Source organism: Triturus cristatus, chromosome 2_1 (genome assembly GCF_964204655.1).
Source record: "Triturus cristatus chromosome 2_1, aTriCri1.1, whole genome shotgun sequence".
NCBI lineage: Eukaryota > Metazoa > Chordata > Amphibia > Caudata > Salamandridae > Triturus > Triturus cristatus.
The window spans coordinates 174,642,608-174,714,696 of record NC_140581.1 but is presented as its reverse complement, the minus strand read 5'-3'; the positions used below and the strand labels follow the sequence as shown (position 1 = coordinate 174,714,696).

General features: G+C 45.7%; 1 protein-coding gene across 1 annotated transcript; it reads left to right on the top strand.

The window, feature by feature from the left end:
• The first annotated feature begins 21,231 nt into the window (after positions 1–21,231).
• On the top strand, positions 21,232–69,574 carry LOC146863911 (uncharacterized). Its single transcript, XM_085637150.1, has 13 exons — positions 21,232–21,277; positions 22,181–22,287; positions 23,035–23,200; positions 23,590–23,974; positions 24,344–24,445; positions 48,714–48,865; positions 50,150–50,218; positions 50,524–50,589; positions 57,818–57,906; positions 58,099–58,207; positions 61,987–62,095; positions 63,306–63,373; positions 69,437–69,574. The coding sequence occupies exons 3-13, from the start codon at positions 23,153–23,155 to the stop codon at positions 69,539–69,541; spliced, it is 1,302 nt and encodes a 433-aa protein (XP_085493276.1). The 5' UTR covers positions 21,232–21,277; positions 22,181–22,287; positions 23,035–23,152; the 3' UTR covers positions 69,542–69,574.
• The last annotated feature ends 2,515 nt before the right edge of the window (positions 69,575–72,089 follow it).

Sequence of the window (72,089 nt, the reverse complement as noted above, 5' to 3'; positions counted from 1 at the left end):
CAGATTCCACTTCTAAGCAAAACGGTGCAGACACCATTTATCTCTCCAATAGCTCGCTTTATCAACGCATCGATCAAAGTCAATCTTACATTATCACCATGTGCCACAAGGACCCTGTTTGGAGGGAGATTGATATTTTTTAACCTCTAATTAACTCTTTAAATTTTCAGACAGTGTGTCTTTCATTAAATTCATCACGCAGCACACAATTTTCCTTCGTTCTCGATTTCACTTTTCCTCCCACTCTAGCACCAATTTACAATCCAAAAGCAACTCCTTGAAAAACTTTGAAAGGAGGTACCAGATTTTCGTCAAAAGGTAGTATTTTCATTAATCATTGTACATGGAAGTAAGTTTGGTATGCTATTTCCTGGAACACAAGAAGCATGTTTTCTGTCGTCCATTCCCGAAGGCTATTTTAGTAAAAAGTTTTAACAGCTTCATATATACTTGTTGTTATCATAGCCCAAATTTTTCTTTAATACATGTTTTGTGCTGCCATCAGACTTTGTGAAATTAACTACAACTCTTACTAAACGTTTAAAGTTCACGCTTCTTTCCTTCTTAGCAAAGTTAATCATTTGCTTCCTCTAAAATGAAAATACTAAACGCATTTGTAATGTTCACTTTCGGTGTGAATCGTCTGTAAATTGAAAGAGAATACTGCCATTGTAGTACTTCTTTTAACACCTATTAATATAGTACTTAAGTTATGTCTCACTTATCTGGTTACCAATATGTTTTGTGCAAGTTTAGCTTTACACTTCAGGAGACTACTTTTACAACCAATTGATTCTCTGTATCACCCAACACCTATAAATGAATTTTTTTTTAAATCATGGCCAGGCATTTTTATAAGTTAACTGTCTCTTCATTTTAAACATCCTGCGGAAACCATTCTTTAACAGTTCAATTATTTTCTCTAAGACATAAAACCTGTTGTAAAATCGAACTTTTTCAATCTATCAAAAAGGAAACTACCAATTCTATAATCCTATGCAGAGTAAAGGTTTATCATTTTCTATTTCTAACAAATTTATTTCTATTATTCTTTTATAAATTTGCAATTAAAAACATTTTCCAGTATTTTTTGCAAAATGGCAACTGAAAATATACAACAAAATTGTCCACTTGTGCAGCATTGCATTAAATCCCTTTTCAACAAACATTCTCTGGCCTTCTTTTTCAGCTTTTAAGATCACATGCAGCAATTTTTGGGATGTTCGATGTTTACGTTCATCCTCAACCAAATCAAATAATCCTTTGAAATCTCGAATATTGGAACAAACCGTTCATCCTCCTAATGAACAAGTCATTTGAAGAACAAAATAGAAGCCTGGATAACAATCCAATTAAGCAAGTACAATCACAATAAATTAAAATATGTAATTTCACATGCATAAGTATTATTTCTGGTATGTGCTTTGAATGATCACTTGGTCGAATCCTTGCCTACGCATCCTTAATAGAATTGAACACTTCCTTTTTAGAAGAGGAAATTTTGCATTCTATGTTATTGAGTGAGGCTGTGGATTAGGCTTGTTCAAAGCTTGACCAACAACAAAGATACCAGTTATGTAACTGAGATGAAATATAATCTTTTAAAATTTTGAATCCGAGTAACAATCTCCCGAATTATGGATATTATTGAGCAATAGCCCTATACAGAAATCTATGGATGGCATTGCCCCACTAACAGAGTAGGCTCAATTTTAATCGGTGTTTCTTCATTTCTTATGCATAGCCCTGCAAAATCATCTCTCAATCGCAGGTAATGAAACTGCATCGTCGGCTTTATTGTGAGCTTTGAGCAGTTGTCTTACTCACTGTGGACGTATATCTACTGTTGCCTCTTAATAAGCCTCGAGCCCTATTACCAAACATGATTTGACGCCAGTTGGAAAGGCAGATTAGGACAATGACTTTCAATTACAATTATGTCTTACAAATATATTAAATGGAACACCCTTATGCGTGAACTAGGACAGTGAGATTACAGTTCCTCATGTTGGAAACCCTGCACCAGGATATAAAACATAGAATAGTTGCCAGTTTTAATGACATCTTTTTTCTGTACAAGTACTTATTATTTATCCATGTTTACAACTACTTTAATACTTTGTTCACATCCCATCGGGTGTACTACCAACGGCGGCTAGGCAGGGATAGTATGATTGGATTACCATCTTCAGGTAAATTTCCAGCCAATCTTTCCAATCCTAACGTGTTGAATTTCAAAAAATCTTGACTTTTTGTCGGTTTCAACAAAATCAGGCAAAGAAGTTAAGAAATTGACAACATCATCCCGAATCCGATCTTTCTTTTGTCAAAGTCACCAACTCACACATCTTGAACAGTTTGAGCAGGAATTTTTAGCCAGATCTCTATGACCAATAACTTGTTAAAAGTAAGTTATTCTCGGTCCAAACTCCTTCAAAATGAATGTATTTAATGTTACTCGCTAGACGTGCAGGTGAGGAATTCATGTGAAAAGGAGGTGAAGGGGATTACCTTTATAATCAAGGAGGATATTATGAAATTTTAGCACACCCATTGAAAAATCACAAAAGGTCTCAATAGTACTGGCAACCTTCCTTGTACCATCGATATTGTGGGCATCACCTCCTGATCCGCCAGCGTTGTCGTCATTTGTTTTTAAACTCTTATTCACATTCTAAATGGGGTAAATTAATAACCATGCTCCACATGCCATACCTGAATCAATTCAACAACTCCAATTGCTTCCGTGCTGCATCTGTAATTTGCCTCCTGTTGGCAATCCAGTAAAGAATGAAAACATATCTATGAATAAGTCCCTCAACGTTACTACAGTTTTTAGAATACCCTGTGGTCTACTTTACAAACACTGGTAGCCTTATAATGGCAGGAGCGGTTGTTTTCACATTTGTTTGACGTTCCCGTAAGGTCTTCCACCTATAGCCATCTCATGTTGGACAGACAGTATTCACATAGATCTTGCACCAGATCCTATAGGGCTTTTTATTCGGTACGATCTAGATTATTTATGTATCGGTTTGCTGTCACGTTGTCTATTTTGAGGAATACACAGAATTGTTCCTTGACCCAACTCCGACACTTCACCACAAACAATCCTGTAATTAAATAAGCCCATTTTAGTACAGACTGTTCTTCATAACAACATTTTCCGCTGCTAGATATAGCCATGCACCGAGCATCCCCGTCTGAACCACTGGCGTGTGATTATCGCTAAATGTCTGGTTGGGAGCTGAAAATTGGCAAACAGATCCACGCCTACATGTGAGAGAATCAGCATTTCATTCCTGTCATGGCTTCCTCCTAAAGGCCATTTAATTGTGAATAAGTGTGGCCTCTAAGTAGGTGTGATCACTTCAGGCGATGAAGGGCCCTGTAATGGATCTGAAGCAGAAATATGAACTGTATTCATGACGTTAGGAGTTCCACCACTTGTGCCCGATGACAAACCGATATTTTGCTTTTGCTACTGTACGTTGCAGTTAGTCTATGCTCCTGTTCAATTTGCGAGAAGGAAAGTTCACATGTGCGTGGACTGAGTCTTATTTGAATTTCATATACATAGAGCAAGGGAGATATTACTTGGATTAGTAGACCACAAACATCCGGGACTATAACTGGTTTACAGTTTGTTGCAGTGGAGCGTGCAAGTGTTGAGTACAAATGGGTTCATTATAAGCATATTTCATTTTATAGACTATCAGTCTGAAGGCTTTACATCGCAGCTGCTCCAACACCAACTTCATAAACTGGTTTATGCACCAAGGATGGGAGCAGAGACAGAAAGTGAGTGAGGAAAACACAAATATATGTGCTTTCCACTGTAACTGAAATAAAATTCTGTGAAGGGCATACATATAACGATTTAAAGGTATGGATCCTTGAATTCAAGGCAGACCATCAAGTACTTGCACGGTTCAAGGTCCATGAGAACACGTATACCTTATATGTTGAAGTGGTGGTAAGTGAGCCACTGCATCAGTGGGCGATGGGCGATATCCTACATGTTGTTCATCGTGAACATGTTGATGATGAAACGCCCTGGGTGGAGTGTAGCGGACATCATGGTCCTTTTCTGCATGACATCTTAAATCTTCTGTCTATTAATTTAATGTTTTCCCTAAGGAAGGAAAGTTTACTTTTACGTTCCAAATCAGTAGGGTGATCTCTAAACTCTAACTTAAAGTCTTTTAGATTTTCTTAAAAAAAAAAAACATGCATACCACTTTAAATAATCACTATAGTGTACCAAAAAATCATAGTATGGCACTTTTTATAGATCTTGGAAACTCAGAACTCACACCTTGTTGGTTTTTCGAAGAACTGTTTCCTGTTCCTCGATCGCCCCAGGGGTATGTGTACAATCTGGTATTTGGACGATGTGGTAGTGTTTAAAATCAAAAAATTAATTTGTTCTTGCAACTGTCTTCTGCGTGATACTGCATACCGGGAGGAGTCTTGTTTTTTGGGACGGACTATCCAGCACCCCCTGCCAAGCCTGGCTGCACAAAAAACACGCTGGGTGGAGAAGCGTTTGATTCTCAAACTAGTTGAAGTTGTTAACAATTTACACAATTACTTTACTATTTTTGGTTTTAAAAAAAATGGCTACAACCATGGCGACTGCTTCAGACTTTGCCTGGTGCTCTAACAATGGTTTAACTTTGTTCATCTACATTTGCCAACATTCTGTTGAAAGTGCTTCAATTGCATTCACAAGAAAAATTTCTCCTCAGCATTCAGAGCTCGATAGGGTCTCTGCATACATATGCGTTAACTATGACTTTCAAACATCCACAATATTACTTTTTTAGGCATGATGTCCCGGATTGTCCATTAGTATATCCAGTCACAACCTCAACTAATGGTCCATGCCCTTTTTAGGATCACGGATACTTTTTGCTACCAACGTTGCCATATAAGGGTACACTTCTGCCGTGATGGATAATTTCCCCTTCTTGGCCATTCTTTAAAATATCAGCCATTACCAGCTTCTAACCTCCTAGACAAGACGTTTCAAAATTATGGGAGCCATACAAGTTGCTAACCAATGGTCCATTTTTTATTACGGTTACCTGGGGTGTAAGATGTGATCAGGGTTCAATATATTGCTCACTGCCTAGGGATCTGCAGCCTGAACTACCTCTGCCGGGCACAATGCCCTGCTTGAGTCACCATCTCTGTCCGCGGTCTGTGGGACTCGTATGGATCTACTCTAATTAAAGAATTGTGTTATCCTGATGGTAACCGCTAGATCATCAATTTTGTTTGATGGGTTGAGGGTGACTGGGCATCACAAAAACCTTTCTTTCAATCCACAACAGAGTTGGTATCTACGCAAGAGTCTTCAATGTGCTTCCTTTTAGGGTCTACAGTAGTGCTGGGTGGCAGACCTGAAGTTTTGGTGTTATGAGTACCAAAAAGGTATTCATACCAATCATGGAGTTGATGCCACTGGGCAAGAAGTTGACTTTTTTAACTTTCGAGTGCTCCTCATACTTTGAAAACTGGATTGATGATGGAGTTGTCCTTGTCATGGATGAAGTGTACATCAGTGGTCAGGTAAGTTACCTCCTCCTTGTCATTAATTATCTACAAAGTAATATGTAAACAATTAAGGACTATAGTCAGAAAGGTGTTCATGTAGGTGTCTATCCTCTATTATATCACAGATTCTCAGGTTACAATATTATGCGTGACCCCTTGCACCACTTCTACCTACTTTTAATGAGGGTGTTATCCAAACTGTGATTGTTCCCTTAATTTTAAATCAATATCCTTACCTGTGTCAAAGCTTTCAACCTCCAAGCAGGGGCTCCCAACCTTTGCACCTAGCATTTGGAGCATTAATTGAAACATTAATCTTTCCCCTTGTGTTAACAACATAGTAGATTTTCATGTGAGTCCCCCCAGCTTCGGATTCAGGTCGTAATGAGACTAGCTAGCTGCCCCGGGGTTAAAGACCCGCTCATTCACGCATAATCATGGATGTTGTACCCCTAGAGGTGACAATGACATAAACAGTCCATGACGTCCACTTATGGTCCGGTTGGGTTGCAATTGAAGTCTCACATTTTAGCCTTTAAACATCCACTCTGCTTGACTGTCACGCTGCCCTCCAGAGCATGAAATTATTCTAGATATGTGTGGTCTGCTGCTGTGCTGTTTAACAGTTATTTCCTAGTTGCGTGGCCTCCTGGTACGTGCTTTGAAAAACAAAATTCAGGCTCCAAGTCTTTGCCAGTTTTTTAAAGCATAAGTTTGTAACGCATGTGTACAAAATTAACCATATTTCATACAAATGTTATCATGGAAAAATTGTGTACTGCCATCTATGATGTCCTCCTAACTTTAATTTTTTTCTTTTGCTTTTAGGGCGCAATGGATTCTACAAAATACAATGAGCTTCTTGCTTATGTGCGCAGTAATGTGTATCCGGATGGTTACACCAAAATCCAGAAGCAGGGCTTACGTAGACTGTCGAAAAAATTCACCATAGACGGTATTTCTATTTTTTTTAAATATTTGTTTATTTATTAAAACTTTATGCTAGACATGCACTTAAGGGATTTGTTTAAATTAAAAAATATTATTTGGGTATCCTCTAACTTATATTTAAATAGCAATTTTTTTAATAACACATATCGCATATTATTCATCTTTACTTTTAAATATCTGAAGGGCCTTTATTTGATATCTATCAAAATTCCATCAGCCTGGCACAGACTCGACTCGTTACAGCCTTCCAATAACACCTTGTCGTTTGTCCCAAACTGCCTATTACAATGCCAAATAACACTGTCTGTTCGCCTTTCATTGTTCTCAATGTGAGCTTCTTTGACGGTAAGGGAAACCAGTTCTACAGTATTGTGGTGTCTTTCCCCCGTCGTCAAAGTGTGAGTCACACAGTACATACAACAGGCAATAAGCATCATCTACTTAAATAAGTACAAATATATAACATTTAAAGACATATATAAATAAACATTATATATTTCAAAATAACATACAAAGTCAAAAGTAACATAGGATAATAATAACACATAGGAATAGATTTTTCAATAAAGCAGTTTACTGACATAGCCAGGTCGTTCTTATAGTACAATTACAAGACAATCGGGCACAAACACCCTCTGTAACCTTCTCCTCAGAGGCTCTGGACCTCTGATTTTCTAACGCATGTCGTGTGAATGGAGTCTCCCTGAGCTCTGCACATTTTTTTCCTCAGGTTTTGTATATCATACACTTTTCCTGATGTCTTCAAGTTAGATATCTATTTTCCATCCTTGCGCTTCTTATGTCAAGTAGAGTCTCTAGTCAGAGGACCCTAACGAGAAGTCTATATACTGCCTCTACCCTGAATATCTGGTAGGAAACTCCATAATTTGCAGGATTTTTTCTCAGAAGACTAAAGGATAGAGAGGGCCGCCTCCTTGTGTGGATACAGAAGTTTAAAGTCTCAGATAATCCTCGCTGAGGGCAAAAGTGTGGCTTTGGGATGCACTGGAGCATCCTCTAAGCGTCTCAGTGTGCATTACTTTCCCTCCCCCTTTCTTAAAAAGAGAAAGCTTCAAGTTTTGTAGGTTGCTGAAGTGCCAATACACTATGCTGCTACGCCCACGCTCCCGATATCACACTCTCGGGCATCTGTGGTTCTCCCAGCGCATGTTTCCTCTCATAAACGTGCCAGACCGTTGACGGTCACTACGTTGTATAAATCTGCAGCTTCTACTACTTTGTCAATGACGTTAACAACGGGTTTCAGCAGGTTCCCTATGCCTTCGTTGGTAGCTTCGTCGATGCTATCTTTGTGGACGTTTGTTTTTGTCTTTTTGAAAGCTGTCTTGTCGACGATTCCTATATCTTCGTTGACAACTAATAAACCTGTGGCTGTCACGTTAACATCTAAATCTTCATCGACAATCTTGAAGAAGATATCCTCCTCAACGGGGGTGACTGAGGTTTCGTTGACGGCGGATTTGTCGAAGGCGGCGTTGTCTACCGCGGCTTCGTCGACGCTTGTGACATCGTCGACGGTGGTGGCTTAGTTAACGGTGTTGGGTTCTTCCACGGTGGCTTCGTCCACGGTTGCTTCTTCGACGGTGTTGTCTCTTTTCTTTATGGCAGGTCTCTCGTCTAAGAAAAATTTTGCATCTCTTCCATTGGTGCCTGTTTCTACGCTAACGCCTGCTGCTGTCGACGATTCGCTCATGTGGCGTCGCCAGGCTGTTTTGGATTACATTACAGTGCCACCAACAACTCAACCACCGCCAAAACTGTTTCCTTCTGCCAATGATTATGATTCTGCCTCGGAGGATGACATACATACAACATTACGGGCTGCTCGCAGTCCATCTGACCTTTTCATAAAAAGTCAAGATTTTGACAATCAGGACCAGGATTACCATTATTCTCAGGAGCAAGAGGAGGAACCTCCTGCGCAGATTCAAATGGCACATTTGCCATTATCCCTCATTTTTAATCTCCAATTTATGCAGGACGATTACAAACGCCGTTTCCCATTTTATTCCCACGCCTCTCAACGAGAATCGCCTCAAAATACTCCAGCTCCTCCTCGGCCGCTGGCGGAACCAACACAATCTGTCCTTTTACAAGTACCTCCTACAGAGGGTGACTCTGAAATGCTTCCGCTTACCGAAGAAGGTGAACTCCCGGGTGACGATTATCATGATTCTATGGCTGACTGGGACCATTACCAGATCAATTCGCCTGCTCTGCCTCCGGGGTCACCAATGAATTCACCTCCTGTTGATAATACAGGTTGATGGAAAGGGCGGCACAGCGTTTTCATCTTCCAATGTTAGTGAGAGAGGAGGATTGCTTTCTATATCATTCTAAAGCTCCGCTTCAGAAGCATGTTCGGGCTGTGCCCATAGTTGATTTTATCTGAACAAGGGTATGAAATTGAGTAAAACACCAAATAAAATTCCTTCAGTTCTCACGAGGTTTGAGAAAAAATGTAAGGCTCCAGACTCTTCTCCTGCTTGCCTTTTATCCCAGGCAAAGACGTATTTTGTGATCACCCGCTTGGCACAACGTCACTCAAACAATCACTCTTCTCTAATTACCTCTTCACCTGACCTTGATGGTCGTTGCTTGGATGCCATTTGTAAAAATAATTAAACCAATTCCTCTACAACTGTCACAGCAGCGAATACCATGTCCATCTTGGGTCTATACGACCAACAAATGTGGTCCGAGAAGGCTGGTTTCATTAACCTCTTCCCAGAGCACTCTAGAGAGGACGCTCTCAAGATACGTCATGAGGGAGAAAGAGCATCTTTATAGATCATCGATTGCTCTGTGGATATTCCCTCAACTGCTTTTCGCCAGCTAGCTTGTGCAGCTGTTCTAAGGATGCATGGTTGTCTTTGCTCTACTTCTTTTCTCCACGAATTACATGCAAAAATACTAGACATGCCCTTTGATGGGGAGTTGCTGTTTTGCCAGCACGTAGATTATGTGCTCCAAATAATAAATAAGGACACAGAATTAGCTTGTTCCCTTTGGCACACTTAAGTTTAAAAAACAGCCTGCTCTGGGTGCTCGTTGACGCAGCACCACCTACTCCTTTTGTGGCAGATCAACACAATACCGCTCAAACAATCAAGGAAATCAGCATTTTTCCTCAGTCTTATCAACAACAGACTAAAGGCCCCCCCCATCAGTGTTGGAGGACGAATCTCGAAATTAAATTCAAATTGGTCACAAATAACTTCAGAACGTTTGGTATTGGACATTGTTTCAAAAGGCCATGCTCTGGAATTTGTCAAATTCACTCGGAACAGCCCCAAAATCAGTCCTCCTCCCGCTCATCTCAAGGAGCTTTTCCATCAGATCAAACTCATGCTCCAAAAATCTTCAATCTAAGTCATTCTAAAGACTCACAATGGGCTGGATTTCTATTCACGTTTTTTCCTCATTCTAAATAAGTATGGAGAGTGGCGCCCTATCCTCTACTTGAGGGCTCTGAACAAGTTTGTAAAGTATCAGACTTTATGCATGCTTACACTGAGGGAAATTATTCATCTTCTCTATCCACAACTTTATGTCGATAATTCATCTATAGGATGCCTATTTCCATTTCCCGATTCTACCACGCCACATAAAATACCTGTGCTTCCGTGTAGGCTACATAGACTTTCAATTCAGAGTCATGCACTTTGGTCTCCGCTACGCCCCCCGGGTCTTTACGAAGGTCCTCGTCCCGGTGATGGCCTATCTACGATTGCGGCGCATTAAAATCTTCCCACATTTGGATGATTGTCTCATCAAGTTTCAGTTTTACCATCATGCATCTTTAGACACTCAGTTTTTACGGACTCTGTTCCACTCTCTGTGAATGTCAGTCAACATGCAAAAAATAAGTTCACGCCGCCTCTTCACACAGCTTTCATAGGCGCTACTCTCAATCCCTCCATGGCCATGGCTTTTGTTTCTGACCACCGGCAGAAACGGATCCTGCTCCTCGCAGCTCACATCAGATCAAACCTGTCTGTTTCAGTCTGCATCTAGAAGTCCTTTCTGTGGATGGCGTCCTCCGGCATTTTTTTTGATCCCGCATTGCAGAATGAGGAGACGTCCAATTCAGTAAGAACTGGACAAGCAGTTGCGCCATTTCTCCGGTTCATTCAGTCACTGTATCTTCGTAACCTCTCTCATCGAACAAGCTCTGTGCTGGTGGACGCAACCTCGCAGATGTGACTTCATGCTTGGCAAAGGCTCCAGAACTCGTCCTTACCACGTATGCCTCCCTGGAAGGGTGTGGCGGTCACCTTCTAGGATTGTCCATCAAAGGCAAGTGGAATCTGTCCCAATGTTCTTTGCACATAAACATGCTAGAACTGATGGCGATATTCTGTGCAATCAAATTGTTACAACTCCTGTGGCTAGAGAAATCAGTACTCATTCAAACCTACATCACCACCAGCAAGCACTTAACAAGCATGCCGGTAACAAATCTCTGATGCTTTCACAGATGGCTCAGAAGATCTGGCTTTGGTTCATACTCCATCAGATCATGCTCACAGCAGACCACCTACCAGACATTTCAAACATTCTGCCTGATTCTCTCAGACGGTCCACGTCATCGATACACGAGTGGGAGTTGCATCAGCCGACTCTGGATTTCGTCTTCAGCCTCTGGTGTCACCCGTGCTTGGATCTCTTTTCAACTCCACAGAACAGCAAATGCCAGCCTTACACAGGTTGGCTTACCCACAACCGGTTGTGCGGGAATACAATTTAGAGGGACTGTTGCAAGATATTGGCCTACGCTTTTCCACCAATCCCGCTGGTACCTCGACTGTTGTGGAAAATGCAGAGACAGCCATTTCACATTTTCCTGATTGCTCCCCTGTGGCCTCGGAACGCATGATTCTCAGAGTTACTGCTCTGCTCACAATGCGAGCATATCCTTCTTCACTCCCAGGCCGTATCTTCTCACGATTAACAACATTTGTATCTGCCATTTGAATCCCAGTTTGCTAAAATTGTCGGCCTGTAACCAGAGTGCCTTGAATTTCGTCACTTAAATATTTTGCCTGCCTACATAGAGGTTCTTGCCAGGGCGCGTGCGCCTTCCACGGTGAATACCTACAAACTAAAGTGGAAACGCTTCTGCCATTGGTGTTCGTCTGCTAACATCCACCCAGTGCACGCCTCTCCGGAACACATTCTGCCTTTCTTTTTGCATTTGCCATAGTCTTGACTTTCTCATTGAAGTCAAAGTATTTTTTCCAGCAATTTCTCTTTTTTGCCATGACGGCTCTTCCTCTCTCTGTTCCTCTATAGTGAATGAACAGTTCTATAAGGGATTCTTCAAGATGTTTCCACCCATTCGGCCTCCTCCACCCACATGGCGTCTTAACATCGTATTTGCGCAACTTATAAATGCGCCCTTTGAGATAATCCACGCAGCAGATTTTAAATTCATAACCTGGAAGGTTGCCCACCTGCTTGCTCTGACTTCCTCAAGTCGAGTGAGTGACATGCACAATTTCACAATCCAGCCTCCTTTCCTCAAATTTAAATCAGACTGTTTTATCCTTCAAACAAACCCATCTTTTATGCCAAATGTGCCCTCCAACTTCAATCTTAATGAGTCTGTGATTTTAAAAACTTTTTTTCTCATCCGCAATCTCCAGCGGAACAGAGTCTGTATTCTTTGGACTTAAAGAGGTGCCTCAAATGTTATATCAGCAGAAGAGCACCATTTCTCCAATCTGACAAACTGTTCGTTGCCTATGGGCGATTCTGTAAGGGACATTCTGTTACCAAACCAACTATTGCACATTGGATTTCTTCTTCAATATTTTTATGCCATCAGAAACCTCGAAAACCTCTTCCATCATGAGTGTGGGCCCATTATACAAGGGCGATGTCCTCCATCAACTGCCTTATTCGATGGTGTGCCCATTAATCAGATATGCCGGGCAGCTACGTGGTCCAGCAGGCACACTTTCACGAGTCAGTACTGCCTGGAGGCAATCAACGAAACCGATACTGCAATGGGCCAAGCAGTTCTTCTAAATCTTTTCGAATATGTTGAGCCTCTGTTAATTCCCTCCTCCTAGGGTTGTTTTTTTGATTCTATGATGCTTTGTCATTGTATTTCATGCAACTTTGAGACTGCAACTTAACGGTTTATGATTACTGTTCACTAGTCTATTCAAGCATGTGAATCTATGAAAGACACCCCAATACTTTAGAAGTACAAATGTTACTTACCAGTAAACTGTGGTTCTCTAGTATTGTTGTCTTTCATAGATTCACATCCGAAACCACCCTCCTCCCCTCAGAGGCTCTCTTCTCCGCCTAAGACTCTTTTTTTACTCTTGTGCTAATAACATCTGAGGTCCGGAGCCTCTGAGAAGAAGGTTCGAGAGGGTGTTTGACCCTCATTGTCTGAAGTTTGGACTATAAAAACTTCATGGATATATCATTAAACTGATTTCTTTTTCAATCCATTTCTATGTGTCAATCTTATCCTATGGTACATTTTATTTTGTATGTTGTTATGAAATATATAATGTTGAGTTATATATGGATTTTAGTCTTGTATATTAAAATAGATGAGTCTTATTGCTTTTTGACTCCCACTTCGGCGACGGGAATTTTCAAGCAGATGAATCTATGAAATACACCAATACTGGAGAACCACAGTTTACAGGTAAGTAACATTTGTTCTTCAGCCATGCACCCAGTGTCGCACACATTGAGGTGCCTGCGATTCTGAACAGGAATCCACTGGGAAGCCCCATATCTGTGTGCACCCTTGGTCTCCAACCAGAGGCCGTCAACCCAAGTAATCAATGCTGGTTCCCCCCCCTTACTCCATTTCCAACATCCTTTTGGTGTCACAAACGTCGTCACGGAAAGGTGTTTGAAAACACAACATTTTAATTGCAAGGGAGAATATGCATGCCTTTGATATTACAGGCTAAATTCCAAATGACAAACAGATTCTCCAAGCCCGTCACAAGCAAGCCGCCAAAACTTCCATGTTAAATTTATGACTTCCTCACTTGAAATAAGCAGTTCACAAACTAAAACAACCAGCCTGTTTTGTTGTGGCCATTAAGGTTCCAACCCTTGTTCGTAGCCCTTTACGGTCAATTTGTAATTGTGCAACTTTTAACATTTTATTTTTTAAAGTACATTTAAAAAAAAATATATATATTAGAAATATGGCTTCTATTACATGGCTTCATAACCAAATCCCGTGTTAAAAAATATGGGTTTTTTGAATCAACTAGTTTTTAGACCTATTTTAATTACTTACATATGTTTGAGTATGTTTAGAGATAAATTTGTAGATTTTGTTTCTATTTGACATGCATACTTTGGTAATGCTTTTAACTTTTGCTTTTTGTAATAGATGGCAGTTTGGTGTACAATGGTAGAGGAAAAAGCACAAAAGTGATCAAAGGTGCAGAAGCTGCAAAAATAATTTTTTTTTAATTTCATTCTTCCCGTATTGGTGGCCATACTGGGATAAATAAAACTTCAAAAAGTATTACCAGCAGATTTTATTGGCCACATATGACCATTGATATTGAACAATGGGTGAGTTAGGATTTATTTATTTTTTTTTTTTATTTTTTTTTTTTACCAAAAAGTTGCATATTCTGAAATGTGGCATAAATACACAATGCATTGGTAAGACATCAATAATGTCTTCTGATGCATTGTCGCCATAAACATATACACTTTCTCAACATGGCAGTAACTCAGTGAGACCTTCGAGGGCCAAGTAGCAAAAGTACTGTACTAAATGACACCACCATCACTTTAATCATCAATGAGAACCACGTAGGTCAGCCTCCTAATATTTTTTCACAGCACACCTTCCAGTCTACTATCCCAAGTGGTGTGTGGCCGACACCTGAGAACTCAGCAACTCTTCATTTCTGTGCTCCAGTACTCTTCCATATCCAGACACGCAGCCTCCGGCCTTCTAGTGTGACAACCCTCCTGGCTTCGGTCCCAATGTCACCAGCGCATACTCAAGCAAATTACTGGTCAAGGGGGCCCATATGTTTCGTGGACCAGAAACACTAGGCAATAACTCAGAGTAGGTATCAAGCTTCTCTCAGCATGTCACAAGATCAGTAATCCAATCCTTCAATTTTGGGGCTCGGCCCCTGCCCCATCCACAAATAACCCTCCTCTTTGCTATCAAGAGCCCGATTTCCCCATGTTTCCTATGTGCTGGCTGTATCGGCTTGACATACCCAAGCAACGCCATCTATGGTGTGGGGTCAACCTGCGTATGCACCATATGAGTCCGCGCCTCTAAGACCTGTCGCCAATAGGCATTTACCTCTGGGCACACCCACACCAGGTGCAGAAAATGTCCCCCAGGGTCCACACATGATGCACAGCTATCCGTCTCTCTCAGCCGATACCTATACATTTAGACCTGTGTGTATTATAGTCTAGGCAGGTAATGTTAGTGTATCATTCAGAGTGTACTGCTGGCCGCCACTCTTTTAGTCTTCATACAGCAATACTCCCACTTCTCATCTGAAAGCTTCTCAGTAAGCTCCGCATCCCATCGTGCACGAGAGAGCGGGTCAGCTATTTCCCTTTGACTGTGTACTGTTCTGTAAATTAATGAGACCAATCGTGTCGCCTTCTTGCACTTCAAAATTACCTGCACCGGAGCACACGCCACTGGTTCACTCGAAGTTCGGAGTAATAGCTCGAATACCCTATCTCAACCTCATATACAGAAACGGATCAAGTGGGCTTTGGTTTGGACACCGCAACATCTGACCTGCAGTGTGAAACCTTCACTCGTGATACAAGTCACCCCAGTTCTGAATATTCATTTCTTCCATGAACTTATGCCACATTGTCTCCTGCATTAAAGGCAGATTTGGATGTTACGTGAGTGGTAACAAAGCCGCGTACTGCATGTGTGTCTTTAAAATGGGCCAAATTTGACGCTAAGCCTCGAGCGTGCAAGTGACCATCTTTGGTGTCTTATCCCTACGTGCAATATTGGTATCGGATGTGCAAGCCAATGTTCAGCCGTCACTTGTGGTATATACTTTGGCTGTGTCACCCAGTACCAAGTGTAGTGGGCCTGCGCGCTGAGGTAGTATAGTTAAAAAAGTGTGGCACCCCAAATCCTACTTGTGAGTATGGGCTACTAAGCACCTCCCATTGCAGCCTCGGCTGCCGACCTCCCCAGACCAGTTGCGTTGGCTCCGACATGAGCGTCGTAAAGAGATTTCTCCCTGGCTAAAACGGGATATTTTGAAATAAGTAGATTAATTGATGCAGGAGCACCATTTTAATCAAAGAGATTCGCCACCTCCATGGACAAGGGGAGCGTGACCCATCGGGTCACACAGTATGCAATTTGTGTTATTGCACTACCATAATTGAATCTTTAAAGGTCGTCTTTGACCCTCGTCATTCTTACCCCCAATTAGCGCAGGTCCTTATCACACCACTCCAAGGGGTAATCCAATGTAAATTTAGGCGTTGCCTGTGTTAGTTGGAATATACTGGATTTGTTCCAGTAAATATGAATCCCCATCAGTTTCCCAAACACTAGAAACTCCCGCAGTGTCTGGTTAAAATTATCTTGAGGATTCCGGATATATAATGTAATATCGTCTGCGTATAAGGATATAAGGATCTGCCGCAGATTGCATCTCAATGCCTTATCATTAAAATGTTTACGCTGTTTCACTGCTAGCGGAACGACTGCAATGGCAAAGACTAGTGCAGAGAGTGGACACCCCTGTCGGGTACCCCTCATGATTGTAAGTGGCGGCGACTTGTGTCCATTTATAAGTATCTTTGATATTGGTACATTCTAATAGTAGTCTGATCCAGGACAAAAATAGGTTGGGTTTGCCCATTCGTAGCATTACTCCAAATATATAATTCCACTCTACCAAATTGCACGCTTTAGTGGCGTCAAGGAAAACGGCCGTTAGAGGCAAATCAGGTGAGACATTGATAAGAATCGCAAACAGTGTCCGTAAGTTATCAGATGTTGCCCTTCCCGGCACAAAGCCAGACTGTTCCGGGACTCCCAAATTTTCCAAGAGCAAATTCAGGTGATTGGCAATTAATTTGGCTATTACCTTAGTATCGCAATGTAGGAGGGATACTGGTCTATAGGAATCACACTGCCGAGGCAATTTCCCCGGCTTCAGCAGCGAGACTTTAAGTGCTTCCCTCATAGATGCAGGAAGGGTGCCCACCTCCAGCGATTCCTAGTAGACTTCACTCAGAACGGGGTCCATAATATCTATATACGTCTTATAAAATTCAATAGGGGTGCCATCCGTTCCAGTGGCTTTCCCGGATTGCATACCCATAATAGCTTCCAGAACCTCGTCCAACTCAAACGGTGCACATAAAAACTATCTTTGCACCTCAATAAGCGACCCCGGCGCCACATCCCCCAAGAAACCCTCCATATCTAACTCATCCTTTCTGGTGGTGGTATACAATTGCCTGTAATGCCTCGTGAATGTGCTAAGAATGTTAGCTGTATCCCTGTACACCTCACCCTCAAGTTCTTCAATCTCCAGGATATAATTAGAATAGCTAGCTTTCCTAAATGAGGATGCCATGAACCTCCCCGGTCTGTCATCCTCTCCATAGCAGCATGCCCCCCATTATTTCCATTGAAAGCATGTCTCCCATTCCGCTGTAGCTATATTTTTTTTACGTGAGTGTGTCTCTGAAACGTGGCAGATGGTTTTCGTGCCATCTCCTCCTCCATCCATTTTACCTCCCTCTCCAGCCTGTATAATGTGTTAGTGAGATTCTTCAGCACCCCGAACACCTTGGACATGCAGAACCCTCGCATCGTTAGTTTTAACACCTCAAAAATAATTTCTACACTGTCGACTAAGCCTTTATTATGGGCAAAGAAGTCCTGTATTTCCTCCAGCAATTCCTCAACAGAAGACCTCTTTCAGCAGCATGGTGGCCTGCAACCTCCAGGCACCTCTCGGCACCCTGACGTCCGTGTAGGACAGCGTGAGAAGAAATCGAGCATGATCAGAGTATGTTCTGGCCAGATGTTGCACCTTCTAGTTCACGTGGCCCAGCCCCCTAGACAACAACCAATAATCAAGTCTCGCCCATGATGCTGCCTGCGCCGTGTAATGTGTGCCTTCATCAAAGTTCGTGTGTGCATGCAAGCGTCTACCAATTGATATTCATCAATTGTGTCCCTGAGTATCCACATGCGCCTTGTTGTAATGGTGGGAGGCCGGGTGCAATCTATCACACCCTGGATTATAGGAGCCCGTCTCAATTATCTTGGGCCAAAGTGCATTGAAAAAAGCAGGGTCATCCAAATTTGGCCCATAACAACAGGCCAGTGTAACCGACAGCGAGCCCAATCTCCCCCACGCTATACAATATCTCCCTTGTGCATCCCCAACTGAACCCACAAGATGAAAGGCCACCTGTCTTTTCTTAAGTATAGCCGTCCCACGCGTATAAGAAGATTAGGAGGATAAAATCCTGTGTTCTGCCCACTTGGTGGCAAAGCCTCCATCCACCTGTGGAGTAAAATGTGTTTCCTGTAACATGGCAATGTGTGTTTGATGCCTGTCTAGATTCGCAAGCAATTCTCGCCTCTTCCGCGTGTCCCCTTGCCCCCGAACATTCCATGTGACAACATTCAAACTGCCTACCGTACAATCAGCCATACTCCTGATCAACATACATGCCCCCAAGTATTATTCCAGCATGGTATGGTGCCAACCCTCCTATTAGATCACATAGGCTCTTTGACAATCCGAGATGCACAACTTTGAACTCAGCCAAAATCCTCCCTAGACCATGTTCATTAGCATCCTTCTTGGAGGTAAACATATTGTAACCATCAACTTCCCCATTGGTTCACACCCCCTCCCACTGAAGCAGCCCCAAATTCCCAGCAATGTATTCCCCCCCCTGCCCTCCCCAATCCAAACATTACAATCGTATATGCCACATCACCCATCTCGGATGCGTAGCGAACCGCCCCAGGGTAATACCCGCTGGGGGCTTCCACAAAGTAGACGCACAATCACCTCTCGCCCCAAAAACAAGCCGAAGCTCACACCCAACCCAAGGAAACATTTGTGCTCCAGGGGCCAGAGGGGTGCCCGGCACAAAAGATAATTCGCTCGCTTAGATCATCAGGTAGCAACAGTACTCAGCCTCAGTCTCAACGGTTGCCACTTCGAAACCAGTGTACAATAATGTCTCGAGGGTGACCCCTTCGTGTCCCTTTGCATTAGCCTCCAGGGAGTACTCTGCCTCTCTCTCCGACACCAACCGCTTCACAGCTGGACCTCCGCAACCAGTACGATTATATCTTTTCAGGTGCTTACCAAAGTCTTCCACTTGATTCGGCGCGGTGAAGAAGTGCTTATTTCCCTTATATGTCACCCTGAGGCACGCCGGATAAAGCAACGCATAGTCAATTTGTGCCTTTTTCAGTTTAGCCTTGACCTCCATAAATTTACGCCTCTCCTCTTGTACCATGGGCGTAAAGTCAGGATATATGGAAAATGAATTCCCATCATACGTCAGAGTCTGTTTGCCTCTGGCAGCACGCAGAGTCCCATTGCGGTCTCTGTAGTTTAATAGTCTCGAAATAATCTGACTCGGACTCCCCCCCCCCCCCCCCCCCCCCCGGCTGCGGCCACGTTCCAAGAGCTCTATAGGCACTTTCTACAATGAACTAGCTGGAGAATGCTTCTGTGGCAACCGAGGATAAAAGAAGCTTTTCCATATATTCCTCAAAGCGTCCAACATTGGTTCATTCCGGAATTCCCAGTACGCTTAATTTTAGTGCCGACTGCGCGCTTCCAAGTCCTCATTCTTTGCAGCAATTACCCTCAACAGATTATCCATCCGGCCAAGCCGCATGGCCTGGCTGGAGGTCACATCATCCACGTCTGATATGCGCCGTTCCTCTGCTGTTAGCCGCTCCTCATGCCCTTAGAATTTGTGGACTATGGCATCCATTGTTGTCGACATGCGGTCTACCTTCTCAACAACAGTGGCGAAGCCATGGCGGATATCCTGCAGGATACTTTGGACGTCTGTTTCTGGCGCCGCAGCTCCTTCCTGCGGACCATTACGTCCCTCGTGGGGTGGACCTGTTTGTGGTGCCTGGGTTCCGCGCCTTCTCAAAATTCAGTTTCGTTTGACTGGCATCTGTCTTCCCCATACTGTCTCTGTATCGGTGGTATAGGCCTAGCGTCGATCCACATCTACCTCACCATGCACCAGGTCACACTCCTGTCTCCCGTCCAGCATCCTCTCCCTGCTGCTCATTAAACTCTCCAGTCCTTGCCGCGCTCTTCGTTCTCCGCTCAGGCTAGTATCTCAGCCCTCCTGGCAATTCGCTCTGATATCGGCCCTCGGTAATATAATCGCAGGTCAGCTCTTCGGGTCTCCAATCTGCGTGGCGAACCCTGCTCCCAACGGTCACCATTTCAGATCCGCTGCAACCTCAGCACTATCGACGCCTTTGACAATCCATATCCGGCACCCAGGTGGGCTGCACCGGTGAACGCGGGTGTCTGAAGCGTGTGATGGCCCTTCAATGTCTGCGAAATCGTTTCCCTTCCGCAGTTAAGGCAGTGACCCCAGCAGTGCATACATCCCAGACTCCCTGTTGAAAGCAGCCCGTTATGATTGGTGGTCCCCACAGGTCCGCAGCTCAATGTCTTCAAATGCCCCATCTCAGAAGTAGCTCCCCGTCTCCGAACTGCTCCAGGGTCTCAGCTCTGCCCTTTATCGGCACTCGACTCAGCAGCTGGGGGGGGTGCTCCTTCTCCGCCCCGAACGTCCTTTTATCTCCGCACCTCAGCCGCTTCCAAGCCACGATCGCGTCACGGGTCCCCCGGTCTTTTGCCACATACATTAATTATATGGAATATTGAGTAATTCAAATTTATATTTATGAAAAAGTGCTGCCTTAATTTGAAAGTGTCATTAAGTGTTTTTTTTAAGCAATCTAACAACTATACCATTGTGTTTACCATTTTAAACACGCTGTATGTTATGGATATTTTGTTTTAATATTTAATGATTTGCAGGTGTTTTTGAAATAATTAAATTTTTCAAAAATAAGTGAGGCAGGTACTGTAAGTTTTAGGTTTTTCTATTTCCAAAAATACTACGTACACTTATTAGAGATCTTAATTCAAAAAGTTGATGATAATTGGTTATTTTTTTAACCTATTTAGGAATTGTTATTTAATAGATTTCTATTGATTTTATAGATAAAGGAGTGTGATAGTTGCCAAAAAGAACAACCCGCACTCCAGATTGCAGCTGAATTAAAACCAATTAAAGTAGGTACTATATGTCTTATTTCATTCTTTATGACCTTAACTGTATGTGTGATTTATAATTTCAATTGAAAAGGATTGACACTTTACTTAATTATTAAATTTGAATGAAAGAAAAAAAAAATTGTTTTTATTTTGATTACCGTCTTTTCAAATATGTTAATTTACAGGTCCAAGAAGTTTGGGAACTTTTAGGAGTTGATTTAATGGGACCTTTACCAACCACCCATTCCGGATACAAATACATTTTGACGGCAACTGATTACTTTTCAAAATGGGTTGAGGCATTCCCACTCAAATCCAAGAGTGCTGCCGACGTGGCTTCCAGACTAGTTCAAATTTTCCTTCGCCACGGAAGTCCAAAACGGGTTTTATCAGACCAAGGACGTGAATTTGTAAATGAAGTGAGTTTACAAGACAAACCTAAATACATTTCAAAGTTTTGTTATTATATATTTTTTAATTTTAAAATCTTTAAAAATTTCAATGACTAATTTTTTTTTTTAAAGATTTTGATTTACAAAGGTTAAAAAAAATGTATTATGATGTATGTTTTTTAAATGTTATAACAGAAAAAATGGTGAATTTAAAATATTTCATTAAGATAAATCAATGTTTCTTCAATTATTTTTCACATACTACATTACAATTATTTGAATATTTTTATCTAAATAATTGTAATTACATCTGTCATATCTTGTTATAATCTATGCAAAATTATTATTTTTTGAAAAATAGCAATTATATTTTAAATGGATATGAATTTTACAATAAATACAGAAATTATAAATCGGTCATATTTATTTACATTTCTAACTTAAAAATGTGTATGCACAGTTTAAGTCAGTGCATGGTTGCACCCTTTGTGTCATATTCATTTTTTATTCATTTAGGGATCAGGTCTATATAAATTGCAAAACACTCATCGGTGCAGAACCAATTTGATAAAAGTCCATGTGATAAAAGTGCAATTTTTTTTATTCCTTTTTATTTTTTAAAAATAGTACATTACTACTCAAATGTGCCTGTTATTAGTTTTTATGAACAAATTCGACTTTAAAATTAACAAATCAAAACAGGCAATATCATGTTATGCTGAAGTTTACTGTTTGATTTTCAACCTTGTATAGTAAAACACTTTATTTACATGACCGGTATTATTTTTCTTCCATTATTGTATGTATTATGCATTTAGATATGTTTAAGAGTTTCATCTACTATATAATTACATTCTTCTCACTTTCTGGATAATTTCTATTGTCAAATAAAACATCGTTAAATAAAATATATATGTTTTTATTTTTCAGGTTAATTTTGAATTATCAAAACTATTAGAAATACAACGTTCTGTGAGTGCAGCATATCACCCACAGACAAATGGGTTAGATGAGCGTACGAATGCTAACATTAAAAGGTAATGCTATTTAAGAGTCTTTATTTCTAAAATATTTTATCCTGGACCTTTATTTTTAAAAAATTTCTTTTTAATGTTAAGAATATTGACCGGATTTTGGTGTTTCTGACAAATAATCTCTTTAAAAACAAATTAGGATTGTGCTGTGAAATAAAGCATGCTAAATAATAGTTATTAAGCCAACCTTACCATTGCTTGGTCGGTAATCACTAGAAAATTCAGCATTAGAATTGCAAAGTTCCTTTCTGCATGTCCTTTCATAGAGTTTCTTATCACGGGAAATGGCTGTTAGACCGATGCTATGGTAGTCCATAGCATGGCCCCTTTACCCCCTGTCTGCCTACAATGTTGCCTAGTTCACCAACATCCATGGACCATGTTTGGCACTAGGTCCAGGAATGTATTTAATTTCTATGTTTTCGATTGCGCCGTGTGGTTCAGCCAGAAGCACAAGAGATAACGGTCTTCGCAATTTCAGTGAAAGTCGTACGCATCACAATGAGGGCAGCGGTACTGCGGATCAGTGTCACTTTGTCACACTTCCTATATTGTGCTGTTTGTACAATAGTCCCACCAGCATCTTAATGATGACCACTGTGCTGAATACCATTTTTGAAAAGTCTTTTTCAATATTAAAGAATACATTACATAATTGTAACTTTTTTATTTCACTAATAATATATCACACTTGATTATACATTGTCTGTTACATTCATTCTATGCGCTATTTTTTTTATAATTTTGCAGCATATTGGCGAAATATGTCAACGAACATCAAAACGATTGGGATTTGTTTTTGGACAATGCATTGTTTTCGTTAAGATCAAAGCCGCATTCAACAACAAAAGTTTCCCCTTTTCTGTTAATGTATGGCCGTGAAGCCAGATTTCCAAGTGAGGTTGCAGATGACCTGGTATGAAATAATTTTTTTCGTTTCAATTTGAGAAATGGTTAAAATGTTCTATTATTTTCAGAGTGCTTACACATATCTAATTCTTCTGATTCATATATGTTGTGTATTGATACAGATATTTACTTGCAGGATATTATTGAAGTATTGATAACTATTAACAATTAATTATATCTTTCCCTTTTTCATGTATTTTCACATTGATTGTCAAAAATATTTTGAAAATTTTTAGTTTAAATTTTTTTTTTAGAAATAGAATGCTTAATTCTATTGATTATTGTGGTTTTTTTTTAAAATATTTTTTTTTCATGTATTGAAGAATTATTAAAAAACAATTAAACAACAGGAATATGATTAGCATTACATATGGAGTTTGATGTTCCCTTTAATAGATTGACTTTATACTACCGACTGAATCTGAATATGCGGACATTGTCTACCAAAAGGAAAAAAAAAGAGAAGAGCTGCAGAAGCAGACCAAAAAGAACATTGAGCTGGCACAGGAAAAACAAAAAGAAAAATTTAAAAAGAGAGTAACCAAAAAATTTAAGCCTTGCACCTTTACAGAGGGACAGTTAGTGCTCCTGAAAAATTCCAGGCTAGGTACGAGAAAAGGAGGTGTTTTACAACATAAATTTAACGGACCGTACACCATTTCAGAAATAAAAGGGAAGCGCGTTACATTGATTAATGCTAGCAACATCGCTCTACGTAGAACATACAATCTGGACATGTTGAGGCCGTATACATCAAGCGGCATCAGCGAAACAAAGAAAGGTATGTTTTGATTTTTCCATTTGGAGTAATTTGGATCTGAATTTTTAAATTATATAACATCACCCTTGATAGAGTGCACCCGCTTGGTTGTTAAGGTACTTATTTAACACAAAGAAAGCAAAACGTTTTTTCTAATAAAATTAACTTTTTGAAAAATTGTATGTTTAAAAAATGATTTTGCTATAATCTTCGTTTTACGAATGGATTGTGGTGGTTTTGGTTAATATTGTTTGTTTTTCGAAACTGAGTTGTTACTAACTTGAACTTCACCTCCTTATTTAACATACTTCTTTGCAATGCGTTCATTTAGGGAAATTTTTAACAATAATTTATAGCCCTTTGATCAAGTTAAAAAAAAATATTTTCCAGCAAGCATGACCAGTGAAGAAGATCACGAAATTCATTCAATCGAAACACTTTCAGAGGAGATGGATGTTTCAGTAGTATTAAAAGCAACTGGAATGATTGGTGGTGAGGTTTCTTTTTATATATTTAAAAAGCAATTTGAAGTTGTAAAAATCTTTATAACACCTTCATAAGCTTGTTGTACTGGTTATTGCACATGCTTGTGGCTTTTAATATATGTACTGTTATTCGAATTTTTCAAAGTCAGTTGAGAATTTAATAAATAAACAAAAAATGCAGCATGCTTGATAAAATTCACTTTTAAAACAGATTTATGTTATTACATATAAGTAAGTCACATATATTTCTCTTTATTTTTCAAATAAGAGCATGTAACATGAAAAAACTATATTGAGCCTCGAAAGCTTCTCCCTTGTTGTTTCTGTTTCCTCATTATTTCAAGCACAAACCTGATCATCATCATCACAAATCTAGCTAAACAGCATTTTAACTCATATCTTATTCTCAATCGAACGGATCAGCACTCCACCATTATTTGGAGACTAAGGTGCCGATCACGATCCGGTAAAAAATTCCCCCGTGCGACTCGTATCGGGTCTTTTTACCGTACGAATCGTACAAGTGCCGTACGAACTGGCAATCACGATTCGCATGGTAAAAAGTCCATACGAACCGCACCGGGAATCATTCCCCACACGTCCTCGGGTCGGAAAATGTGTCCGACACGTCCTCGGACGATTTACCTTACAAACGTAAAAATCCAAGTCCGACCGAGGAATCACGATCCATCCCGTGCGTCCGAGCCTACAACCGTATGGAAAAAACACCGTCCGCACCGAACACCAATAGCAACCATGGAGACATGTGCCCGCATACGCGCCCAACACTCCCCCCAGCCCCCGTACGTCCGACACGTACCCCCGTATATGTATACCCCCACCCGTCTATGTACACCCCAGTACGTTCCAGTCGCACCCCCACCCCAGTACGTGTCGTACCACCGTCAATGTACACCCCCCCACCCCTGTACGTGTCGTACCACCGTCTATGTACACCCCAGTACGTTCCAGTCGCACCCCCACCCCAGTACGTGTCGTACCCCCCGTGTACCTACACCCCAGTACGTTCGAGCCACACCCCCACCCCAGTACGTGTCACAGCCCCGTCTACCTACACCCCAGTACGTTCCAGTCGTACCCCCACCCCAGTACGTGTCGTACCCCCCGTGTACCTACACCCCAGTACGTGTCATAGCCACACCCCCACCCCAGTACGTGTCATAGCCCCGTCTACCTACACCCCAGTACGTTCCAGTCGTACCCCCACCCCAGTACGTGTCGTACCACCGTCTATGTACACCCCCCCCACCCCTGTACGTGTCGTACCACCGTCCATGTACACCCCCCCACCCCTGTACGTGTCGTAACACCGTCCATGTACACCCCCCCACCCCTGTACGTGTCGTACCACCGTCTATGTACACCCCAGTACGTTCCAGTCGTACCCCCACCCCAGTACGTGTCGTACCCCCCGTGTACCTACACCCCAGTACGTTCGAGCCACACCCCCACCCCAGTACGTGTCATAGCCCCGTCTACCTACACCCCAGTACGTTCCAGTCGTACCCCCACCCCAGTACGTGTCGTACCACCGTCAATGTACACCCCCCCCACCCCTGTACGTGTCGTACCACCGTCAATGTACACCCCCCCACCCCTGTACGTGTCGTACCACCGTCAATGTACACCCCCCCACCCCTGTACGTGTCGTAACACCGTCCATGTCCACCCCCCAGCCCTGTACGTGTCGTACCACCGTCTATGTACACCCCAGTACGTTCCAGTCGTACCCCCACCCCAGTACGTGTCGTACCACCGTCTATGTACACCCCCCCACCCCTGTACGTGTCGTACCACCGTCAATGTACACCCCCCCACCCCTGTACGTGTCGTAACACCGTCCATGTACACCCCCCCACCCCTGTACGTGTCGTACCACCGTCTATGTACACCCCAGTACGTTCCAGTCGTACCCCCACCCCAGTACGTGTCGTACCACCGTCTATGTACACCCCCCCACCCCTGTACGTGTCGTACCACCGTCTATGTACACCCCCCCACCCCTGTACGTGTCGTACCACCGTCTATGTACACCCCCCCACCCCTGTACGTGTCGTAACACCGTCCATGTACACCCCCCCACCCCTGTACGTGTCGTACCACCGTCTATGTACACCCCAGTACGTTCCAGTCGTACCCCCACCCCAGTACGTGTCGTACCACCGTCAATGTACACCCCCCCACCCCAGTACGTGTCGTACCACCGTCCATGTACACCCCCCCCTGTACGTGTCGTACCCCCCGTGTACCTACACCCCAGTACGTGCGAGCCACACCCCCACCCCAGGACGTGTCATAGCCCCGTCCACCCACACCCCAGTACGTTCCAGTCGTACCCCCACCCCAGTACGTGTCGTACCACCGTCAATGTACACCCCCCCACCCCTGTACGTGTCGTACCACCGTCTATGTACACCCCCCCACCCCTGTACGTGTCGTACCACCGTCTATGTACACCCCAGTACGTTCCAGTCGTACCCCCACCCCAGTACGTGTCGTACCACCGTCTATGTACACCCCCCCACCCCTGTACGTGTCGTACCACCGTCTATGTACACCCCCCCCACCCCTGTACGTGTCGTACCACCGTCTATGTACACCCCCCCACCCCTGTACGTGTCGTACCACCGTCCATGTACACCCCCCCACCCCTGTACGTGTCGTACCACCGTCCATGTACACCCCCCCCTGTACGTGTCGTACCCCCCGTGTACCTACACCCCAGTACGTGCGAGCCACACCCCCACCCCAGGACGTGTCATAGCCCCGTCCACCCACACCCCAGTACGTTCCAGTCGTACCCCCACCCCAGTACGTGTCGTACCACCGTCAATGTACACCCCCCCACCCCTGTACGTGTCGTACCACCGTCTATGTACACCCCAGTACGTTCCAGTCGTACCCCCACCCCAGTACGTTCCTGGCGCACCCCCAACCCAACCTCCTAAGTACGGAGCGCACCCCATGCCCCAACATCACAACCGCATGTACGAGTCGTACAAAGCCACACACAAGGACCAAATCGTACAACCAAATGGCCCATGTACACACCGTACACACGCACAAAACGCACGTACACAACAAGGACAAAACAAAACAACTCAACAATACACCATTCGAAAGGCACACAGCCACTAAACATGGCCAACAACCACTAAAATAACACAATCACTGACCTGCAACTGTCAAAAACAAACAGAGGCCCAATACACCACCACTCCTTATAACACACCCACCCAAAATTCAAACACTGCCACACCCACCCATGGACCAATAAAAAGGGCCCACACACACAAACCATGAGCCTTTGCAACAGACCCACTGCTGCCAGACACCACAGAACCAGACTACAAGCGACACCACATCTTACACTTGCACACCTTCACACGACCACCCTCACAAACACCCTCTCATTTAATTCACACACACACACAACCATCCACACCCCCCCCCCAACATCCACACACCCCCCACACCCACACCATCCCCACCCACACCCCTCACCATGCCCACTACCAAGAATCCAAAGTTCAGTCACCGAGAGTTGGAGGTCCTTGTTGATCAAATCCTCAGAGTCGAGCCACAGATCTTTGGAACATTGGTCAGAAGCACCAGCCAGGCAGCCAAAACAGCCATGTGGCAGACCATCGTCGATGCTGTGAATGCTGTTGCGGACACCAGGAGGACCAAGCAGGATTGCCAGAACAGGTGGTACGATCTGCGGAGGAGGGTCAGAGCCAAGAGACAGGAGGAACTCGACCAGGCCAACGCCACCGGAGGAGGGCCCTCCCGCAGACCCGTACAGTACCATCCCTGGGAGGAGAGGGTGATGGCCATACTGCCGGTGGAGGCAGTTGAAGGAGTAGAAGGACTCCGAGACCCGGGTGAGTACACAAACAACGCACCTCACATGGGGGGAACTGCAACCACAACCAAAATTAATAACAGGCACGCAACCACCACAAGCCATCGCATTACTCAACCACACTCCATGAGCAGGCACATGCCACTGCTGCCACCATGCCCCATGCACCCAGCTGGACAATGTCAAGTCACAGGCCACAGAAGACAACAACACATGACACGGTAACCCGGATGGCGGGAGGCTGGGCACCAAAAATCACATAGTGCGACTCCAAAGCAGACAACAATGCCCTCTGCCCATATGGCCTAGGTCACAGCCAGACAAACACTGTGTCCCAACACAGGAATGACTTGCCAGCAAATGGCGGATGCCTTGCATCAACACATGGGGGTGAAGGCACTGTTTTGCACATGCCAGCAGCTAATGAACAGCCAACAGTGTGAAAGAGTGGCAGCACACACCACCACAGCAGCAGCGCACAGACACACAGCAGACAAAATGGGTGCCTGGAGATCAGAAACAAACTCACATCAACAGGCCAAGGGCCACTCAAAGATCTGCTAACAGTGTGTGCCCAGGAAGCTGGGCCAAGGTGACAGAGGGTGACACACGGAGGGAGGGAGAGGGGGACACAGAGGGAGGGAGAGGGGGACTGAGAGGGAGGGAGACGGACAGAGGGAGGAGGCTGACACACAGAGGGAGGGAGAGGGGGACAGAGAGGGAGGGAGAGGGGGACACAGAGGGAGGGAGAGGGGGACTGAGAGGGAGGGAGACGGACATAGGGAGGAGGCTGACACACAGAGGGAGGGAGAGGGGGACAGAGAGGGAGGGAGAGGGGGACAGAGAGGGAGGGAGACACAGGAAGATGGACAGAGGGAGGAGGCTGACACACAGAGGGAGGGAGAGGGGGACACAGAGGGAGGGAGACACAGGAAGATGGACAGAGGGAGGAGGCTGACACACAGAGGGAGGGAGAGGGGGACACAGAGGGAGGGAGAGGGGGACACAGAGGGAGGGAGAGGGGGACACAGAGGGAGGGAGAGGGGGACAGAGAGGGAGGGAGAGGGGGACAGAGAAGGAGGGAGACACAGGGAGAGCAAATCAGTCCTGTGGTGTGTGGGAATGTCTGCTCGTCAGCAGGTGGACTGCGTGCATGTAGACAAGGGTGGCCAGTGCCAGAACCCCCCCTCTTCATCATGGCAAAACGCAGGGCCATGTCACAACCTGTACACGAGCACAAGGACAGCCACCTGCATCATATAAGTGTGTGGATCCACTCCATGTGCACATGTACAGTGCTACAAGGAAGGCGCAAATGCATAGCTCGGCACACATGCACACTCCACTGCTGACTGCAGTCACACTTGACGCAGCAAGTAAGACTGTGCCACACATAGTTAAAGGGGCCAAATTGGTGCCCAAGGGACACACACATGCACAAGTGCACTGTGAGTGGAATGCAAGACAGATCCTAATTCCAAGAGGAAATGTGCCAACTTTGTAACGGATGAAACATGGATGTTGCATGGATCCAAATTAACATTTTCTCTCTCACACACAGGTCAACGTCGTGCTGCACCCCCCAACACTGGGGGGGAACACTCACAGGACCCGGATCTGCAGGAGACCGATCCCACCGGCAGCGACCACTCTCACCACTCTGCGGACGACCCCGACCGACCTGGCCCCTCTGGTGTCCAACCACCTGCAGCACCTGCGTCAGGTACAACCGTGCCAACCACCACCCCCACTCCTGCCACATCCCAGGAGACACCCAGGATCCCTGCCCCAACACCACAATGCAGCCAGGCTCGCCAGGAGGGACACGGTGTCCCGGGCACCCAGGAGGAGGCAGGCGACAACGCCAATGCCACCCCTCAGGGGTCCCGGAGACCCGATGTGCCCACAAGTGCAGGCCAGACGCAAGTGGGCAGGGGTGGTGGGAGTGGAGGACGGCGGAGGCGCGAGCCTGACCAGTTGGCTGGGGATCCGGTATTTTCACATGTCCGTAACATCCTGGACTCATACCGGCAGGACACCACGGGCATGGCCCAGGTTGTGTCCGTCCTCGAGGGGATCAAGGTCCAGCAGGCCCAGCAATATGCGGAGCTAATAGCCTGTCTACAGCTACACCAACGGAGGATGGAGGACAGACAGGCTGAGCAAGTGACGGCGTCCCAGGGGATTCACGCTGAACTCCGTCGGATGGCCGACACCATGGCCGACCCTCCCTGTGCCAGAAGGCGGAGAACATCACCACCCACAGGGAGGGATCATGAGGAGGAGGAGGAAACATCCGACGGAGCATCCCAGACGTCGTCACGGCCTGCTGCTGAGGTTCCCCGCAGGAAGCCGGGTCGTCCACGGAAAGGACCGTGAGGGTGGCTGCTACATCACCATCTCCCAGGACACCTGGCCTGGCACCTGGCCCACTGGAGCAACAGCATCACAGCATCAAGAGACATTCTCTGCCACATGGCCCTGCTGGTCACTGGCTGACCAATGTTGACAAAGACTGTGGCATGGACTCTGAGGATTTCCAATGGCAAGGACACCAACTCCCCTACTGAACTTTGGATTCCCTAATCCCGGAAAGCCCCTCACTTTGTCCCCCCCCCCCCCCCCCCAATAATAAATCACACTATTAAGAGTAGATGCCTGCTGGTAGCATTATTACCTAACATGTGTCTTGTACAGTCTAAACATGCCTGAGTCATCTGTTCACTTCAACCATCCACACCCTGGGGCCTGAGTCTGGCACAGGACACATGGGTCACAGTTTATTAGGCAAGACAGACATGGAGCACCATACACACCCGTGATGGTCAGAACCAGCTGAGGGGGTGGCCGAACAACCGTGCTGACAGACACATTGAGTACAGCAACAGTCATGCGCAGAGGTCAGGGATCCTGGCCCGTGTCCTGGGGGGCACCCAGGTACGTGTAGACAGGTGGCAGAACCATGTCCTGCAAGCTTGAGTCCGGTGGATGCAGAGAATGGGGGCCTGGACAACGTTGGATGCATGGGGATGGCACATGTCACACTACCCACACAGTCATGGACATCATGCCCAATACACAGTCTCAGCACACACACACAGCTTGCATCTTGCCACTCGACACATTGACACATAGCCACAATCTGGGAATACCATGCCAGACATGCAGGATGCACCGTGCCAACACACCAGCATTGACTGAGAAGAGGCACCTTGGAGGCATAGGGACACCTTTAATAGTCATGTTTTTGGGATTGCAGAGGCAACTTGAAGTACACATGAACACATCATGTGGAGTAACATGTGGCTCAAACACTGGCACCCCCCTTCTGCAGCACAAATGCGTGATAGCCATGGAACTGGCACACAAGTGTCGGCTAACAGCTAAATACCCACAGCTGCTCACGGAGAGACTGCCATACACCATACATCCGCTGATGTGGAAGTCCCACGCCATGTCAAGACAATGTTAACCGTATGTGTCCGAGGGCAGTGCCACACACATTGATGCCTTCATCACAATCCACTATCCCATCACTGATGACTGTCAACAAGTCTGACCATCTATTCAGGTGTACCCAGCTGCATGTTGTGTCCCATGGGGATGCCACATGTCTGCAGAGGAACCAAACCCCGACCGGGCCAGTGTGCACACATCGTGAACAACTGCCACACCCAATACACCCCAGATGCATCCCTTACCCCATGGAGACTTCCAAACGTGTCCGTGCCTGTAACGCTGAGTCAGCCCACGATGCCATGTCCATGAGGAATAGCAGTGCCACAACAATGCAACCAGAAGACGGCATGCGCAGGTACCTGGGGAAGAGAGACACACAAGAAGTCAGCCACAAAGAGCACAGCCACTTGCATGTGCATTGACTCGACACATGTATGGATGAAAAAATGCTAGGTCACAATTATGAGTGGGGAAATACTACCATCACTGCCACCATCACTCCAGTGACACACCCACGCACACCTCTGACTCACGTGCCATACATGCAGGTGGAGACACGCATCACAACACATGCCACACGGGGACCAAGGCGTGCACACTCAGACAATGGTACTCACCACTAAGCAAAGAAGTCGCGTATGAGCCGAGTCCGGATGTCCTCTTGTGGCTCCACATCCTCCACATCACTAGCCCCATTGCCAAGCCCTTCGTCCTCCACGGGTGGATGGTCCTCGTCATGTTGATTCAGGATGAGTGGCACAGCTCTTTCAACTGCCATGTTGTGCAGCATGCAGCAGACCATGAAGATCTTGCAAACCTTTGCCGGGGCATATGGGAGTGCGCCGCCGGTCTTGTGGAGGCACCGGAATCGGCTCTTCAGCATGCCAAACGTCCTCTCTATCACTCGCCTTGTCCGGCCATGGGCGGTGTTGTAGCGGAGCTGGGCCGGCGTGATGGGGTTGCGGAGAGGTGTCAGCAGCCAAGGCATGTTGGGATAGCCAGCGTCCCCTAAATGGAAAGCACATGGATATCGTTAGAACTGGCGAAGCGGTAGTGCTGCTCGGCCAAACAGAATACAGGACAGACAGACTGTACCCACCAACAACACATGCTCGTTCGTTGCGCAGCTGCATCATCATATCAGGCATCCCGCTACGCCTCATGATGTAGGCATCGTGTGCTGATCCTGGGAAACGAGCACAGACATGTGAAACCACCATGTTGGACAGACACACCACAAGGGCATTGATGGAGTGGTAGTGCTTCCGATTGCGGTACGCCACCTCCCGTGCGTGTGGTGGTACCAAACCTACATGTGTCCCATCTATGGACCCAATGACATGGGGCATCCCTCCCAGGGCATAGAAACCACGCTTGACCTCAGTCATCTGTTCAGGGTTTGGGAACTTGATGAAGTCATCCAGGTGAATCAACATGGCCTCCAAGAAATCATGCAGCACACCGCTGAACATGCTCTGGGACATGCCACCAACATGAGCTATGGTATTTTGGAAGGTACCCGTGGCAAGGAAATGTAGGGCAGCCATTACCTTCAGCTGGGGTGTCAGTGCCGTAGGATACCTGTGCTGCGGTTGCAGGTGTGGTGCCAGTCTCGCCGTCAGCTCCAGAATCAACGGTTGGGTGAAGCGGTAGAGCCGGATCCTGTCATTCTCCTGCATGGTGGCCAAGTCTGGAATTCTTCGGGCAACAGGAGGCGCTCTGCAGTAATTTGGAAGTGACAAGGAAGAGTGAGTGCACTACGAGAACAACTCATGTCTACTGAGCACATGTAAATCTGGCAATACACACATGCCACATAGGGAGTCAGGCATGTGCTACATGCCCAGGACACGTATGGATGCAAGGTGACACTCCTTCCAAGACCCAGCTACACACGGTGATTGAGAACCTCCCCATGCCACGCCATGGAAATAGCTGTGTCCCAGTGCAAGTGCACTGCCCGACGCAAGACAGGAGTGACATACACCCACACATCAGCAGAAGTGTGATGCCGATTGCAGAGACTGGCAGCGGAACACTTGAGCCACAGGTCACATGACATTACACTAGTCCAGCCCACACACCTTGCCATGAAGGTGCACATGTCATGACTCACCACACATTCCTTGTGAGTTTGCTGACATGGCCTTGTCACGCTACTCCGTGTCCCTTGCATACATGTGCACCTCACATCCGAGAACACATGTGGCATGGTGTTGGGAACAGTGTGCAATGACAATCTACACACAGCCACATGTTGGTTGCTGCAACGGCTGCAGCTTTTGAGGGTGCTACAACATCAACCTGATGTAAATCCCGGACACATATATGGCATAGTCACATTGTGCACTGTGGGTAGTGATAAGTCATGTGTCATGACCCCTGTACCTGGCATCATGGGACACTTCCGGGTGTTGGTGTCGGTGCCATGCCAGTGACGCTCACCCCAAGTGCGCAGTCCCACATGCACACATGTCAAAGGAGTCAAGGGCATGCCTGGCACACATTGCACCCTCACACAGTACACATGTACACATCTCATCATACATCTGGTGCCTTCTCCACTCAGGAGGCATGTTCCACATCACAGCCTGTGACACCTGTGCCCCACACATGTGGTAATGCACAGACGATGCCTTGATGTCCATTCCTGGACAAGTATGTCCATCCATGGACAAGTATGTCCGCCCTATTCCTACATGTGTGTCGCCTATCACCACAGTGATGTGTAAAATCCGCCGTACTGCTGCTGAGAGGGCCTGTGCATGTTCCCAAATCACTGTGGGAGTGCTGCCGTATGTGTACCCATCGTGATGGCGAGCGTAGATGCGAGTGTACGGTCCGTGCCACTACGGGTACGCATACGCGTGCAGACCCATAGTGATGGAGAGCGTAAATGTGAGTGTACGGTCCGTACCACTACGAGTACGCATACGCGTGCAGACCCATAGTGATAGAGAGCGTAGATGCGAGTGAACGGCCCTATCACTATGGGTCTGCACGCGTATGCGTACCCGTAGTGGTACGGACCGTACACTCGCATCTACGCTCACTATCACTATGGGTCTGCACGCGTATGCGTACCCGTAGTGGTACGGACCGTACACTCGCATCTACGCTCACTATCACTATGGGTCTGCACGCGTATGCGTACCCGTAGTGGTACGGACCGTACACTCGCATCTACGCTCACTATCACTATGGGTCTGCACGCGTATGCGTACCCGTAGTGGTACGGACCGTACACTCGCATCTACGCTCACTATCACTATGGGTCTGCACGCGTATGCGTACCCGTAGTGGTACGGACCGTACACTCGCATCTACGCTCACTATCACTACGAGTACGCATACGCGTGCAGACCCATAGTGATGGAGAGCGTAGATGCGAGTGTACGGTCCGTACCACTACGGGTACGCATACGCGTGCAGACCCATAGTGATAGTGAGCGTAGATGCGAGTGTACGGTCCGTACCACTACGGGTACGCATACGCGTGCAGACCCATAGTGATATTGAGCGTAGATGCGAGTGTACGGTCCGTACCACTACGGGTACGCATACGCGTGCAGACCCATAGTGATGGAGAGGGTAGGCATGCATGTACGGGCCGTTGCCATGCATTTGGGGTGCCCTAGGGCCCCCACACGCACCGTACCTGTGTGTGATGCTCCAAATTACATAGGGGACAAGTATTAAGGCCTACATGCATGCTGGTTGTCATGGAGACCAAGTTCAAAATTCGAAATTGTTCTGGAAGGTGCACAGAAGAAGTCAGTTGGAATTTGTCTACTTTGTTGCAATGTGTTTGTGGGGCTGACATCATGCAGGAGAATGAAACCGATAGAGAACACACAGACTGCTAGGTTTGTAGGGATTGGTGGAAACATAGGATGCAAATGTGAGTGACCAATCTCTCTGTACTCCTGTGCATGAGACTGGGCAGAAGGGCACATATAAGGCAGCCAGGTCCCATGAGGGAGCACTTGCCTGCACATCTTTGCATTCGTCGACCCAGCTGCTGCTACTGATTCCCTGGAACCATGTCAAGGGCTGTGGAGAGGACACAGCCATTCACCCTGGAGGAGAACATGGCTCTGCTGGATGTGATCCTCCCACAGTACCCCATGCTGTATGGGCGACCAGGGTATCAGGTGAGTGCATAGGCCACTGCCACAGACTGTCCCTATGTTGTGACTGTGACTTCTGCCATTGCGTCCAGGTGTAACACACATGCCATGTACTGTCGGGGGGGTCCCAGGGGGGGGTGCCTGATGTCTCCCAGCAGTGCCCTGAGACAGGAGGGGTGGGTGTGATGCACAGTGTGAGCCTTGATCATTGATTGTGACTTGCCATCATTCCACCTGTGTACCCACTGTGGCACGTAGTGCTTTTTCCCCTCACCAGGGGATGATGTCCCTATGACAAAGGTGCAATGCGTTGGCTGCATGACATGCCTTGTTGTAACCAGCTAATTTGTACCCATATGTCTCTCTGTGACATGTGGCTGGTGTATTGATGTGGTGTCACTTGTTCTTCCTCACAGGTAGGCGCCACTGCCAAGGAGCAGATCTGGCTGACCGCCGTCAGTGCCGTGAGGCGTGTGGATGGTCGGAGGCGGAGCCTGCCCCAGGTGAGGAAACGCTGGCAGGATATCCGGTGCTGGACGCGGAGGATTGCACGGCTCCTGCTGGGGGACTCACCTGAGAGCGACAAGAACCGCGGCCGCCGCCGTCTGAGCCACCTCCACAGGCGTGTGCTGCCGGTGGTCTTTCCAGACCTGGAGAGGCGCTTACAGGCGATGCAGCAGCCGGAAGGGGGTAGGTACATGTGTGTTTGTGTGTCACCGGCATTTGTAAGGGCACAGTAGCATGAATTCACTGGCAGGGTTTAAAGGTGCTGTGCAGATCCTGTTTGCCCCAGTATAGCGCTGTGCCCCTGCCACCCTTCCCCTCCTTGCAATGTGTTCCCTGGTCTGTGTGTAGTCACTCCTTCACAGGGTAATGTAGGCTGGCGCTTTGTCCACGGGAACAATGTCTGTAGCATCATGTGTGGGGGTGGTGTGTAACAGGTTGTGGGACATTGCCTGTGCACTGTCAAGTTCACTGCATGTGGGTTCCATATCAGTTGGCACTGATGCTGACTCCAGACATGGGAGTTGGTCTCTCATGTGTCATGCCTTACAGCGCGCATGTCCCATGTAGTGGCCTGTGACATGATGTGCATGAGTGTGCGATACACATAGTGCAGGGATGGTGACGTGTGTTGCAGTCATTACCATTCAGTAGCATGTAGTTGCGTGCCCACTACTGTCCCCTGGGGCACCTTTTCCTCAGTGGTGTATGTGTCATCATAAACGTGGCCACTGTCAGTGTCTACAGCGTAAGTTGTGCTCTCTGCCATTGTCCCCTGTCACCATGTATATAGACGTGCTATTTTGTACAGGTGTCCACTATGCAGCCTGACCTGATTGTCCTTCTTCATACTCACAGTTGCCAGTGCCTGTGTGTCTTGCTATACTCATCTGAGGATGGGCACTGGTACCACATTATTTGTACAGGCGCACCTTGGCTGTTTGGCGTTCAATCTCGCTTTTTGCCTGCCCCTGTGTGTATCACCCAGACTATGAGGTGTTGGTGCCACCTGTGTCTCAACAATTTGCCTCGTGTAGGGTCTTGTTGGGGCGGGCAATGCCTATGTGTTAAATCCTGATTACCACTTGCTGGGTCTGGGCAGTGTGTGATGTGTCTGGACACACACGCAATGTGCAGTGACAGAGTCATGTTGTGCATGTTTTCAGCATTACCTATGCAGCATGTGTCTCAAGTTCATGGATATGGTCCCTGGTCATCGGTATTTTCGCCAACGCTGTGTGGTGCAGATGCAGTGCTGGATTGTCCCCAGGGCCTGGGTGCTATGTCAGACTCCTTTTCCTGTGTTTAGCTATTGTCTCATGCTCTCCATGGTATTTCAGTGGCATGGTGGCTCAACCAACTGTGTGTTTCATGCCCTACATCGGTACCCTGTTCAGTAGATGTTAGGGATCTTCCTTTTCAGGCCATGCAATGTTACCTATGTAGATTGGACTCATGTGACAGATGTGTACAGATGTCTGATTATTTCTGTCTCTCCACCCTGCCCACAGCATCGTCGGGGGACACAGAGGGAGACATGGACACAGACCAGGCGGAGGGACCGAGCACCAGTGCCAGCCGTGACATCGGGTCTGGCACATCGAGTGGTACAGAGGCGGAGGAGAGTGTGGCCGAGGACCTGTCGACTGGCACATCAGACTACGAAGCTGACAGGTCCGGGGACGATGTCTCCGAGTGGGCGGAGGCTGCACCAGCAGCTGACAGCGGAACAACACCTCGCACCGCCCCCTCAGTTTCCACCAGCCGCCTCCCACTTGCTCGTGTCCCTTCCCAGCGTGCCCGGTCACAGCATGTCTCCTTCCTGCCAGGCACCGCACCCCCTGCCCCTGTCTCCACTGCTGCCGCCAATGCAGAGTCTGTGGACATCCAGCGGCAACTGCAGGTTGGTCAGGCTGCGATCCTTTATGTCCTCCATGCCCACGGCAAAACCCTCACCAACATCGAGGCTTTCTTGGAGGGCATTCATTCATCGCAGGCTGACCAACGCAACTTGCTGAGGTCCATCGACTCCACACTGACTGCAGCAGTGGGTCTCCTGCAGCGCGACCTCCCCCCACCTACCCCTGCCCCATCCACACTTCCCACTCCCATGCCTGTCACACGTACACCCAGACGTCGGCATGCACCCACATCAACAGACACGGGCACCACACCAGCAGGGAAGGTCCACCGCACTCCTCCTGACACGCACACACAGGGTGAGGTAGGCACACCCACTGGGTCGGGGGGCAAACGTGTGACACGCAGCCATAGTGGGAGTCCGCATTCCACCCAGTCCACTCCCTCCAAATCCCCTCCCCTCAGCTCTCCTGGCCACATCTCCCCCAAGGACACCTTCATGGCCGCTCTGTCCCTGAGCCCCACAGTTACACCACCACGCAAGCGGTCAAGGAGGTCCCCGGTCAGGGTGGTTGAGTCTCCCCCCCTGTCTCCACCCTCCCCCGGTGGCGCTGCGACCCATCCCTCTGATCCCCCCCCCTCCTTGGGGCCTGAGGTCCCTTCGGGTGCAGGGGACTCCCTGGAGGACCTTGCAAAGGTGTGTAGTGCCATCCTGGCCTCCGCCTTTGGCACTGACCCACCTCCTGTGGTGGAGTCCTCCATCCCTGCACCCACAACGCCTCCCCTTTGCCCTGATGTCCCTGCGGTGCCTGTTGCTTCCCCCCCCCCTGATGCCCTCACCAGTGTGGAAGACGATGCCATTTGACTGTGCAGGCAATGTAGGGGACACGCATCCCACTGTGTCCCCCATCCAGCTGAGAATCATTGACTGCCCTATGGGCTTTGTGAAGATTGAACTGCCTGCGATCCACGGACATTGTGCTCATGCTGAATAAAGCTTAATTTTGTTTTCATTATCACACTACTGCTATGCTGGTATTGGTGTTGGTGGGGCTGCTACATGGTTTTGGGTGGTGTGTAAGGGTTTGGGTGTGTGGGATGTGTAGTAGTGTACTGCTCATTGGTGGGACCCTGTGATCTGTGTGCCATCACAAGGTGTTGGCTAACTTTCTTTGTTCATGTAAGCAGTTACTGCATGGTGCACTTGTCCCAGGGTGTATTCCTTCCTCTGTGTACCCAGCTTTCTTCCCTGCAGGGTGTTCCCAATGTTTAGCGCAGAGCTGTGTCTACATGAGCTGTGTGTGTGACGGAGCCCTTCTACTTTGGCCATGCATGCAGGGCCATGTCTCCACCTGCGACAATCGTGACATCCTTGGTGATCACTGTACTTGTGTGTGGAGTCTGTTGACATGAGTTCATGGGGACATGTTCCCTTGTAGCCAGTATGCATGTGGATAATTCTGGCCTCACACACATGTGTTACACCCCTCCTGTATCAGGGCACTGCTGGGAGTGATGGGCACCCACCCCTCCTGTCTCAGGGCACTGCTGGGAGGACTCCACACCCACCCCTCCTGTCTCAGGGCACTGCTGGGAGGACTCTGCACCCACCCCTCCTGTCTCAGGGCACTGCTGGGAGGACTCCACACCCACCCCTCCTGTCTCAGGGCACTGCTGGGAGGACTCCACACCCACCCCTCCTGTCTCAGGGCACTGCTGGGAGGACTCCACACCCACCCCTCCTGTCTCAGGGCACTGCTGGGAGGACTCCACACCCACCCCTCCTGTCTCAGGGCACTGCTGGGAGGACTCTGCACCCACCCCTCCTGTCTCTGGGCACTGCTGGGAGGACTCCACACCCACCCCTCCTGTCTCTGGGCACTGCTGGGAGGACTCTGCACACACCCCTCCTGGGTCTGGACACTGCTGGGGGGACTCTGCACACACCCCTCCTGGGTCTGGACACTGCTGGGAGGACTCTGCACCCACCCCTCCTGTCTCAGGGCACTGCTGGGAGGACTCTGCACACACCCTCCTGTCTCTGGGCACTGCTGGGAGGACTCTGCACACACACCTCCAATTTCTGGATATGTACGCTTGGGACATACACGGTGTGGGTGCGCTCCATGCATTCGAGGTGAGGGTACGGGTCGTACTTACACTGTTGGGGTGGGGGGTACGCTCCATGCATACGCGGGTGAGGGTTCGTGTCGTACTTACACTGTTGGCATGGGGGTTACGCTCCATGCATACGCGGGTGAGGGTACGGGTCGTACTTACACTGTTGGCATGGGGGGTACGCTCCATGCATACGCGGGTGGGGGTACGGGTCGTACTTACACTGGTGGGGGTGGGGGTACGGTCCGTACGTCCGCGGGTGAGGGTTCGAGTCGTACTTACACTGTTGGGGTGGGGGGTACGCTCCTTGCATACGCGGGTGGGGGTACGGCTCGTACTTACACTGGTGGGGGTGGGGGTATGGTCCGTACGTCCGCGGGTGAGGGTTCGAGTCGTACTTACACTGTTGGGGTGGGGGGTACGCTCCATGCATACGCGGGTGAGGGTTCGTGTCGTACTTACACTGTTGGCATGGGGGTTACGCTCCATGCATACGCGGGTGAGGGTACGGGTCGTACTTACACTGTTGGCATGGGGGGTACGCTCCTTGCATACGCGGGTGGGGGTACGGCTCGTACTTACACTGGTGGGGGTGGGGGTACGGTCCGTACGTCCGCGGGTGAGGGTTCGAGTCGTACTTACACTGTTGGGGTGGGGGGCACGCTCCATGCATACGCGGGTGGGGGTACGGGTCGTACTTAAACTGTTGGCATGGGGGTTACGCTCCATGCATACGCGGGTGAGGGTACGGGTCGTACTTACACTGTTGGCATGGGGGGTACGCTCCATGCATACGCGGGTGGGGGTACGGGTCGTACTTACACTGGTGGGGGTGGGGGTACGGTCCGTACGTCCGCGGGTGAGGGTTCGAGTCGTACTTACACTGTTGGGGTGGGGGGTACGCTCCATGCATACGCGGGTGGGGGTACGGGTCGTACTTACACTGTTGGCATGGGGGTACGGTCCGTACGTCCGCGGGTGAGGGTTCGAGTCGTACTTACACTGTTGGGGTGGGGGTACGCTCCATGCATACGCGGGTGGGGGTAGGGTCCGTACATATCCGTCCCCACGCTATGTGATGCTTGTGCGGGCCGTACCCAGGCCTTTGCCACGTGGGTACGATCCGTCCCGCCATTGTTGGGGTGACGTGTGTGTGGGCGTGGTACGACTCGTACCCACGCTCTTGAGGCGTGGGTACGGGACGTACCTGTCTGGTTGTGTTGCCGGTTCGCGTGGTGACGGACTTCCGTTGTGGCGGTCGCTGGCTTATCAGGACACACCCCCACCCCCTCGTGGTGACCAGGGCATGGGAGTCAGGTATGTCCAGGCCATGTGTGACTTATGTGGTTGTTTTGTGGTCTGCCCTGGTCGTGCCACCCCCACCCCACCCCACTTTCCCCCCTCCCTTAGTTATTCTGACCTTCTGCGGCGTCTGCGTCGGTGCCTGTAGAGCAGGTGGACTGCTATGAGGGCAGGGATGACTCGTAGGTTCGGGTCCATGTCTGTCCGTCGCGTACTGGTACTCCAATCGCGTCGTCCTGTCGCGTACGGGTCCTCCTTGGTGGCGTCGTCCTGTGTGTCCGTCACGTACTGGTCCTCCTTGTTCGCGTCGTCTGTCCGTCGCGTACTGGTGGTCCTTGTTCGCGTCGTCCTGATTTCCCGGCAGTTTTTGGCTGCCGCAAAATATTCACCGTGCGGGGTGACGTCGGTGCGAATCGTGATTCCTGGGTCGTGAATGGCTGGCTGCGAGCGTCCCGACGTCAGGTCGGCACTTTCCCGGATCGCATTGGTAGGTGTTTTTTTGTTCGGTCGGACTTTTTTACGAATCGTACGGTCATGGTGTACCCGTGCGAATCGTAATTCCTTGTTTGTAGAAATTGACGACCGGGTACGCGTCGGACGGAGAATATGCTCCGTCCGACGGTTCGTACCCGGTTTTTACCGGATCGTGATCGGCACCTAAATGATATATTTATATGATGAGTCCTTCCCCGCTGCTGCAATGTCTGTTTGGTCCACCAAGATGACAGTCCATCAAAACAATCTGTCTGTACGTCAATCCTCCATCACCACCTCCACCAACAAGTCAAGGTCAAGACCGCTAAGGGGGACCGGCCAGCCCTATATTTAAATAAGTTAAAAAACAATTACCGCAGAAAAAATTGAGATCAAGACGTGTAAACACACCGTGTGTTAAAACTCAACTTTTTACACCTCTCAAATCATGCATTATTGCATCGTGAAGAAGCACGCTATGTTTCAAACTACATAGGGTAAGTTATGCGCAATTTATCAATGAAATGTATATGATGCTTAGCATTGCTGATACTGTTAGCTCTCTGTTTCCCACCAATTGATTTCCCTAAACTTCCTCCTCCTGACGATATACCAAACAATGAAATCAATCAATCCGTGGTTGGCTGAATCGCGACTACTCACCTGTAAGGCTTCTGAAGCCGGTGGGTATGCAAGGGACGGTGTAGGTTCTAGTCTAACATGGACATGTTTTTAAGTAATCTTGCGAAAATGTGGAATGAGTTTGCCTGTGTGCTATGGAGCATAATATTGTGCCATGCTCTTGCTGTGATGAAGGAGATTCGGCGTCCTCCTGATCTGTTTTTTTTCTGGTGCGGTGAACCACGGCATAGGAAAGCTGTTCTGCTGTTAGTGTTCTTTGTGGGGAGTGAACGTTTATAGTGGTTTTTAGGTATGCTGGGTTGGTGTTGTTTATAGCTTTATGTGCTTGGATCAGCATATGGAAGGTGATTATAGCCTCGATATAGAGCCAGTGTAGTGTGTGCAGGTGTTTGGATATGTGGCTGTGTTGCAGTATGTTGATAACCGGTTTCACAGCGGCTTTGTGGATGTTTCGTAGCTTGCGTGTGAGGATTTTGTTTATTCTGGAATAGAGTGCTTTGCTGTAGTCTATTCTGCTTATGACGAGTGTGTGTGTTGCGTTTTTTCTGTGTTTGTCAGACATCAAATTGAAGGTCTTCAGTAAGATGCGAAGCATGTGAAAGAAGGAGCATGTGACTATGTTGATCTGTCAGTCTGGTTTGATCTTGGTATTTCGAAGGAATCCATGTTTAAATGCACGTACAGAGTGGGTAGGTGGGCTAGTGAGTGTTTGGGTAGCCACCATGTGTCCTTACATGCCTTGGGGTGTGGCCCTATCATGAATACTTATGTTTTGTTGGTGTTGATTTGTAGCCATCTTATTTTCATCCATTTTGCCAATTTTTTGTCCCTTTTTTTTTACATTTGTTTTGCTTTTCTGTGGCTCCCTTGGCTTTGATGTATAGGGAGAGGATGAGGTGGGTGTTGTCTGCATACGAGTCAATGCTGATTCCGTATCCTAAGAGGATGGTGGCGAGTATAGACATGTATAAGTTCAAGAGGGTTGTACTGACTTACGGACCTGTTGGTGATTCTTCAGGTGGTAGGTGTTGGGCCCAAGAGAAAGGGTGGTAGACTTACTTTTAGTTTTCTGCTGGCTAGATCTATTAATCTATTATATGACTTGTCCATTATCCTTGCGTCGTGTAGTGGGTGTATTATGGTGCAGCGTGATAAGTGTGATGGTAGAGGTGGCCAGTATCTCTAAGTGCCGGTGTTCTATCAGGTCTGTCGTCTCTTCCGGTAGTGTGCTTAGGTGGATGTTGGAATTGTGGGCTATGGCGATTAATACTCCGTGGGGGTGTGGCTGTCCATCCTGGAGATCTTGTATCCTTTGTGAATGGCGATGGCTATATTCAGGGCCGTGGTGGTGTGGGTTTAGTTTTTGGTGAAGAATTTTACCACCATGGTTTTGCTGTTCAGGAGGTCACATACTTAGTTGGCATGTATATACAGTGAAAAGACGTTGAGTGGCTAGTATTGCAAGATCTTCCTTGGTGTGTTGTGCTTGATAAGCATTCCTGTTGGAGCTGAAGGAGTACCGGCAGCACTGACAGCTGAAGGGTCTCTGTGTGTCTGCTGGCGATGCTGGACTGCAGTAGTTGTTTTCTCCTTGGTCGAGTGCGTGGAGTGACACTAGGATGTAGCGTGGGTGGTGTTGAGGTCCAGTGTTCCTATTATGACCGGTCTCTGTAAGCCCTGTCGGCTGCTCTCAGTCAGTCTTTCCCATCTAATGTACACCAACCCTCAACACTCTGCTCAATTACTTTTACCTGGGCCACTGTATCAATAAGTATTGGTTAACTTCTGAATTGAATGTCTGAAGAGCCTGCAAGGCAACTCCAAAATTCTAGTGCACACAAATTTGCAGCCTCATCTGGCTTTGTAAAGGTAAGTTCAATGTAGTCAAGAGAACGGTAATGAATTGTACATCGCCAAGCCCAGGCTATGTCATCCCGTACCAATGACAGACAGCCCCTGACATGGCAAATCAAATGTAAGGTCTTATTTTTAAAGGAGTCTTAGTTTTCGTGGTCAGCACGTGATTTAATCTTTTAAACACTGACCATATAGACTGTTCGCGTCTGTACAGGTGGGTAATACAAAAGTTTTTTCAAATAAGAATACTCATTAGATTGCTGACCAGGATCTACTGGTGTTTTCAAAGGTCTAGCTTTTTTTCTAATACCTTGTAGAGGCAGATGTGCGGCCTTGTCAGTGAGCAAAGAGATTTGTGAGGGAGCTGTCTGTTGACAATCATGTGTCGTAATGTCCTGAGTAGCAAGTGGTTTGAGAGAGGAGAGAGAGCCATGATGTGCAATAGATTGTTCTTTTTGTGCATTCATTTGTGCCCTAGGTGGGATAGGTGTGTCACTAGCAGCCAGCAGGTGTTACATGCCACTTGGGTCTATTAGTTTAACTACTGACACTAAATCAACAATAATCACCCCCATTGCACCTATTTCTAGCCTCAGCGCATTAACAATCTGCAGAAGAGCTTCAAGTCATGGGTCACCAGTCCCTACTGGCTTATACAAAGCTTTGATGGTGTTAGTGCAAAAATTCAAAATCCTAAGCCCTATCTACTCCAGCAGATCAGAGGCCTTTGGCAACGACGTAAACCGGTTATAGCTGAAAATAGCAGTAGCCTCTAAATCGATTACAGGATCTCTCATCAGTTGATTATTCTTGAACTGTGTGGAGGCAATTCCCACCTGTGCTAACACGGTATGTTTGGTCTCGCTACTAGTTTAAGTACGGCTTAGAAAAGCTTTCTGAAACAAAGGCGGTATTGTCGTACAACGGGGTTGCTCATGGTCACTTCATAATGGGTTTCTCTCGACGATAGCTGCCACAGGTAACTCTGAATGAGAATCCATTCACATTCTGTTATTAGGGTCTCTATCCTGTTGATCACACAATTATTAGCGCTGTGCTTGGAAGTTTTCCCTGCCTTTTTAACCTTACCTATCTCACTCGATGCTCCATTCTCCACCCCAAACCTTCCATTGTGTTACCTTTTTCCATGGTTACTCTAGCAATAAGCTAATTAAATGCTGTAAGGTGGAGTCAGAGCATGGGAAATATTATTTTTTAGAAGTAAACCAGTGTCACAGCAAAGTCTGTCCCAAGTATCACTACGGAAATGTATTTAAACAATAGTGTCACTATGAAAAATAGTATGCAGCACAAATCGGCACATTACCTTAATTTTAATCACATGCGTCCCTCCAATGGCACAGTAGCCATGTAATTGAGCTGGCGCTGCTATTCCTCTTCCTGGCTTTGACGGGTGCAGGACGGGCACACCCTTGGCCCGGACTTTGCCCGGGCGCTTCATTATGATTGGAATTGTTGTGCTTGTCTGATGCTGCCACTCTGGGCCGAGCAGGGGCTTCTGGAGTTTGTAGGCTGTTCTTCTAACTCCTTTGCATGGAGTCGTTGGGCTGTTATCCTCATGGCACTTGGAGGTAAGGGCCAAGGCGTTCACGTCACTGCGATACTGAATACAAGCTGGCCCTTCCCCTCACGGCAATTGACAATCACCTATAAGGCTTTGTTTATACAACTTTTTTCTTCTTTTGGTATACATTTCAACTTTGGTGAAGTAGGGATGGCCAGGAATGGTGTCGGACCATGTAGGTGACGGATCCCCACAATGTGTTTCTCTTCTGCTTCGGGCACGCCATCAACCCGAGACGTGCCCTGATTGTCGAGCCATGGCGTGGAAGACTTGCGGGAGTGTTCCCGGAAGTTTTTGGAAGCCAGGCACTCTGTCCAGCGCCACTCAAGATCACGCTCCTGTAGGTGTTCGATGTATCGCTGGCTCCGACCACACCATCGTTCATTTGAATTTGGTACAGGTAAGTCCCAATGCCATTTAAAGTCGAATAAGCTGCGTGGCTCTTCGTCTCCCCTCACTGTTCACGAGACTCGATAGATGGAGCATGGGGTCGCTCCCACACTGCTCCTTTGGGGCCTCCGTTGTTGCCTGCGGCCTACCCGCATTTTTGGGGACTGTACGCGACTCCGGCAAAGTACAGGTACTTCACTCAGCCATTGTCCGTTTACTTTCCCCATGTTGTCCGTCTGGTCCATTAGCTATGGCCTCAACACAGCTGTTTGCTCCGTCCTCTGCTCCACCGCCGTTGTTGTCGGCATAGGCACGGCCGCTGTCTGCGACCTTTGCAATGTGGCTCAGGCCATGGATCTGGCTTTGGTGCCACCGTGGATCCGGCCTCTGCGCCGCAGTGTATCCTCCCTCTGTGCCTCTATGGATCCAGCCTCGGTGCAGCCATTGGCTTCGATCTTGACAACTCCGGCATAAGTTCAATGGCTTGGACTCAAAATGTCTTTTGGCTACGGACACTGCATCGTCTTTGGCTCATACCACGGCTACGCCGCTAGCTCCATCCTCAGCCCCGGACTTGGCGTCACACGGTGTAGTTCCCTCAAGGGCTGGTCTATATCGAGCTCAGCATCTCTACTGACCGGTAGTCATTGAAAAAATATTTTTAGGAGTCTGAATACCCTCTCACATCTCAGTGTGATGATGTAACCGCACTGGTTTATTTTTCTTGAGCGTACAGTACAGCTGAAATTATCTCCAAAACCATTGGACGCTGTCCCCTACATCCTTGCCTAAGTTAGTAGTTCATTCATTTTCTGTTGTTGCGTAGGGGAGGTTCTTCCCCTCAAATTAAATACGGTGCCTATCAGGACACTCCTTACTACAGTGATTCAGCCTGCGACCTCCTCCAAAGAGTCACTTCTGCACCTTGACAGCTATCTCACGCTCGTTCTGTTGAGCACCTACTCCACCGACAGGGGCACCTGTGTATACCAGGCAAACCCGGTTACATCACACAACACACACAGCTACAGTGTCAGGTTGTCCAGGTCTCTGGCTCCCTGAGTGGCCTCTGTGCTGCTATTCGCCCTCTGTGTAGGTCACAGTGTCAAAGGAGCGTTCTCATTAACCGGCAGAGGTTCACACATTGCTCTCCTAGGCAATTGCCTATGTGTGGGGATGCAACCCCATCCATCTGACTCCATCGGCAAGTGTCAAAGCAACACCACCTCATTATAATTGTAATTTTGCTACTCAGCATGTTTCATGTTTTCTTTTTTAATGTTAAACTTCTATTGAAATTACAATTATAAAATCGATTTCACAATGTTCAATTTATTTTTTAAAAGTGCACTACATTATTTAAGTTAATACATTTTTTAAATTGCCTCAAATTGACATTGCTGCAGTTGTTGGACCAACAGCCCTCAGGTCAGCGTATGGCACACTGCTATTAGATTCTGCCCGCAAATGGGGCATTTGGAAATCCACCTTTTAATAATGTAATTTTGTGCTTAAGATAAATCGGCGCGTGTTTTAGACTCTCAATGGAAATTGTAATTTTTCAAACATCTCTTTAGCGTTGTGCAGGGTATTTGTGGACAAATGCGGAGTGCCACAGTGGAATTTGACCATGCTGGCCCACATAAAACTTTTTTTCCAACACCAAATTAATGTCGGAGAGACCAACATGGATTTAGTGTCCAAAATCAACATCATAAACACGACAGATGAGACAGCATTGTTTATGTGTATGGCCTTTAAGGAGTCATATGAACCTGACAGTTTACATTGTGATTTTGCGGTCACATTCAAAGGCTACCATTTCTGTTGCAAAGTCTCTAACCATGGGTTGGTTGATTTCAAAACCACATATCAATAATGCCAGAATAATATATATTTATTTGATGTTCTACAATAGTTTTACTCAAGAGAACTAACATTTAAAAAAAAAAAAAAAATTTAATATGTAGTGAAATACTTTTTACATATTCGTTTTGAAATATCGAATTCCAAGTGTGATTTTTGTAAAGTATGTTAAAATTTTTGTTGATAAATTATGTATCCACAGATTTGGAACATAAAGTTTCTCCAGACGTTGAAAAACTTTTGGCTGTATGGAATAAACCTGCGATTGGACGTTTGGAAGCAATAGTTTCAAACATAAAATTGTACGATTACTCATTCCATTCACTAAAATCGCCCCAATGGATAGTTGATGAGGTTTGCTTTTATATCATTTATACACAGCACATGTTATAAAATAATTAATAAAGAACTATCCTGCTGATATACAAAATTACCACAAATGAACAAGCGTTTAAGAATCTTTTTTTGCAATAAAGTAATAGCAATTGACCCTAACTAAGAGTATAGAATGTGTTCTTTTGTAACAAAAATTTACAAATGATTGTTTTGGTATAATGTTGCAATAAATGATTTGAGATTTAATCTAGAATTGTCAAAAGTAAACATATTTTTCTTTTAAATTTTCATGCTAGTTTTTTCACTGATGACTTATCTCTGAAAAAAAAATAAACTTTTTAAATAATAATACGTCTTTTCTTTGGTGTTCAGTATACCAAAAAACACATTTAAGTCATGGAGAATAAGTTTTAATAAAGAAAAAACATCCAAATAACAGGTACTGTAAGCTGAAAAAAATTACATCTAAGAGATTTTGTAATCAACTAGTTAATTTTAGTTTTTTATGTAAACTCATTTTTAACTACAAAATTTTTATGTTATAGATACAAACTAATTTACAAATAGAAAAAATTAAAATAGGAGGATTAAAAAGATGATTGTGTACACTTACGGCTTGATTAAGAATTTTAACCATACAAGGTCAGGTGTGTTTCTCTAATGCACGCCCCTGCCCATAGCCACCAACGATCATGCTTGCCTGCCACATTATATTTGATTTGTATTCAGTTGATCCTCTTGTAATTACAGGGAGTTTGCCTCACAATGGTCCTGCAAAACATGTACTGAAAATTCTATACCGTTCAACAGTTACTGTGCATGCACACAATAGTGCACAAGTTTTGACACCATTTGTACATCCACATGTGGATTAAGTACAAGTGGCACTGTAGGCACCCCTAGGTTTCCTCTACAACACAATGTACATGAAGTTGTAACCTCCATGTACCCATTGTTTTATAGGACACTCATAACATGCTTTGATGTACTGCGGTGAGTCCGCCAACCATATTGCATACTCTGAGTGTGCTGGCAGTACCGCTCGTGTTGCGGTGTCTGAGCCACCACTGTTAACCTTTAGCCAGTCTTGTGTTCTTCGCTCCGCCGGAGTTGTAATAAAGCATTAGTTAAATACTATGTCTTTATTTTTTTTTTTTTTTTTTTATTAGTTAATCGATGCGTACCTTGCAAAGTTATGCTTGTCAAGTCCCAATGTAAGTATAGTTCTACTTTGAAAAAGAATACAAAGAAAAAAACAATTTTCTGAATATGTTTATTGATGTTTTTTTCTTTTAACCTTAGTGTTTAGCACTTTCGGCGACAGTGTCGTCCTCAATCTTCATGGGCACTTATCGATCATCTGTTTTTCGGGTAACTATTTAAATTTCTTATGTTACTTGTCACACTGTGAGGCTGAAATGGTTTAGCAACATAACTTTGAATCACTGCCAAGTGTCCAAGCGGCATACAAATACGAAATTACAAAATTTAAAAAAGGGTCTACATTTCAAATGTCTAAAGAGTGAAAAACAATAATTGCTTGTCTTCAAAGACAATAATGTTATTTTTGAAAGACGATTGGACAGGCATTTATACCTTAGTAATAATGTTAGTGTACAAGGTTTTTGTTCAGGAGACACGTACATTTATTCATGACCACTTTATATAATGTGCAGGTACCTTATGAGACTATGGAAACCGTTGTGTGTCCTACAAATAATGGTGCTCATTGGATTCTTTTAGTAAGTGCAACTTTTTTTTCTTTTGCTTCTAAGACATACATTTGAACATTATATATGAATAATATGAGAGGGCTTGCATTCGTTATAGAGTCCATAATGGAAAGTAGTATGTCATTTCATGGTCTCCCCTACTGTTTGCAGTTGTTATTATGTATTTATGTCAATTCTTATTATGTTACAGCAATTCAGAAACACAGTTTATGTGCTTCCTAAAAACAATTGACCAAGTGTTCACTTAGGTACAATCATAATTGGATACTTGGTTAGCATTGAAATTCCAAACTATACTGTAACAAGAAGATACAGAGTGCAAAGGTACACCAGCAGTCTCCAAAGGACAGAAGCATGTCATGTGCCACACAAGAAAAAAAACCAATAAAATTGTTTTAAAAAAAAATTATAATTTGAGCATGTGTAAGTCGGTGGTTGCACCACTTACAACATAAGTAAGGTCCCATATTTATAAAGTCAATACACTTTAAAAATTTAAGTTACACATAGTGCAGGCTCTTGAAATCATAAATTTATTCTCCATTAGAAATTGGAGGTTGCCATTGCATGAACCGGACTACCCTACAGCCTATCTAGTCTATTCACCAGTGTGGCAAGTGAATCAGTGATTACGACATATAGAGTGACCATGCTTCAATAAGGGTTAAACAACTCAAAACGGTTATTAACAATCGATGTAAATTTTTGAAACCAAACATGTTGGATTCATAAATCCACACATGTAAACATTGTTTGATGTATCTTTCCATGAACGTTAAAGCTCCTCCCAGGACCTTTGTTATAGACGTGTACAGCAAGATAGAACATCTGCCGCCCAAAAACATGTTTCTCCCATCCTGCTGTAGAGCCTAGCTTTCTTAAGGGTAAGGCAGAACCGAATATATCCTGTCACAGTGAGGTATGAACACCACCCGATATTATTTATTGTATTGCGTTATGGTGGGGTCGCATGGCAAAAACACTGCGACTAATTAAACAACACAATTGTTGCCTTCCCAGCATACTCCAATTTGCAACTACTTGATGGTGACCTTGCCTACCACTCTGCCGTAAAACTGTACACAGGACATGGGAGTTTTCTTCCCGACTGTCTACCCAATCTTTTTAGGTTTTGCCTAGGCACCTTATGCCCTGGCTCTGCGAGAGATGCTTTATACAGTGTACCGGGTGAAGCTAAGCCCACTTTCAAGCCATAACTTTGATTTCCTTGAATAAAAAATAATAAACACGTTAGTTAGATTCCTCACCTTAGAATATCCCCAGGCGTCAGACTGGATCCGGAAGAATTTTCTTCAGCAATACCCCTTGCGCAACGCTAGGCGTCATCTGCGGCTCCGCGTCCATCGTTGGCGTCGTGCGCCGGAATGACGTCGGAGTACTTAGACGCACCTTTTCGCGCTGATGTCAGTTCTTCTTTTTTCCGCGCCAGTAAGTGCCGATCTGGTAGAGCTTCCCCTTTTAGTCTTTTTTTAATAAGTATTTTGATCCCTTTTGATCACTGTCTCGACATCTGGTGCCGGTAGGATGCCTGGTTTCAAGGCCAGCGATGACTGTGACCGCTTGATGTCGGTGACAGATCACCACCGCTTGTGCCTCTACTACGACGCGGAGTCGTGTTTGGACTGTAAGGCCCTGACCTCGAAAGCTAGGCGTTAGCGGTCCCGTAAGCTTCTCGAGCTTCGCCACTCGGCTACGCGCCCCTCTCGATCCCAGTCCAGGAGGAGGTCCAAGGATCGGTCACAGAGCCGCAGCCGACATCATCATCGCCTGGCTGGCTCCTCGACCAGACCACTGACAACATAACCGCCCTCAAACACGCCACCCGCAAGCACCACCAGCTCATCCGCACCACCAAGAAGACATCTCTGAAGGATCGACTGGACAACAACGCCCACGACAGCAAGGAACTCTTCAGCATCGTCAAGGAGTTCTCCAACCCCAGCACCGGCAACAACGACATCACCCCCTCACAAGATTTGTGCTACTCCCTCGCCTCGTTTTTCCACCGCAAGATTGCCGACATCCACAACAGCTTCGGCACACCACCCTCACACCCAAGCGTCAAACCAACGCCCCCCACCGCCATCCTCTGCACCTGGACCACAGTGACCACCGAAGACACAGCCCACACGATGAATACCATCCACTCGCGATCTCCGACTGACCTGCCCCCACCACGTCTTCAACAAGGCCGCCTCCACCATCGCACCCCAACTCCGAGACGTCATCAACACCTCCTTCAACCCCGCCACCTACCCGTAGAGCTGGAAGCATGCCGAGCTGAACGCCCTACTGAAGAAACCAACAGCAGACCCCACCGATCTGAAGAACTTCCGCCCCATCTTGCTCCTCCCTTTTCCAGCTAAAGTCATCGAGGATCGCCAATAGACAGCTTGCTGCCTTCCTCGAGACAAATGGATCCCTCAACCCCTCGCAGTCCGGTTTCAGAGCCAACCACAGCACCGAGACCGCCCTCATCGCAGCTACCGACGACATACAAGCCCTGCTCTACAACGGGTAAACAGCGGCACTCCTGCTCCTGGACCTCTCTGCAGCGTTCGACACTGTCTGCCACCGCACCCCTGTCCAACGCCTCAGCAACACTGGTATCCAAGAGAAGGCACTGAAGTGGATCATATCGTTGCTCGCCGGAAGAACATAGAGAGTCCGCCTCCCCCCTTTTCGATCAGAGGTCACCAAAGTCATCTGCGGCGTCCCGCAAGGATCATCCCTCAGCCCCAACCTCTTCAACGTCTACATGAGACCCCTCGCTATCATCGCACGCCAACACAACCTCAACATCATCCACTACGCCGACGACACCAAGCTGATCCGTTCCCTCAACAGAGACCCCGATACCGCCAGAAACATCCTCCACGAAGGGATGAAAGACGTCGCCGAGTGGATGAAGAACAGCTGCCTGAAACTGAACTCAGACAAGACGGAAGTCCTCATCCTGGGACCATCACGCTCCGCTTGGGACGACTACTGGTGGCCCCCAGACCTGGGCACCGCCCCCAGGCCGACAGACCACGCACGCAACCAGGGCTTCATCCTGGACTCCTCCCTCACGATGACCAGAAAAGTCAACGCCGTCTCCTCTTCATGCTTCCACAACCTCAGCTTTCTCCACAAGATCTTCCGATGGATCACGACCGAAACCAGGAAGACGGTCACCCAGGCCCTCGTCACCAGCCGACTGTACTACGGTAACACACTCTACGCTGGAACAACAGCCAAGCTTTAGAAAAGACTCCAACGCATCCAGAATGCCTCCGCCCGACTCATCCTGGACATCCCCCGATGCAGCCACATCTCCAGCCACCTGAAGGACCTGCACTGGCTCCCCGTCAACAAGAGGATCACCTTCAGGCTCCTCACCCACGCACACAAGTCTCTTCACGACCTGGGCCCCAAGTACCTCAACAACTGCCTGACCTTCCACACGCCAACCCGCCAGCTACGGTCTGCTAGCCTCGCCCTCGCCGCCGTACAACGCATCCAAAGGGTCACCGCCGGAGGCAGATCCTTCTCCTACCTGGCGGCCAAGACATGGAACTCCCTCCCCATCCACCTTCGGTTGACCCAAGACCACCTCGCCTTCAGGAGACAACTCAAGACCGGACTGTTAGAAGCAGTAGCAGTCCCCTTCCCCCTAGCGCCTTGAGACCCTTGCGGGTGAGTAGCGTGCTTTAGAAATGTTTTTGATTGATTGATATATTGATGTATCTGTAAGAAACATTAATTAGTTAGATTCCGCACCGAACCACACAGCCTCCCCGTTCTGCGAACTGACATCTAGGGTTAAGGTTATCACTTTCAGGCACCTAGACTTTTTTGGCACCAGTGTCGGTCTCTTGCATGGCTCTGCGTTCCTGGCGCGGAAAGCTATGTACAAGAACTGACGTCAGCACACGAGTGCGGCGTCTAAGTACCTTAGAAAGGTCCTACGCCTGCTATGCGGTTTTAGCTGTGCAGCTAAAGTTAGAGGAGACATGCAGCTGGAGTGGCTGTCTCCTTCCCATAATCATCGTCACATTTTTAGATTCTTCTGTTCCCAGAAAATCTTCACACACACAACATAAGGCACAAGAGCCGTTTTCTGCAGAGAACAAAGTTGGCCCGGCAAACCAATGCAGATATGACTCTCAGCACAGCACAACATTTTTCACATTAAATCATTTTGAAAAGGAAAAAATGGCGTGAAATACACAATAGTATGTGAGTGCTTTTTAAAAAAAAATGCAGTTCTCAGGAACACAGCTATATTGAGCGGCTGACCTCCTCACCTTGCCGGGGCACATTGTGCCCTGGCATTTGCAAATCACCTCTGTGGTGACATAGAGATACCCTACGACTTCAAGATCGAACCAGTAGCGGCACAAATCATTTTGTGTCAACAGGCATTAATCCAAATTGAAAGGTCTCAATATTGTTGCTGCGTTAGCTCGGTTAAGTAGAAAGCAGTCAATCTTCGTTTTCATAATTGAAACATGTTGCTTTGTGAGGGTGGCCTCCTCCCCTTGTGCCAGCCCTGGTGGTCAGTATCCCAACTTTGCATCATCGTCACAAGACCTGTGCACTTCTTTGGCATGTGACCACTTTCACAACAACATGCGATGTGGCCGCCCATAACCATCCCACAACATCCGATACAAACACAGCTCTTTCTGTTTTAGCACCAAAGATGATATGATGCATTGCTTAAAACGTTAAATTTCCCAAAGGCGAAACCCATTGCATTTCAAATACTTTTTTTTTGAGGGACACTGTCTTTATCACAACCATTTATCGATGGTACTTAAAGACTTATTGGAGGTTGGGTCCATGGAATCTTCATGTGCAAGATTCAAATAACATACCATTTCAGTTGCGACCATCTGTACACTCTGAACTCCGTTGGACATCACTTAAGGAATACATAATACAAGAGGGGAGATTCATGCTGCTCCTGGTATCGTGATCTTACTTGTCTTTTTTTCTGCAAAGTCTGTGTCTGTGCTCTATACAGGTTATTGAACATGCCTGTGGTTATCAAACACACCAGAAGCAATATCCCTTGGAGAGAAGGAGTCAATTCAATGCATCTCCGAAAACATTAACGCTGCTGCAAATTTTGCCAATTGTGGGCGCCAATGCACTCCGACATGCTGAGTAACACAGATTATAGTTCAGCATCACTATCGAGGCATGCGCAGTCTTGACAATAACTTTGAGGCCTGTTTCACCCTTTGGAAACCCTTTAACAGAACCCCTGTCCAATGAGTGAACTTGCATAGGCTGCTTGGCTCTCTAATCCATAGATCTTCAGGCTCAAATAAGTTACTAACTCCAGCATCCTCTTCTACAAAGATCTCCGACCCCATCACATTATCTGTAATTTGTGTGCCTGCATCTCTTGGCTAGAGGTCCTCGTGCTACTCATGTTCATTCGGTCCGTTACTTGTACCAAGGCTCAGGTTATGCACCTGTGTGCTCCAACACTTACATGTTGCCTCCTCCGACTCACATGCATGTGCGGAGTCCCTTTGACCTTGCTGTTCTTGACACTGCTTCCTTTTTTTTTGTTAACCTCATTGTTTTTAACTGGCAAGGCATGTTTGTGTTCCTGTCGCACAGTGACTACTTTGTGCTCAACATCAGAGATTGGGACAGCTCGTATCTGGCCCCTGGTCGTCTAAGGCGTCTCCTCGTCCACAGAGCTGCTACTTAAAGGACATCATCAACATCTCCTGCATTCTGACATTGTTGGACATTCGTCTTCAGTGCCTCATGTTCACTTTTGAGTGTCTTAAACTCTGTTACCTTTGCTTGCAGGTACCTCTTAACTTTCTATCAGCTTTGGGTTCCACCGGTCTCCTTCATTTTATTATCCAGTCTTAACTTTTTAAGTCATTCATTTTTGTTAAATGCCTTTTTAAAAACGGCACGTCACAGTATCCGTAAAAGAAGCATATCAGCTACAATTCTCTTCACAACTCCATCCACGGCTACGAGAAGCACCAGCTTGTAACAGGTACGAAAAGAGCAACAAGCAGCGTGTACGACACGAACACATCTTTAATCCCATTGCAGAGGCCAAAGAAGTACTCTACATCTATGACCGGATCAGGAACCGACGCCAACAGCGCTGGCGGTAAGTCAGACACCAACCACACAAAAAAAAAACCACGTACCCGCAATCTGGACTCTGATGTTCACTCGCGCGTGTTTCTCCGCTTTGTTCGCGCTGACTGTCATACGTGTCGGTTTCATAGATCTCTATTACTTGTGCTCCCGGTTTTCTGTGCGTGTCGGTTATGCTTCTTGGGCTTTGTGCGAGTAGATCAGGGTTTACACACATTGCATCGTACAGCACAGATCGGACATCGCGGTTAGTTGTCGGTCGGGTTCATTCCAGGATGGTGTCGGTTGTTGCAACTAGCATTTGTTTTCCAGCCAGATCATTGTTTTCCCTATGGCTCGGTTGTAAGGCTTGTATTCCGTACATGACGTTTGTAATTCACACGCGTTGCATTGTACTGCACGGGTCATAGGGTGCCGGTCCATGTATGTTTGTTGCTTGTTCGGCTCCGTGTCAGTCGGTACGTTTTGTGGACGGAATCTGAATCGGCCCCTCTGTGTGCTTTTTTTTATTTTTTTCACTTAACCTATACCATATCATTTTGCATTGTGAACATAAGTGCTTTATAGTCCTTCTCGAGTAAACATGAAATCTGTTCTGCAAATCTACCACTTATAGAGCTTTGTAAAGTTGTTTTTGAAAACTGGAATCACCAAAAAAGTTCTCTATTGGTGCACGATGCTACACTTTCATAAGTGAGAACCATATACCAAGCCAGTTTTTGAAAGGGTGGATTATAATATTCTTCATACAAAAATATTTTTATTGTGGTTAGTACTGGGTTTTGCCATGTGGCACGACCCTACACCCCTATAAACATACTTTAATAAGGAATAGTAAACATTATAAATAAAAACATTACAGTCTAATTTCATAATGAGGAATAAGAACTATTGTTAATAATTTTGTTAGTAATTGTGTTAAATTTACAATTCATATGAGGTTATATTTATGTCTATAGAATAGAATTTAATTTAATGTTCTATACCTATGTTGATACGAACAGATATTTTAAAGTAAATATAACATTTAGTTATTGCGTTTGTCTTTCTGAGTATGTTTTCACAACAAGTTTCACTTAATTCACCACAGGTATTGAAACCTCTTACAAAGAAAATTTTACTGTATGACTCATTGACAACCGATCCCAAAAGTTACGAAAAGTTATTGACTAATTGGAGGTACCCTTTCCCCAAAATTATTTGCTTTTTCTATTTTGTATTTGTAAGATTTCTTTAAAAAAAAAAAAATCATATAATGTTGTTTTTCCATTATAACATTATTGGAGACCATGTTTTTTTATTGTTTGTTAAGGATTAATTCAGATGGAAAACCAGTACATTTGTAACATCTTAATTCATATGTCTCAAAAGCACTTTCCTACAGGGTGTGAAGCATCCAGGCTACAATAATTGGGAATTGGTGGTACAATGTACCCAAAAGCAAAGAGACGTCTTCAATTGCGGTGTTTTTTGCATGATGGTAACGAATTTTCAAGTTATTATTAACCTTAACTGGTGTTATGAAATGTAACAGTGGATAATTGTAAATTAAATAATAACAGTTTGCATTGATTTTTAGTAATAATTTTTTAAACAAATATTATAAAGTAGTCACAAGTGCTTTTTCTGAAATAATTTGCAGGAGAGGGAGAGTTCATTGATGATAAAAAGCCAGCGTCATGTAAAAACACTTAAACACACATTCATCCGGATTACGATGTCGGTTTTGAATCGCATTAAACCTTCATGATTGCGTAAGCAGAATTGCCAACAAGGAGTCCAAGTTCATATTTTCAAATTATGAATCTGATATCTGAGTTTTCTGTATGATACAGAATTTTTTCAATTGCACCTTATGCTGATCTTCGCAGCACAAGCCACATTAAAAAAATGCTTAGTTTAATGAACACTGCACAGTCTTGCAGGCTTCTTGAGGTGGCAGCCACATGTGGCTTGTATTTGATGTGGCACTACATGTGCCCACAACAGAGACAGATGCAAGGGAAGGGGAGGCGGAGTGGCACTTATCATTAAAAGGCACATTCCTTGTACCATCTTGTCGACGGATGATTTACCTGACTGTGAAATCCTTGCCTTCTCCCTGGCCCTATCCCCCCATCAATCCTGCCTGGGGCTTTTGCTTTATAGACCACCTGGCCCTCTTGGCTCTTTTACTGAGGATTTGCTATCGATCATTTCCACACTGAGTCTTAGAACAAAACACTGCCTAATACTCGGGGACTTTAACATCCACATGGATAAGGGCGAGGATCCTGAAGTGCAAAAATTTCTGGATATGACATCGTCGGTGGGACTGCATATGTATTTACAGTCCCCTACACATGAGAAGGGGCATATTTTAGATCAAATTTTTTCGACCGTTCCGGTGGTCCTTTCCTCCCTTGCCCCAGTTCTTTGGTCGGACCATTTCCTAGCGGATTTCACGCTAGGACATCAGCCTGTGGCCGCCCGCATTTCGCAGCGGCTCGCTGCTCGGAGTTCTAGAGCCTTCCACAAAGTCACCCCGGCCATGATCACCCAGGCTTTAGATACCCATCCTTGTGTTTTTACGGGCAGACTGGAGGATGATGTGGTGTGTTTTCAGAATTGGCTCACTGCACGTTTGGAAGCCTTGGCACCATCTCGCCAGGTTAGATCTGAACTGGCACGAGCATCAGCCCCGTGGTTCTCTGCTGCCTTGGCGGCCAAGAGAAGGCACTGCAAGAGGCTGGAGAGAATTTGGAGGAGGCGCTATGATACATCGGCTAAGCAGTCTTACAGAGCAGCAGTGAAAGAATATCACAGGGAGCTCGTTGCAGAGAAAAAATCCTATTTGGCCAGAAGGATCGAGGAAGCAGATAGCTCCTGCAAAGAGATCTTTAAGATTGTTAAAGAATTCATCTCTCCCTCCTGCTGCACTTCTGCATCTGCTTTCTCGGAACCTTGGATCATGGAGCTTGCAGTATTTTTTACTAATAAAATACGTACTATCCAGTCAGCGTTACAAGGAACCCAGATCATCTTGAGCAAAGGTTCAGAGGTCGATGGCCTTTCCAACCCCTGGTTATGCCCACCAGCTATGCATATGGATTCTGTGGGCCCTACCCTGCACTGTTTTCCCTCTTTAGAGCCTCAGGCCTCGCTTGACCTTTTGTCTAGCCTGAAATCTGGCTCTCCTCTGGACCCTTGCCCCGCCAAGTGTCTTGCGACCCTGGCACCTGCCCTTAATCCGATCATCAACCCTCTCATTAATGCATCTTTGAAGTCGGGCAAAGTCCCCTCCTCCTGGAAACAGGCCTTAGTTCTTCCCCTCATTAAAAAACCAAATGCAGATGCTAAACTGCATTCTAATTATAGGCCAATCTCGCTGCTTCCTGCCCTGGCCAAGATCACTGAAAAGTGTGTTCATACCACCCTTACCAACTTTGTAGAGGGCAACTCCCTTTTACATCAGTCACAGTCTGGATTTAGATCTAACCTGAGCACCGAGACCGCTCTTCTTGAGGTTACTGAGATTGTGAAGGAGACCCTCGATAGGGGTGGAAAGGCCCTGCTTATCATGCTTGATTTGTCGGCGGCCTTCGACACCGTCCCCCACGACCTCCTCCTAATTAGACTCTGGGAGATTGGGCTGCGGGGTACGGTGTTCGCATGGTTTCAGTCTTTTTTGGCCGATCGGACACAAACGATCTGGGCCCCCCCTTTCTCCGCCCGGATGCCGCAGCTTAAGGTAGGGGTCCCGCAGGGCTCCATACTGAGTCCTTCCCTCTTTAATATCTTCCTTACACCTCTTGCGGCACGGGTGGAGGAGCTAGGGGCCCAGATCATATCCTATGCGGATGACACACAGCTCCTGTTCACTTGTGACAGGGGCTGTGACTTCGATGGAGCAGCCATTCGGAAGTGTTTGGAGTTTGTGTTTGACTGGTTTGGGAAAAATGGCCTCAAATGCAACTCCGACAAATCCGAGATATTGTTCTTTGGCTGTCCTGCAGACCCACGTTGGAAGCTATGGTGGCCTTCGGCCATGTCTCCCCCTGCCAGCGATTCGGTTACAGCGAAGAACCTGGGTATGATGGTCGATAACACTCTTTCCTTTAAAACCCAGGTTGCCGGCTTGACTGGGAAGTGCTTTGCCATCTTAAGGATGTTGCGCAAGTTTCTGCCCTATTTATCTTTGGAGCATAAGAAAATTACGGTGCAAGCATTAATTGGCTCGCGCCTAGACTACGCCAACATCCTTTACTTAGGTCTTCCTGAGTATCTGCTGACTCGTCTGCAGATAGTTCAAAATTCTGCAGCCAGGGCAATCTTCGGTTTAACTAGAAGATCTAGGGCCAGCAATCTCCTTGTCTCTCTGCATTGGTTGCCGATTCGTAAGCGTATCTTCTTCAAGACCCTAACTACAGCTTTTAGGGCGCTTCATAATTTCGGCGCTGAATATCTGCAGAGAAGGGTCAATTTCTATCTTCCATCTAGACCTCTGAGATCTGCTGCCCAGGCCAAGGCTATTGTTCCAACAGTGAAGCGTGCTCGCTGTGGAGGTCGCTCCTTTAGTTACCTTGCACCCCGCCTCTGGAACACATTGCCCTTGACGTTGCGGGTGTGCACCAATCTCTCGGTTTTTAGGAAAGGACTTAAAACCTATCTGTTTGCTTTGTAATGCTGTTATGGTTAATTCTGGTTATGTTTTCTGCTATGGCTGTTTGTTTGCTGCTGGTATTTGGTGTGATGATCTTTAGCGCCGGGACGCTCTTTGGAGCAGCTGAGCGCTCTACAAAACAAACAGTAACATAACATAACATAACTACACAATGTGGAGGACAAGGGGAGTATGCAGCCCTGTTAGTGGTTACCAAAGTCATTTTTCAAAAGAGTTTTAATTGGTGTTTGGCCAGTGTGAAAGTGCTGAATAAAAAACAAAAATGTGCCTTGAAAGTGGAAGCAAGGCTGTATCGGTTGCCTTTCCGAGATTAGATTGCTGACGGCGGCACAGACTAAGTTAAATCGCCCATTGGAAGCAGGTTGGGATTCCAGCTTGGGTATCAACAAAACCAAAAGTAGTGTAATAATGTGGTTTGAGAACTGTGATGTTGTTCCGAATAACGGAAATAAGATGTTGTATGGCTTTGAAAATGACATCCTATTAACACAATATTTGTTTTTACGCACAATAATGTAAAACATGATCTTTTTAATAACATAGACAGTTTACTCTAAATTAATTAAGGAAAGTAAGAATTTCCAATATTTTCTTAGTTTGCAGGTCACTACCTCAGTCATCAGTCGCTAACAGAAATTACCCAAAATCCTAAATGTATGGATGATTTAAGAATCAAGATTGCGCTTGATCTAATGGAGTCATCAGGTTAGAGTTTAAAAATGTATATGTCTCTTTTTGGTTTATATGTAATCCCTTTGTGGCAACTGAATGTTTGAATCCATTGCTAATTATTAATAAATATAAAAGTGTGTTATTATTTAAAATTAAATGTAAATGTTTGAGTATGTTAAATGTCATTTTTCTTGCCATTAAGTTTTGAAAAATTATTACACCGTCAAAGAAGTATGTCAAGTTTAGAATATAAAATATATATTTATTTGGTAATTATTGAATATTACCTATATGACCTGTACTTAGGGGCTGATTTAGATAGCAGTCGGACATAAGTCAGCCCACCATATTAATGTTGATGGGACCGGCAGCCAGATTTCCGGCAGTCCCAATAGCCCAATTCGGATGCGCCCCCCATTAGGGCAGGTGCATACTGGCCATTTAACATTGCGAACGGTGCTTCAGGCAACAGCACATTCCGCAATGTTAAAAGGCTCTTATGTGCATTTTAAAAGTACAAAGTATCAGGCACAAGGTGGTGCATGCCACCTTGTTCATGTAAAAAATTTGTGTGTACCCGTACACCCCAAAGGCACAGTGCGACCTCAAATAGTGCTTAATAAACGTGCACCAAAATAGACTATCAGTCTGTCTCTTTGGAGGCTGGATATCCGCCGCAAAAATACATATGGACGGGCTCATACTAATAACTAGGGCGGTGCGTGTAAAGCACCGTAGCAATGAAGACCTTTTTAAGGGTTACACAAGTCAGACATAAAATGACAGACTTGCAAGACACGCCGTGTAAACAATGTGATTTCCACCGCCATCCGAATTTTGGGGTGGTTGAATCACATTGTGATGGTGGGAGGATCAACACCACCGGCACGGGGGTGGTGATGCTGCTGCCATCATAAAGAGACCCTTTTTTTAAAAATGGATGATTAGACTTGTAGCAATGAATCCGTTAATGTAACAACAGACATGCTTCTCTCTTTACATGTATTACTTGGTATGCATTTAAACATGCACATTATCTGCCATCATAGAATTCCTGAATCTGTGGTTAAACATGCAATTTTTTCAAAATTGTAATATTCTTAATTTCCTTGATTGTAGACATATGCATAAAAAATAGTAATTTTTATAAAGTTAAAAACATGTGATTGAAACACCAGATAAGTGTAATTTCTATTTTATTTTACTATTAAGATGTTCTAATTTAACTTAATATTACATCTAGATTCTGTTGACGAGTTCTGCGGGGTCTGCAACGAAAAGAAGTCACCTGAAGATGAACATCAATTTCTGGTAATTTTTTATAGCAATAATATTTGTAAATATGTGAATAAAAATAACTTGGAAAGCAGAATAAACTTATTTTTCAGTAATCATTTTATTAAATTTACATTTTACATAATGCACCAATAATTTTTTTAACAGATCTACAGTGTTCCCTCCCACAAATAGTTTTTGATAAATGTGGTAAATTGTTAATGCTCCTGGTAATTGGATGACCGGAACACTTGTGTCTGCTTGGGGGTGGCTCATCTACCCAATGCCTCTCAGGCAGTGCGATCGAGAAATTACAACTTTTTCACTGGAGCATCACTGTGACTGCCAGCTCTTCCACCACCATGAAAATTATGGTATAAAGGAAATGAATGAGGCATTGCAGAGGCCCCGTGCTTAAAATGCATGTGCATGTACACCGGGTGTGATTACTTTTGCCCACCTGTGCGCATGTTGATTGGTTCATGGACCACATGGTTTTAGAGTTAATGATGTGCATGAAACATGTAGTGCAGTTCTATTCCAAAGAGGCACCTCCGTGGGTACTCTCTGAAAATTTGGCAGGAATGGTTTTGCATAGATTTGAAGTGCAACGCGTCCCCTCAGTCCAATATTAGTCATTAGATAGCTCCAAAGCGGAGGTAGACTAGCGGTCCATGACTTAGATGTAAGTTATATGGCTTGCCACTTGTCCCGGCTGATGCAGTGTCTGTTGTTGGAAAAAAAATAAAAAAAGGTAACGTAACACGGATCCTCCAGATGACATAGCTCTATCAAAGATCCATTTACTGGTGCGGCAGAACATATTTGAAGACACAATGTAAACCATGTTGGTGGACAGCTTCTGAGCTATAAAGATGAGATTGGTCAAGACACCATACTCCATGGACCTACCTATCTCAATACTAAGTGGTCTTACACAGTGAGACTAGTGGTCGTTGAATGAGTTCTGGGTAGGGACGGGTCAGAATTTAAATAGGGGACTAATACCAATATTGTACACTGCTCACATTCAATGGAATAGAAGCAGAATAATAATTTCGGGAATGAAACTTCCTGACGCATGTGGGCCTTGCCAGAAGAATTAGAAAACAGTGGGGATTGAGAGGCATTGAGCCGCAAATCTCAGACGTATTTAGATATGTTGCTGTATCTGCTTTGAGGATGAAGACTGTCTCCTAGTCCTCAAAAGCAATGAGGCAAGAAATGCAAAGTACGGGTTGGAAATTACAGTGAGAATAAGACATGTGGATGCAGATCCCAGATGTTGAGTCGGTGGAAGATTCATTAGCGTAACCTTAAAATTATCTAACAATACACAATTATGGAAAATCAAAATCTAAATACTGGATAGAGCATACCTCACCACGTCATGTAATATGAGGTATTTTGTGATGGAGGCAGCAGCATGCCAAAAATGGGGAGAGAGAGAGAGTGACATATAATTAGTTTATTTGTGAGCTGCAGTAAACAAAAGTCCTTTTGGGAGTACGTGTTTAAACAGAGTGTTTTCTCCACTATTGACGTATGATAGTGTCCACACATGTTTCTGGATAAACTTATGAAATTAAAAATGAAAGAAATATAACGTCATTTCTTATGGAGAAAATATGAAGAAAAAAATAGAAAAACCTTTATATTGTTAACAATAACGAAGCCAAAGGGTCTTTGTGGTAAGAAGGCGGATATTGCGCTGGGTCGTTTTATGGACTCCCGGGCTACGGGCAAGTCCTTAGGTCTCTCGTACCCACGGCAGCAAACTTCTGCCTTTCGCACCTTTTGTGGCCAAGGAAGGGGTGCCTCCTCACGTCCGCCGACCCACCGGCCAACAAAACAACCTGCATGAGGTCAGGGGCGTGGTTTTCCACAGAGCCGGTATGGGAGGACAATGTGCCGGTCATTCCACATCCACCCCGACACCATCCGACTCAAAGGGCTACAAGTCCGAGATTTCTGGACCATCCCACCACAGTGGGTGGCATGGTTTGCCCTCACCTGCTCCACTGGTGGTCCATTACTTAGGACAGGTGGGTGCTGCAAATAGTCCAAAGGGGCTACTCCCTCCCCTTCGAGACGAACCCTCCAGCCATGCCACCGCAATACCACCAAAAGTCGTAGGATCACTTGAATCTGCTGCGGGAGGATTTTACGGCCCTCTTGGCAAAAGAGGCCGTCGAGCGCGTTCCTGGGCCTGAAGTAGGTCGTGGTTGCTATTCCCACTACTTTCTGGTTCGAAAGAAGGGCAAAGGGGGCCTACGCACTATCTTAGACCTCATGAGCTTCAACGCCTTGCTTATTAAGGAGCGGGTCAAGATGCTCACGCTAGCTCCGGTTCTGGCTGCCCTCAATCCTGTAGACAGGATGGTAGTGTTAGACTTGGAGGACACTTACTTTCACATCCCCGTCCTGCCGGCCCATCGGCGTTACCTGCGGTTCACTGTGGGTCAGGAGCACTTTCAGTTCACCGTGCTCCCCTTCGGCCTCACCAGTGCCACTCGGGTGTTCACACAAGTGATGGTGGTGTTTGCAGGTCATCTGCGCAGATGAGGGGTTACAGTCTTCCCCTATCTCGACGGTTGTTGAAGGCGGGCTTGCCCCAGCAAGTCTTCTCCCACCTCCAGACTACGTCCAACCTCCTGCATCCGCTGGTGTTCTCCATCAATGTGCCAAAGTCGCACCAGAGTCACTGCCAGAAGCTCCTTTTCATCGGAGCCTTTTTCGATTTGGCATATTTCCTGGTCTATCCACTGGAGCAGCGGGTCAGTGCTATTCAAGCTCTGATTCCCATCTTTTCCGCCTCTATCCTTGCTTTCGGTCAGGTTGGTGCTGTGGATTCTGTTGTTGATGGCCTCCTGCATCCTGTGAGTGAATTACACCATGCGGCGCATGCGTGCTCTGCAATGGAAACATAAGTTTCAGTGGGCCCAGCATAGAGACAACCTATCCGACCATGTCTTGATCTCGGATGGCACTGCGAAACAATTGCATTGGTGGTTCACGGACAGCGATTGGGTGAAGGGCATATGGCTCTCCCTAACCCCAACCGGAGCATGTAGTAGTGACGGATGACTCCCTCCTGTCTTGGGGGGGCCATATGGGAGAGGCGGAGATCATTGACCTATGGTCTCCGGCTGAGTCTCGACTCCATATCAACATGCTTGGAGCTGAGAGCCATCCGACTAGCACTGAAAGCCTTCCTTCGCTCTTTCCGGGGAAGTGTCGTGCAGGTGTTCACGGACAACACCACCGCCATGTGGTATTGCAGCAAACATGGCGGGGTAGGGTCGTTGACGCTTTGTCAGGAGGCTCTGCGCCTCTGGACATGGCTGGAACACAAGGGCATCACCATGGTGGTTCAATATCTGGCGGGCTCTCTGAACACCAGACCAGACTAACTCATCCGCCAGTGCATGATGGATCACAAATAACGTCTGAACTTGGACTTGGCGCAAGGTCTCTTTCTACAGTGGGAAGACCCTTGTTTAGATCTATTCACCAACAAAGAGAACGCGCAATGTCAGCAGTTCTGTGTGTTTGAATTTGCAAAAAGGCACTCGCTCTGAGACGCTTTTCGTCACGAGCGGAGTTGCGGTATGTTGTACACATTTACGCCTATACCACTTCTGCCCAGAGTGCTGAAGAAGATAAGGCACGCCCGGGACCTAGTCAAATTAGTGGCTCAGGATTGGGCACGAAGGTACTGGTATCCAGAGCTACTCGGTATGTTAACCGATCCTCCGATACGTCTGCCTCTTCAGGAGGACCTTATGTCGCAGCAACAGGGGGCGTACCTTCACCACAACCTGTCCAGCCTCCACCTCCATGCGTGGAGTTTCAGCGGCGGTATTTGATGCCATTTGACTTGCCTCCTGAAGTCTGGGATGTCATTCTGGCCGCAAGGCGTCCCTCAACAAAAACGGTATACGCCTACAGGTGGAACAAATTTGTGGAATGGTGCACAGCAAAGGCTGTGGATCTCCTTTACGCCCCTGTTTCTCAGGTTCTACTCTTTCTTCATTCTTTTGGCAAGCAGCGCTCTGCTATGGGGACCTTTGAAGGTTATGTTTATGCAACCTCTAAAATATAGAGGCTTCCTGATCAGCCTTCTCTTTTCAAGTCCCCTGTAGTTTCACATTTTCATAAAAGCATTACCCACATGTTCCCTCCTGTCCCTTTCGTAATGCCTCAGTGGGATTTGAATCATGTCCTGACAATTCTGATGTGCGCTCCCTTTGAGCCTCTTCATAATTGTCCCCTTCGTCTTCTGACTCTTAAGACTGCTTTCCTGTTAGATGTCACCTGGGCTAGACGGGTGAGTGAGCTCCAGGCTCTATCATCTAAGCCTCCTTTTCTGTATGTTCATACGGACAAGGTTGTCCTCCAGACTCGTCATTCTTTTCTACGGAAAGTGGTGACACCCTTTCACATTGTGCAATCTGTCACCTTGCCAACCTTCTTTCCTGCTCTGCATCGTCCAAAAGAGGAAGAGAGGCTCCACCGTCTGGATCAAAAATGTGTGCTCTCCTTGTATTTGGACGCGATCAAACATTTCCGGGAGGAGGACTTTTAGTTTATACGTAGGTGCTAATAAGGTGAAAGCTGTACACAAGAAGACCATGCCAAGGTGGGTCGTTTTGTGTATAAAGATCAGGTAGTATTTGTCTAAAAAGGACCCTCCTGTTGGGCTGGGAGCCCATTCCACCCGGGCCACAGCGGATACAACTGCCCTGGGACGGGGAGTCCCTTTGCAGGACATCTGTCCGGCGGCGTCGTGGGCTTCACTGCACACGTTCGCCTGGCATTATTGCCTAGATAGCGAAGTAAGGAGTGATGGCTTCTTTGGCAGTTCTGTTCTCCAGGACTTTGTGTTGTGATCTTGGTTTGCAGACCCACCACCGGTGTTGGTATTGCTGTGGTATCTATTCTAAGGTGAGGAATATAAGTAACGTGTTTCTTTCAGATAAAAAAGTTAATTACCTTTGCTAACGATGTCTCTGTAAGAAACATTAGTTAGTTAGATTCCTAATCAGACCCATCCTGCCTCCCAGTTCTGGAAACAGACAACTAGGGTTAAGGTTACCCTTTTCAGGCCCCTAGACTTTTTTTGCACCAGTATCGGACTCTTGAATGGCTGTGTGTTCCTGGCGTGGAAATCTATGTACAAGAACTGACATCAGAGCACGAGGGCGGCGTCTAAGTACTCTGACGACGTCATTCCTGCGCAGGACGCCAACAACGGGCATGGAGCCACATTAGACGCCTATCGACGCGCAAGGGGTTTTGTTACAAAACTATTTCCGAATCCAGTCTGACGCCTGGGGCTATATCTAAGGTGAGGAATCTAACTAAATAATGATTCTTGATGATACATCGTTACAGAATGTAAGTAACTTGTTCTTTAACAGCAAACAAAATCGGTTTCTGTGAAAGCATCATGACCCTGGGAAAAAAAATAGTGGTAGTACAATTTCAGAGTTCACTTGTAAAATACTTAATTAAACTGTAAAGTGCATTGTCAGATGTGCGAATGTTAATATACTATGCCCTGGACTGTAATGATCCCTGCGGTATGTGATATAAGGCATGTTGTAAGGCTGTTTTACCAATATTTCAGTTTACTCTTTGTGCAAAGAGTAAATAAGGTATTTTTCCTGATGCTTTTAAAATCTGTAATTTTGTTTGCAGTATTTAATGCCTCCTCTATTGGAAGTTTGTGTGAGTTGATTCCAAACTACCATTATGGTGGCACAATGCAAGGTGTTGTTTAAAGGGACCCTTCTTAATACCAATGCTCTAACAACCAGGTTTTATAATTAATGAAAACTTTGAGAGGTGAAGCGCCAATGTGATAATAAGCATGCATTGACCATGTTTTGTGAAAAACAGAATAGCACTAAGGTACTAGTTTTGATGAACCTAGTGATTATCAGGAAAACTTGCATCACGTATCGTTTTTAAATAATAGTTTTCCTTTTTAAATTGGGCCCGGTTACTATGCAAATTGTTTACAAATGTCAAAAATTTTAACAGCATACAATTTAAAGGGATTAACATTGATTTATTCATTTCCTTTTCCAACAGCCGTTTTGTGATGAATGCGGTCGTTGGATTCATCTTGAATGCATTGAAACAGATGCATCATCCTTATTGGCGATTGATGGTTTTAGATGCCGAAAATGCTTATAATGCTATTTATTTGTGCAGTGCTGTAAGAGTATTAGAAACACTACCTCTGTGATGTGAAGTGAGATTTTTAGATGCATATAATCTATTTTACATTTATTTTTAAGAGTAATATAGGCGTTTAATTTGTTCACATATCATATGTATTATGTAAATTTATATGTAATATTTATTTTTCGTAAGCAGATCAGTGTTTTGTACTTGAGTGTAAATATATTTGACAACATTTGAAAAATAAAAATTTAATGGTTTGACTCTTTGTAGTCTTTGAAGCATTATTCAAAGCAAGCATGGACAAAGTCTCTTTCCTTGTCATAACATGAGAATTATCTTTTTTGAGAACATGTATCAATGGGATATGCAATCCAAAATATTTCCCCCAAAAAAATAAAAAAAGGAAATATTGTTTTTTTGGACAATTCCTTAAGAGTTACAAAAGATCAATGTTAAATAACACATGTTGCAACTTTCTTTGTTAACTAGATTCCCAGTGTAATTTCAATATGTAATCCATGACCTGAATCTACTTTGTGTGTGAGAGATACAATAGCTATGTACAAATGCTAAGAAGGTTGGGCGACTTAGTGTTCTAAACATACTTGTCATAATGCATCCTAAGCAATAAAGACACAGTTCTTGTTTTAATTTGTTTTGGGGTCAAAGACTTTAAGAGTTATGTGTGAACTTTCTTCTTTTGTTACATTTTTGTTAGTGTGGTCTGGAAATAACATACATGATTTAAATCTAAAATTTTGTCTTACGTAATACAGTATATGTGTTCATAAACTAAGATTCTTAATGCAGTTACAGCTGTAACTGCATAGAGTTCCAATGCATGATAATTAATGAAGATATATTAAAGTACAAATGTAAACCATTAAGAAATATGAAATTGTAAAATTTTAAAACAACCAACATAAAGGTTAAGTTACCTACCTTATGTAAGACATATTGTGATAGAGACATGACCTATCCAAATATTCATTAACTTTCATTTTCCAGACGTCATGATAGATATTTAAGATGATTGTTAATGGAACCCCTGTGTGACGTAACGGGTTGCCAGTCTACTACGCGTGTCATCTTAGGATTTTTGTCCTGCATCATTGTGATATTTGCATTGTGTATGTCGCCAACTCTAATTTGCGCTTTTCTCATGACTTTTCACTTCTTTCCATGCTTTAAGCGCCGAGTAATGAAGTGAATGGCCGTGGAGTGTTATTAATTACAACTATTGCCCTGAAGGGTCTTGCCTTTGAACCCTAAATAAATCAACACTGTTTTGAGTGAAAAGTAGGTCTGTAAGGAATCTGCTGCAACATAAGGTCTGACAGTTGATGCATTACCAAAGTGAGGGTGACTTCTCTTACATGATTGAGACCGATACCTCAGAAATTACTTAACTTTTGAACAGATACACAAGCAATACCTTCCACTTTGGTGGTACCAAGGAAAATTAAAAACAATAAATCGTGCCAAACTGACCTATCAAAATGGCCATCCATGCAAACATGAAATATAAAGAATGAAATGTCCAAAGGACGTGTACTAGGATGTAGAAGTGGCAACTTAGTAGTGTTCTTTAATGAGAATACAATGCATGATACTTGTGTTGGCTGACTTTGCCCTGTCATAATTGTCTGAAAGACCGTAAAAAGGTTTTATCTTTGCTAAATTGTTAAGGATATTGATCCGGAGGATGAGCATGCAGGATTGGGTCATCTTTTAGAAAATCTAGCCCCTTATTTGCTACAGGCTACACTATATAGAATTTAAAGATTATCCATGAACAATGTATTTAAATTGAGACAGACAACGCAAGTTTAGGTTACAAACAGTGGTGACGTTACAATAATATGGAAGGTCATCATTTGGCCTCGGTCTCTCTTCTCAACACTCGCTCTGCTGTTAAACACCAATTGGAGCTCTTTGACTTTATCAAAACTTACAGTCCTGAGATTTTGTATTTAATGTAAACCTGGTACACTGCCAATTCCATACCTGATGTTCTCACTTCTCCCCCATACTCCTACTATATCCTCCGCGCTGACCGCCCTGAGGGTAAGATGGGGGGCGTAGTGGCTATGATTGTTTGTTCTAACCTCCTATTTCAACCTCTTCATCAACTATCTATTCCATCAGTCGACCTCTTGGTGGTACGTTCTACCAATCTCGAGTCCCCTCTCACTGTTGTACTGCTTTATCGTCCCCCTCAATCCATGTCCCACTTTATCCCAGCCTTACAGGATCTTGTAGCCACCCTGGTCGTTAACAACTCCTCTATTTTGTTATTAGGTGATTGTAATTTTTGGCCAGGGGACTCACGGAAGACTCTATGTCTAAAGTTTTTTCTGACACACTACATAGCATTAACTTCATTCCTCATATTTTTGTTCCCACAAACATTCACAATGACATTCTTGACCAAATCTGGAATGTCAATCTTCCCATTTCCATACCTAATATATCCCCTTGGGTTTGGTCTGATCACTTTTTGATCATTTTCTCTGCCCCTTTGCCAAATGAAAAACCTTCAACCTTGTACAAAAAC

Excerpts from the sequence above, each read along its gene's own strand:
- LOC146863911 (XM_085637150.1), top strand. The coding sequence starts at position 23,153 with ATGTATGGCCGTGAAGCCAGATTTCCAAGTGAGGTTGCAGATGACCTG. Across the intron at positions 50,219-50,523 it reads ATCGATCATCTGTTTTTCGG|GTACCTTATGAGACTATGGA; the intron begins GTAACTATTTAA and ends TATAATGTGCAG. Across the intron at positions 58,208-61,986 it reads GCGGTGTTTTTTGCATGATG|TTTGCAGGTCACTACCTCAG; the intron begins GTAACGAATTTT and ends ATATTTTCTTAG.